Raw genomic sequence first — 70,233 nt, 5'->3', positions numbered from 1 at the left:
CGGATCTTCTCATCTTTTCTTACTCCGACCAGCTTGCCGCAGTATGTTCTCACGTGAACCCTGGGATCTCCTGTACCATCAAACATTTCGAACTTGGGAGGTTTGTACCCCTCGGGCAGTTCGACATCGGGCTGTATGCATAAATCTTCATAGTTTAGCCCCTCAATTCCCTTACTTCCTTCAACGCCTTGGATCCTGGTGGTTAACTTCTTAAGCTCTTCGGCCAGATTTCTGATGAGCAAGTCCTTATCATCGGACTCGGGTGTGCTTGAGATGGGATGGGTAGGATGTGGCACAGTCTCTACGTAGATGGGGGTGTTGTGTTGGGTGTGGCAGTGGTCATTCAACGGTTCCGGGATGAGCAGTGGAGTAGTGTTGGGAGTGTGACAAGTATTGCCGTGGTGGTGAGGACCGGGCTGCTTTGGGATATTTTGTGGAGGTATGGGATTCTGAGTATTTGGGAAGGTAACTTCTGGAGCGGTAAGGGAAAATGACAGACTTGCCAAATTCCGGACTTGATCAAGCTCTTCTTGGAATTTCAGTAGTTTTTGTTCTATTTGAGAGGCATTTTCCTTGGGGACCATGGCACTACGAGTGACCTCTACTCGTTCAGCTGAGTTGTTTGAATCTTCCATTCTTCTTTTGCCTTTGTGCCTGACGGGACTGGGAGGAGGAGTAGGTGGAGGGCCCCTGGATCTTGTAAAATATGCTGATGTTGCCAGAGTTCACGAACTAACCTTGGCGGAGGGGAATAAACAAAAAGTAAAACAAAAGGTGACAAGTCGTTAGGATTATAAGAAAAGGATGTTGCAATATTTAAACACGTAGTGTTGAAATATAAAGCGCGTCCTAATTTTGGGGACCTCGTTGTGCCCGAGGTAGGCCTAGCGACAAGTAAATTTAGAGAACTTGGAATGCTAAATGCCTCATTTTATTGATAAAAAGGTAGACGAATCCCAAAACGACACTAAATAACAGGAAATAAAAATGTCACTAGTGGCAATAGGCCTTATTACATTTCTCAAAGCAAAAAGGAAAAGCTCCTATCTATTTGGTCCCAGAAGGACCTTCCCCAGACTCGGCAGTGTTAGCTCCCTCGAACAGCTCTCCCAGCTCGCTCAATCCTAGCAGCAGGTAAGCTCTGGCCAGATGTCCTCCTTCATTCCCTTCAGCAACTCGGCAGTCTTCGAACCTCTTCAGAAACTTCTCCTCCAGTTCCACTATACCCCGCTCCAAGCAGATCAGTCGTTTGTTGGCACTGACAGCCATATCAATCCATTCTTCAATTAGTTATTGATTGGCTTCTTGTATTTCACGGTGCTCATTTTCACATTCCCGCATCCTCTTGCGCAGTTGGTTGTACATTACTTGTGCTTCAACCTTTTCATAGATGATTCTGTGACCTCGAACAAACCCAGGTTGACCCAAACCGTTGTGATTGTCCTCCAGCCAGCCTGAATAATGTGGGGTACAACCAGCATGGTAGCGATCCGGTTCGATGGTGTCTTTTCCCAAGACAATTTTGCAGTGCCACATATGTTGAGCCTGGCACCTGTACGGACTATCGTCGCTCTGGAAGTCAGCCCGGAAGTGACTCATCTTGTCGACCCTTGGTATAACCTGCTTCCTACCAGCCTGTCTCATAACTCGAAGAGGGACATAAGGGTAGGTCCCCCTCAAACTGTTCAACATTAGAAATGGCGCATCCCTAGATCGAACGATGAATTCTTCAGTAGGGAACCACTCGAACATCCATTGCACTCAGTCCTCAGTCAGATTATCGAAGAGTTCGACCCATTCTCTAGCATTCTCCGGTTGGGCGAACATGTTGCGCATGTAATTCATTCGCTTCGGGTGATGAAAGGCGATATGATCGTCCCAGTCTCTACGATGGATTTCCTGTCGGTATTCACCCTTTTGGAGGTGTTCCATGAGCCATAGTTGAAGTAGCAGATTACAACCCTCGAAATGCTTGGCTCCCTGTTGACACCTTTCTAGGGCTCGGTATATTTCTGCAATGATCATTGGCACGAGACTGAATGGTTGTCCGTCAATTCCTTCCATTAGAGTTTTGGTGACCATAGCTAGCCTGGTATGAATTCTTGCTTTCTTCATTGGGAACACTATCATCCCCAAGAAACAGAACATGAAGACAAAGACCCTTCGATGGATATGCCCCAATGATGTAAGGGCGAACTCGTCAGGATAAGTACGGTAAGATTTGTTGTGACCGTACCTTTCGTACATATATTCAAAGGGAATGTACGACTCCTTCAAACATGTCAAATCAGGATTCTTCTTTAGACCCATTATTTTGAGAAAATCTCTACCTTTGCGGTTTTCTGGCATCAACAAACCCGGAGTTTCCCACGGTATTCCAGCCAGTCCTCGTATCTCCTCAAGCAAAGGTGTCATCTCAGTGTCTCCGAAGCGGAATACCGATCTATCACAGTACCAGAATAGAGTGGCAGCTTCTATGATTTTGTTGTCGGGTTGAATTTCTAGGAGAGAAGGTAGGTTACCTAGTAATTTTCGGACAAGAGCTTGATCACTGGAATGAAGATCTTCCCACCATCTTAACAATCTGGGGTGAATGTTGGTGACCATGCCGAATCTGGGGACCTCGTGCCTCATTTCTGCAAGACAAAAGTGTTAGACCCTTACCCCCACCAGACTCGACTATTTAACATCAACAATTAGCATAAGAAGCATTTAGTTCTCCAAATGAATGCACAGAACGTGGTAGTGTCCGTTTGGGTTTCAAGGAAACCCAGTGGACTTTGGACAAGGCTATCTTAAAGAGTCATTATGCGGACAACATAACTGACTCGGCTAGGTTTGACAATGATGCATGCATAATTAAACAGAGTAGGGTTTCTATGGAGTATTAGACTGGTACCCTTGAGCAGACAACTCAAGAGGGAAAGGCACGGAACCGTCGACTACACCGTTGATCGACTGGTTTTACTGCAAATATGCCTTTGCCGGATTTAGGGGGTGATAAAATCGGAAGGGCGCAACCACTCATTATAAGCGTTGCTATGGTATATTGTTTGGCACGAGTAGAATATGATGTTGAATATGCAGTTACAATAATCAAACAAGTTGTCACGTATTTGCATGTTCATAAAGTAATAATTACAACAGTTTCTCATAATTTACAACAGCATTAAAGGAAAGCGATAAAGGAAAGCGTTAAAAGAAAAGAAACAAAGAGCCAAGTTAGTTTCGTAGTAGAATAAAGAATAAATACTTAAAGGCATTTTAAACAAGTAAAGACATGTAAAGAAACATAAATTCAAAAATAGCATAAGATGGTAAAAGCTTTAAAGAAATCCCCAGCAGAGTCGCCATGCTGTCGATGCCCCCTTTTCTCGCGAAATCGGGTTTATGACATTTGGGCGGACAACTCTTTTCCTTTTGGGAATCGGGTTTGCAATTTAGAAGAGTCGCCACCTAATGATTAAGTGCATTAGGACACTAAAAATGAATTTGATTTAGAAAACCAGAGGTTGGGTAAGGGCTTGAAATTATCTCAAGGGGAAGGTGTTAGGCACCCCTCAAGATCCAGTAGTGTGGTTCCTGGCCATGCTACAATTGTGACTTTAAATACAAACAACAAGTAATCATGCAAGCATTGTAAATACTAGGTAACTTTCACATAACGGTTGCAAATAAAAGAAGTACAAGAGGTTTAAAGAGTGCTGAAATTTGGAAGAAGGTAGTTTTATAATTAAAAAAAGATACACAAATAAAGGAGAAGGGGTCAAATAACTGATGCAAGTAATTCGAAAAAAAGTGAAAGAGGCGGAAGTTTGGGGAGAAACAGTACTGAAAATCAGACAATTAAAAATGAGACTTTGCATAGTAAGTACAAGTGATTGAAGTAAAAGAAGAAGTTAAAGAAACTGAAAACTAAACAGCTTTAAATTCTGGAAAAAGGAAGTAAACAAGTAAAGAGGGAGGGGGGTCCTAGGTTTATAAATAATACGGATCACCCCACACAACACCCGGTAACCATTTATATACGTGGTGTTATCGCGTGGTCATCATATCCATGTCTACCCTTACCCACCCCGTTAAGGTATTAAATTGCGGAATGATCTCGTTACTTATTGCATGCTACTACCCGTCCCAATCCTATCAGTCCCGGAGGTATTAGGGACTACTAGTCCTAAAGGGGAGGGAAAATTGGCTTTTAGAGTTTAAAAAGGACAAAAGTCTAAGGCGACATTCAAAACATACATGACAAGTATGGGGAAGCACATAACAGACAAGGCTCAACCAAACCTCCTTAAAACATAATGAACATATAGTTTTAGCATGTCTTTCAGATACTGATTAGGTCTTTAATTAAACTTAAACGTTAAGGCGTGGCTGATTTATCACATATTTTCAGATAAGAAGTCCAAATTAGGCCTGCCCACTGGTTGTAATTATTAAAGACTGGTGTAGTTAATTAATTACCTAATGGCTTGCCTAGGTGAGACCTATGGGCATGATATCTAGCAATGCGAAGTATATTGATTTTAAAGAAAGCAAACATATACTCTGCAGATGTTGAGTATCGAAATTGTTGATTTTAGACTTGATTCAGATTCTGTTGATTACCCTTATAGACATGCTTTCTAGGCGTGATTAATTTTAAAACGTTTATAGAAATGCGAGAGTCCTATAGGCATGGTATCTATAATGCGATTTTGTTATTTTAAACCTATAAACCGTTTGCCTAACGATAGATGCAAAATGCAGAATTTAAAAGATCCTTTAGGCAGGTTATCTATACGATGCAAGAATGCAGAAGCCTATAGTCATGGTATCTATATGAGTGCAGAACCTCAAAGGCATGGTATCTATATATGCATAAGTGCAAACAATAAGCAGGATTTCTATATGAAATGCATAAGTGCAGAATTATAGACAGGATTTCTATATGACAAGCATAAGTGCAGAACTATAAGCAGGATTTCTATGTGAAATGCATATGTGCAGAACTAGAGACAGGATTTCTATATGACATGCATAAGTGAAGAACTATAAGTAGGATTTCTATATGATATGCATAGATGAAAAACAGGATGAGATTGCAGGAATAAACACCTAAGAACATGATGTCTACCCACATGCATATATGAGTGACCCTCCCCTTTTCACTATATACCCCCATAAGTTATTACAAATTAGTACAACCCAGAATGAATAAAGGAAAGTAAAATTACATCAGAAATTAAAGTACAACCAAGGAGAGCCTAATTTAGACTCCAAGTCTGAAACATGAAATAAACCAACTCAAAAGATCTGATTTTCAAAGCCTTTCATTTTTGGGTGTGTCAGAGTTCCCAGGAGCTTCATGAACTCCAGGCAGTGCTTACACCCAAATAAATTGCAAAATTGAATTAAAGTGCAGTGTGGAAGGGCCAGCCCTCAGATGTCCAAGTTCAGAGGGAACTCAAGGTCCCAAAGCAAGGCTCATAGGAGGGGGGCAGAACTTAGAAACTAGGAATGAGTGTAAGTGCANATTGATTTTAAAGAAAGCAAACATATACTCTGCAGATGTTGAGTATCGAAATTGTTGATTTTAAGCTTGATTCAGATTCAGTTGATTACCCTTAAAGACATGCTTTCTAGGCGTGATTGATTTTAAAACGTTTATAGAAATGCGAGAGTCCTATAGGCATGGTATCTATAATGCGATTTTATTATTTTAAACCTATAAACCGTTTGCCTAACGATAGATGCAAAATGCAGAATTTAAAAGATCCTATATGCAGGTTATCTATACGATGCAAGAATGCAGAAGCCTATAGTCATGGTATCTATATGAGTGCAGAACCTCAAAGGCATGGTATCTATATATGCATAAGTGCAAAACTATAAGCAGGATTTCTATATGAAATGCATAAGTGCAAAACTATAGACAGGATTTCTATATGACATGCATAAGTGCAGAACTATAAGCAGGATTTCTATATGAAATGCATATATGAAAAGCAGGATGAGATTGCAGGAATAAACACCTAAGAACATGTTGTCTACCCACATGCATACATGAGTGACCCTACCCTTTTCACTATATACCCCCATAAGTTATTACAAATTATTACAACCCAGAATGAATAAAGGAAAGTAAAATTACATCAGAAATTAAAGTACAACCAAGGAGAGCCTAATTTAGACTCCAAGTCTGAAACATGAAATAAACCAACTCCAAATATCTGATTTCCAAAGCCTTTCTCATTTTTGGGTGTGTCAGAGTTCCCAGGAGCTTCATGAACTCCGGGCAGTGCTTACACCCAAATAAATTGCAGAATTGAATTAAAGTGCAGTGTGGAAAGGCCAGCCCTCAGATGTCCAAGTTCAGAGGGAACTCAAGACCCCAAAGCAAGGCTCATAGGAGGGGGGCAGAACATAGAAACTAGGAATAAGTGTAAGTGCAATAGAGGGGATTCTGGGAAGGCCATGGCAGGCTGGTGGTCATACCCAGCAATTAGGAGTGTCGGCACACCCCTGGCCAGCCTGTTTGCCACATTTGTTTGGGAGTTAGGATCCATTAAGGATCGGGTCCAAACATGAGCAGCAATTTGGATACTGTCATGCCTGAACCTTGACTCAAACACATAGAGGGAATAGGGGTATAGGGATTCACAGCATAAAATAGGTGCAAAGAGAATAATATACAGATATTGGTTTGATGGTTGAAACTAAATTAGGACATACCAGTTTCAGAAGTAAGCAGAGAAAAAGTAGTAGTAAAGCCCAAATTGCAAGCAAACAGCCAGGAGAAACTCAGATGAGAATGTGAAAGTATTGAAATTGAGAGTGTGAGGTGAGTAGTGTAAGCTGAAGATGTGTAAAAGTATTGAATTCGAAGTTGTCTTAAAGAGTATTCATTCGTGTGTCCTTGAAAGTGCAGAAGGATAGTCCCCTTTTATAGTGCAGAAGGCAAGTAAGAAAAGGTAAGAAAATAGTTTTACAATCAATCACATAAAGTCTCCCTTTAGTTAAGGGATTCTGATTTCAAATAGAAGACAATTAAGGAAAGAATTTGACTGAAATCTTTTCCAAAGTAACACAAAGAGGGTAAATACATAGGAGTTTATTTAAGGGAAAAAAAGTCCAGTGGTACACGGTTTGTGAAAATAAGGAAAGGGAACCAATTAAACAGTCAGTAAAATCAAAATCGCAGGCTGTGTTCGAATGAACCAAGTCAGGAAAAGAGAGGAAAGGGTTTTACTTAAGGAAAATCAATAACAATCAATCAAACCTTACTAAAAGGGATTCGGAATCAATCATAATTGGCAAAACCTTTTTGAAAGAAGAATTTCTCATATATAAGGCACACAAATATCAAACAAGAAGGAGTTGTCATGCTGATTAGAAAAGACTATCATAGAAACAGTCATAAAAAGGTTCATGTCCAATTTATAGACTCAGAATGAGTCTGAGAGTTCAGGGTTTCAAAGTAGAACCCCAGTTCAAACACAAAATCGAACTTGCCAAAGAAACCCCCAAATTCTAGGGTTTTCACTCGAATCAGGCACAGAGATGAGAAGGCAAGTCATTGAAACAGACTCAGAGGTCTCTTTTGAGAGACTCATAAGAGACCAACAAACATGATAGCAGGTTTGAAAGCATAAAGAACATGTTTGAGAAAAGCTTCGGAATTTAAGCAAGTTCAGCAGAGAGAAGAAGTGATGTAAACTTAAGAAACAATAAAGGAAGCATGCTTAGAACTCAAACAAAGTCAGGTAAAGCAAGCAAAATTTAAGAACTCGGTAGGAAACACGTACAGTAGAAAAATACTGAAAATGTAGCAAAGAACAGATAGAAGAACATAACAAAGATTAACATGCGAGCCTAGTCTAAAGGCACAGTAGAATACAAAGATATAGAAGAATCGTATATAGTAGGAAGAAAACAGAAGAACAACACATGCGTGGTAGAGAATGAAAATACACGAGCATAATATAGACAAACACACATAAAGAAAAGAATCAGAAAGATTTTTTGAAAACCTTTCAGAAACCCTAAATCGAAGAGAAACAATTTTGAAAGAAAAGATTGGGGAAAACACTTAAAAAATCCAGTAGAACACAAATATATCACAGATCTAAGAAAACAAACAAAGAAAAACCTCGAATAGCTTAGGATTTCGGAGAAACCCTAGAAATGAGAAAGGCTCGGAAGAAACTCCGATCTGGAGTCGGATGAGGTGGGAAATAGGCTCCTAATGCTTGAATACGCCTGAGCATGGCCGGAGAGGCCATAGAACCATAGATCTAAGAAGGTCTGAAAGAGAATCATCAAGGTCAGACCTTAAAGCTTCGAACACCCATGGTCTAATGGTGGAGGGGGGTGAGTACAGACCATCCATGGCCTGAGAAGCCATGGATTCTGGTGAAAGTACGGTGGAAAAAGGGTCGGAGACGGTTAGGGTTCCTACGAGAGAACTTTGGGAGTGGAGAGTATTCAAGGACAACGGACTAAACGAAATGGGGGGATTATGGTGGGGTTGGTGAATTAAAATGGAAAGGGGTGATCCTGGTCGTTGATCAAAATGATCAACGGCCTGGATTGAAAGAAAATCTGGGCGGGTTAAACAAATGGGTTAAGGGGTTGGGTAAAATTGGAATTGGGCCGGTCCAATTAGGGTTAGGATTGGGTCAATTTGAGGGCTAAAATTGAAATGTAAATAGGCTGTAATTGCAAAGAAATGAGGCTAAATGTTAAATAGCCAGTTTTCCCTTTTTTATATAAAAATAATAAAAATGATTTTAAAAGCAAATTAAAAGTACTGAGTCAGTTAATAACACATAAATATTGATTTAAAAATACTGGAACCAATTTTTATAATTAAAATGCTATTAAACTTAAAATAGGCTAGAATTGTAATTATATGCAATTTAGCTTTAAAATACCAAATGAATTTGTTAAAAAATGTATAAAAAATTACCTTAACTATATTTTTGTATAAACATGAGAATAAAATAAATTATTCACCAAAATTAAGGATTTTGGGGAATAATTACTGATTTTGTACTGCTAAAATGGACAATAAATTGATTTTAAAAATCTTTAAAAAGTTGGGAAAAAATACTAAAATCCTTAGGCATGCATGCATATATATGTTATTTTGAAAGTATTTTGTATATGTAAAAATATGCAGGGAAAAATTGGGTATCAACAGTACCTATGTATGGTTAGGAGCCCCAAGGGCTCGGGTGTGTTTCGGATGTGTTCCGGGAAGTTTTGAACTTAAGGAAAAGTTGTAGATTTTCTGCTACAGGTGCTCGGGCCTGTTGTTCATCGCGATCGCGTAGTCACTCTCCCGATCGCGTAGGGTAAATGGGGACAGGGGTGGATTTGTCCATCGCGAACGCGAAGCCACGGTTGTGAACGCGGAGCTTTAGGGGATTGCTCATCGCGAACGCGACCTGTGTGACGTGAACCCGTAGTGTTAATTGGAGGGGGCTAGGATTTTGGTCGTTCTTCTACGCGAACGCGGAGCTTGTGTCCGCTAACGCGAAGGTCAGGGGGTTCAACCCTTCGCGAACGCGTGGAAGATCTCGCGATCGCGTATGTCCACTTACTGGCAGCCTTCGCGATCGCGACAGTGTTCTTGCGAACGCAATGAACACTGTCGCCCAGCACTTAAAACAGTAGCTAAAACGGGATTTGTTCAAAATTTCATAACTTCTTCATCTCAACTCCAAATTGGGCAATTCTTGAAAGAGGATTTCACCACAAATTCATAGGTATGTAATCTTAGACTCATTTTCTTCAATTTTCATTAACACCCATTAGATTTCTAGGCTTAAATCATGACATTAAGGGTAGAAAATTAGGGATTTGGGTAGAGTTAGGGCTTTTTGATTATTTGGGGATTTGACCTCGTTTTGGGGTCGGATTTGAAAACAAATTATATATTCGGGCTCGTGGGTGATCGGGTTTTGGTCCGAACCTCGTGTTTTGACCAAGCGGGCCCGGGGTCGATTTTTGGGTTTTTGGGAAGAATGATTAGAAAGCTATAATTAAGCATTGGAATTGGATTGTTTAGCATTTATTGATGTTATTGAATCGATTATGCGTAGATACGATTGTGTTGGAGCCAAATTCGAAAGGAAAGGCGGTGCTTGAGGCTTGAGTTGGCCGTGGAAGTTCGAGGTAAGTGTTTGGTCTAACCTTAGCTTGAGGGATTAGGAGTTGAGTCCTATTTTCTATGTGGTAATTGTTGAGTACGACGTATAGGCATGGTGACGAGTATCTATACGTTGGTGTCTAGCATGCCCGTGAGTCTTTATATTGTGGTTATCATGACTTTGTTGTATCTTTCATGCCTTGGTTATGGTTTCTAATTGTTGTATAAAGTTTGTGGAAAGAATTGTGACCTATGAACATTGAGGAGCGTTGGCTCAAGTTGTATAACGAATTGTGAAAGTATAAGTGACAAATGAACTTTTAGAGCATTGGCTCGAGTTGTGAAATGAGTTGTGAAGGTATAAGTGATAATTGAACCTCTAGAGAATTGGCTCGAGTTGTTAAGTGAATTGTGAAGAAAAAGTGAGAAAGAGAAGAGGTCATTATGTTGTCACCCTTGCCGGGATTTAATTGTTGACTTTTTGCTCCCTTGCCGGGATTCTTATTGCAAATTTCCTTTACTTCCTTGCCCTATTGTTTGTGATTGTTGTTTGGGTGAGGAAGAGAGTTAAAGCACGAAGGGTGATGTCGTGCATTGTTTGTTTTGTGAGGAAAGAGTGTAAAGCACGAAGGGTGATGTCGTGCCGCACGATGTACCATTCCGTGCCTATTATATTGATTTCATGGTGAGAAAAGAGTGTAAAGCACGAAGGGTGATGCCGTGCCGCACGATGTACCATTCCGTGCCTATTGTGTTGATTCTTATGGTGAGGACGAGAGTAAAGCACGAAGGGTGGTGCCATGCACTTGTCCTTGATTTCCCTGATTCTTGCTGATAATTGAGTTATGTTGTCCTTTACGTTTATTTACTGATTTTCTGTTGTTATTTGGTTTATTTCGAGGTTATAAATTCCCTTACCCTATTTTCCTTGTGATTGTTGTTTGGGTGAGGAAGAGCGTAAAGCACGAAGGGTGATGTCGTGTATTGTTTTGGTGAGAGAGAGTAAAAGCACGAAGGGTGATGCCGTGCACTTGTCTTTGATTTCCTAATTTTTATTGATAACTGTGTTACGGTTTCTCTACACTAAATTGTTGGTTTCCTGTTGATACTTGTTGTACCCCGCAACATGATTTCCCCCTTCCTATTTTCAATTGAACTGTGGTATCCTCATATTTACTTGTTGCTCTTCTGTTACTATTCGATGTTTCCCCGCAGCATGTTTTCCCCCCTCCCATACTTGACTGTATATGAATATTTCTTTCTGTACTTCTTTTCTGTTGTATATAGTTAAATTGCACAGGTTTATTTGGTATTCTGGTCCTAGCCTCGTCACTACTTCGCCGAGGTTAGGCTAGGCACTTACCAGCACATGGGGTCGGTTGTGCTGATACTACACTCTGCACTCTTTTGTGCAGACCCCAGTGTTGTAGACTTCGGACCGCAGTGGGATTGCTGATTCTTGCTCATCAGGCGACCCGAGGCAGTCCTGCAAGCGTCCGTAGGCCTTGGCGTCTCCTTCTATCTACTATTCCTGTTTCTTTCATGCTTTTCTAGAGACAATGTTGTATTTATTTCTTTCAGACCTTTATTTGTAGTATTCTTAGACCGTCTATGATACTGTGATACTGTGACACCAGTTCTGGGTAGTCGAGGTTCAAACAGTTGTATTAGAAATTCGCGTTCAGATAGCTTATGGCTTCGTTCTTCCGCTTATGTTAAATTCCGCTGTTTAAATGTTATTACTATTATTATTAAAATTGCTAATGAATATAGAATGTGTAAAGAGGGTAAATTGTGAAATTAATTGGCTTGCCTAGCTCGTACTAGTAGGCGCCATCACGACTCCCGAGGGTGGGAATTCGGGTCGTGACAGGTTTCTTTGAGAAGGATCGATCTGTATTGGCCTAGGCCACTTGGTGTCTTTAATTCTCCCAATAGCTGAGACGATCCCTGATGCATCGTGCTGAAGTTGTATTCTGACAATCGAGGAGATTCTGCGGGGTCGGAGTGCTTGTCAAATCCGCTTTTGCTCATGAGTCCCCGAGAGCTTCAACCTCGATCGTTTCTTCGATCACTCCGAGGAGTGTTGCGGCTTGGGTTGTTGTTCCTTCGATCGGTGTATGGCTGATACCGGTCTTTGCTGAATCTCAATTCCCGGTCTATGTCCCTTGGGGGCTTGGTTGCAAATCTGTTAGGATACACTGAACCTGAGGGGGCTCCTAACTGGTCGTCCTCAACCCTGATCTTTGACTGATAATGATTGTGCACATTTGACCATATCACAACTGGATATTCAATCAAGTTCTGCTTCAACTGCCAAGAAGCGATCGAACTCCTTTCGTTCAAACCCTACATAAAGGCCTGCACCGCCCAGTCATCAGAGACCGGTGGTAATTCCATTCTTTCCATCTGAAATCGGGACACGAACTCCCTTAGCATCTCGTCGTTTCTTTGCTTAATTTTGAAGGCGTCCGACTTTCTCGTTGGCACCTTTATGGCCCCGGCGTGCGCTTTCACGAAGGCATCTGCTAACATAGAAAATGAATCAATGGAGTTAGGAGCTAAGTTGTGATACCAAATCATGGCTCCTTTTAATAGTGTTTCTCCAAAAATTTTCAACAGCACTATTTGATCTCATCATCATTCAAGTCATTTCCTTTGATTCTGCAAGTGTATGAAGTAATATGCTCGTTGGGGTCGGTTGTTCCGTTATACTTGGGCATATCGGGCATACGAAATTTCTTAGGGATGGCCATCGGAGTTGCGCTTTGAGGGAACGGTTTTTGTATGAATTTCTTGGCATCTAAACCTTTCAAAATTGGAGGTGCCCCCGGTATCTAGTCTACACGGGAGTTATAGGTCTCCACTTTTTTATCATTGTCTTAAATTTTCTTTTCCCCGGACTCAATCCTCTTAGTTAGCTCTTCGAGCATTTTCATAATCGTGGGGTCAGTCCCCGAGCCATTTTGACTAGATCTCTCTGGCGTTGGCTCAGCACGTTGATTGTTTTCATGTTCAGCTACGCTCGGGATTTTATTTTGACTTTGGAGTTGAGCGATGGCAATTTGCTGAGCCTGCAACATCTCGAATATCACTTGGAGACTAACTCACCCATCCCCTACTCTTGGCGTTCCTTGGTCCTCTAGTCGATCTTCCCTGCGTGCGTTCCCTACGGAGTCTGTGCCTGCATCCGTGTTTAGAGCATTGTGCGAACTGATATCAATTGGCTCCATATTTGGCATTCCCTCAGGGCTTATGGGTGGTACACCGACCCCTATACCGTTGTTTTCTCCTAGACCCTCACTGTCATGAACATGTGCATTTTGTGTGCTAGACATGTTCAAGCCTGAAAATCAAAAAATCTTGACAAGAAAAAGTGTAAAGACAACATGTGTAACGAGAATCGGTAAAGAAATAATCACTATTATCTTTAGCCCCACGGTGGGCGCCAAACTGTTTACCTCGAAAAATACGAGTAACAATTAAACTTGATTTGTGATTTTAAAGATATGTGATTTAATTCAATACCAATTAATAATCAAGAAATATGAAGAAGTGAGTCAAACCAATATTAGTTATCAGCAGTGACCTCGAGATGGTTTAAAACAGTAAGAACAATGAAGTAAGAAAATCAAAGTAAGAATAATCAAGCGAATGGACAATTCTGATGAACAGCAGGCAAAAAGGTAAAGAGTATATTCTTTGCTCAGTAAAAAGATGATCTTACAAATGATTGGGGTCCCCTTTATATAATGGGGAACCTTAAATAAGGAATATTTCCATTTACAGTAAAGAATATTCTTATTACAGCTGTCTAACCGTCTAGTACGGAATTGTACGATCCTACTCCGTAATTTGCGCCATGATTTTAAGGACGTGGCAGGAATCTAGCTCGTTCTGGCACAATTCCATAACGGTAGTATTTTGGGGTAGAACATGCCCGACCTCTGTATGCATCATGCTTCGCCTTCGAACTTGGGTCCGGTTCCTTGAGCTCGAACCTGACCTTACCTGGACTCGGACATCGGACGACCTCATCGAAAGCATTCGATCTCGACCGTATACAATCTCTTTTTAGGATTTTATGTAATTTAAAATTAGCAATGATGATTCCTCAAATTTAAGTTAGTTCCGGCTTGATTCTTGTCCTACAATAGTTTTATAGCAAAAAAGTAGACGAACTGTATTCATTTATGCGATTCACAAATTTACACTTCCACCTCACTTTTGTCTTTTTTATTTACACTTTTAACCATGTCAACTGATTGACATAAAAGAAGAATCAATTACATCCTCTTAAGAATTACAAATATATAATACAGATTACAGTCACGTAATTGTAATCAAGATTTTAATGATGTTACCATGTCTGAATCATAAGTGGAACTTTATTTTAAAAGCTTTAATTGTTTAATTGAACTTGACTTTTATTCTCTATTTTTTGAAGTACTAAGGCCATCTCCAACCTTGCCTTCATTTTTTCCTTCAAAATGGAGTAAAGTTATTCCAATCATTACTCAATTTTTTACTCCAAAACAAAATATTCCATGTTATATTCCCCTCTCTCTTTAATATTATATTATTATCTTTTATTAAATTTTGCTTTCTTATTTCTATTAAAGAAATTTTTTCTTTTTTCTTTTTTATATATTCATCACATATAATTTTATATTTATACCATTCATTTTTTGAGATGATTATATATTTTTTTATAATTATAACTTATAATTTTACATAAAAATAATAAATGCGCAAAAATTAATTTATCAAAATTATACGTCAAAGTTAAGGTGTAAAATTAATATTATAAAAATATCACATAAATATAATTAAGTATATATAAAGATATAAATTAAAAGAGTTAAATAATAAAAATAATAATACAGTGATAAAGAATAGTTACGGAGGAGATGAATAGTGTCACTCCAAATTTTCCATTTGGCAGCTAAAAATGCATAACCAACTGTATTATAGCAAATGCACTTGGCGTTGGAGATGGCCTAACAAGTAACAAAAACAAAATTCTCAACTATCGTAGAAACGACAACAATAATATACCACTATTATTTTACACCGTGGGATCCGAGGAGGTAGTGTGTACGTAGACCTTATCTCTACCTTGCGAGGATAGAAGATTGTTTTCGATAGATTTTCGGTTCAAAATAATATAAGCACCATATTAATGAAAATCTAAGCACGAAAGAACAGTACCAAAAAATCATATAAAAAAGGTTGCGGGTGGCAACTACTGAAAACAACGAATAAAACGAGAGAGATTTTGATTAAGCATGTGAAGTCGGCTGTAGACTGAAAATTACTGAAGCTGTGAAGGCATCTTTTCACTCTTCAGTGCTCATTAATTGTGGTTGTAGCGAAAGAAGATGACAAACAACTCAACTCATAGTAGGAGTATTTTAATTCGACATGACTCCTAATAATAATAGTAGTCGTGCTATTTTGGAACTTTAAATCTATTTTCCCCATATTTTCCTCGTTTTCCACCTATTTTAATTGTACAGAGACCACAGTTGACATTGCCCTTTCTCCCCCCTACTCCTTTATATTTTTCACTCCCTTTCTCCTCACTCTTTCTATAATTTTCTTGATTTTTTTTTTTTTTTTTGCTCAAATGGATTTCTCCAGATGGGTTTTCTTGATTTTGATTTTTGTTTCATTTTCTGCCATACCCATTTGGTCAGACTCTTCATTATCAGAAATTCCTATTAATTTCCTCAATTTTGCAAAGAAAGCTGAGGTTTTTGATTGGATTGTGGGGGTTAGGAGAAGGATACATGAGAATCCTGAGCTGGGATATGAAGAATTTGAGACCAGTAAGATTATAAGGGAAGAATTGGATAAATTGGGGATTTCATACAAATACCCTTTTGCTACTACTGGTATTGTTGGTTTTGTTGGTTCAGGAAAATCCCCTTTTGTTGCAATCAGAGCTGATATGGATGCTCTCCCTATGCAGGTTCAAAATCAAATCTTTTCTCTACTTTGATTTATGTGAAACTTATTACTTAATTTTAAATGCTACTGGATTATATTGAATTCTGATTGTCCTCTTGGATTTTGATGTAAAAGTTGTGTTCTTTATGGTGATATACTGATTAAAGATCACAAAATAGGCAATAGCAATGTTGAATATGATTTTAAGCAAGGAGAGATTCATCTATCCTGTCTTCTATTTTGGCAAAAGCAATTAGTTAAAATGGATTTAAGCTATATACCCCGACACTGTAAAGATTTTTTTACATATCGATGAATTTTAACCTATGACAGCAGTCACTCACTATTTGTTACCAGATTACCAATTAATGTTTATCGAGAGATTTACTTGTAATTACCTAATAAGTGACTTGATTGTGTATATATCTTTTACACCGTCAGTGCATAGAACTTATAAGCCTATTGGAAACAGTCTGGTCTGCGTACACATAATCCTCCCAGACCCCACTTGTGGGATAACACGGGGAGTGTTGTTGTTGTTGTAGTGCATAGAACTTGAACTCTTAGTTAATACACCTTAATTTTAACAGGAAATGGTGGACTGGGAGCACAAAAGTAAAAATGCTGGAAAAATGCATGCATGTGGACATGATGCTCATGTTGCAATGCTTCTCGGTGCTGCAAAGATTCTTCAAGAACATCGAGACATTTTGAAGGTTTGATTCTTGTATTAGGAGTATCACGATTTCATTTTGTCTGCTTAAGATTTAACTTTTGCCCATTTCTAAGTTTGCATTTTATCCATTGAATGAATAATCTTTAATTGTTTGACATGCATGCTGGTTCGCTGGATGAGTTTTATGGCCAATGTATTGATCGAAGAAAGATAAACTTTAGTTTGCATTCGCTCTATTGACCAGCTAGGGAAATATATTAGAGAATCTTGTAAGTTTCTTTAATATATACTTCAGTTTATGGAAATGTTAACCATGCTCTTAAACCTGATTACCTTTTAGCAAATACCTTATGCTTAGATCTTGATTAATGAATCAATATCCCAATCCTCAGCACGTATATAACATCAATTATTTGTTTCTCATATATACTCTTCTGGCAGCTGATATTTTCTCGGGTTAATATTTTTGACAGGGAACGGTTGCTCTTGTTTTTCAACCAGCAGAGGAGGGAGGTGGTGGGGCCAAGAAAATGATAGATGCTGGAGCACTAGAAAACATAGAATCAATATTTGGTCTGCATGTCAATCCCCAGTTTCCTTTGGGTAAAGTTTCTTCAAGGCCTGGACCTTTTTTGGCTGGAAGTGGTTTTTTTGAAGCTGTAATTAGTGGAAAAGGAGGGCATGCCGCTATTCCACAACATTCGATAGACCCAATTCTGGCAGCATCAAATGTAATTGTCAGCTTACAACATCTTGTTTCCCGAGAGGCTGATCCTCTGGATTCGCAGGTATATTTCTCCCCTTACATGCTGCAGCCACTAGTCACTATTAACTTGTTGCAGTGTCCAAATACCTGTGACAAATTCAGAGCAATTGTCATGATTTTATTACTTGGGAATTGTTTGTCCAGCAAAAGAACTATGAATTGCAAACAAGATTCAAATTAGAGGAGTGACTCTATCCTTGCTCTGAACCTGGAAAATGTGACATTAGTCGTAAATATTTCCAATGACCCTGCGGTCTCCAAAAGAGGTTTATACCTCTTTGTTTGCAGACACTGACTGAATATTCAACCATACCGTATTTTTCGGACAACATAAATCTCCCTATGGCTGGTGACTTCTTTTTTTTTTTTTTTTTTTTTTTGATTTGCACCGGGTGTCCGAGTCTCTAAGAGCCCCGACTAATCTCGGGGGTGCACAGGCCCTCGGCAAGGAGTTTCCCGCAAGTGCACCACGGTTAATTCAGGTTTTACCCACTCCGATGGCCCTCAGAAATTGTTTGCACCCAGTGGGTTTCGAACTTGAGACCTTGAAAGGGAGCAAACCCCAAGGCTCAAGTCAATTGCCTATGGCTGGTGACTTCTTAATTAAACAAAAGTGAAATTAACTTCAAATTTTCCTCTTCCGAGCCTCTAAGAGAGCCCAATTGTCTAAATTGGAAGCAATCCATTAGAAATTACTCAATCACCTAGTGCAACCCTTTTCTTGGCTCCCTTGCTTTGATTCACCATATGCTTCTGGTGATGTCCTTTATAAAATGAAGAACTTTATAAAAGTGACTAAATGGAACAATTTGCAAATTCCTAAATAACGTCTTTAGTGCTTGGGTTCAGTCCACCATAAACTTCATGGACTCAAAACTGTTAGATTTTGGATATCCGATATCAACCAGATTCCAACAGTAGTGCTGAGGACATTCCTCGCGGGAAAATCCATATTGAGAGTCTTATATTAGATAAAGTCTTGCATAAATCTTGAACCGATGAGCCTAGCCAATATAGCTTGGATCTTCTGTTTGATAACTGAAGCAACAGAAAGCTTCTTCTTCTTCTTCTTCTTTTGGACGAAAGAATTTTTATTCTTTCATCCTCCTTGGATGGAAAATGGAAATATATTTAAAGAAAGAGGGATTAGTGTAGTATTGTTTGAGATTTGGGGGTCAAAATCTCTTCTTTCCTTAAGAAAACTCAACATTTGCAATTATCGATAGTAAGTGATTTCTTCTCCCTGTTCTAATTTCTGTTTTGAGAGCAAAAGTCATATCTTATGAGATGATGCTATGGAAGGATTATTTAAAGACTTTTTAACTCTCTCTCACTGAGATTGAGCAATAACTAGCACACGTACTGTATTGCTGATGCTTTTAGAACCTTTGTCCTTATAATAAGGATTGGCATACCTCAACAAATGGTTCTCATTTTCCAAATTAGTCATTTAGTTTTATTTGACATAAAGTATGACTCGTAGGTAGTCACAGTTGCTAAATTCCAAGGAGGTGGTGCATTTAACGTTATTCCAGACTCTGTTACCATCGGTGGCACTTTTCGGGCCTTTTCAAAGGAGAGCTTTCAGCAGCTTAGGCAGCGAATTGAGGAGGTAGGATCAATTCTTAATTAGTCAGATTCTTCGCAATTCACTTTATTTAATCAGGGTTTTAGTTATCTCATTTTATATGCTGCATATGGAATGAAATTGCAGCTCATCGTACTGCAAAGCCCACATTATGCTTTGGTGTCTCGACATTGTTTCTTTTTTTAGATGTTATAATGGCCAAATATGTTGCAAATTGTCTTGTTTCCTTGATTTGTTCGGCTTCTACAGTCTCATTCTGTTTAGTCATGCTTTCTCCATAGTAGAGATACTAATTCTCGTCTTGCGTAGGTTATTGTTGGGCAAGCTGCTGTACAGAGATGCAATGCAACTGTGGATTTTCTTACAAAAGAGAAACCCTTCTTCCCTCCAACCGTGAACGATAAAAACTTGCACAAACACTTCCAGAGAGTTGCAGGTGATATGCTTGGTAACGATCATGTAAAAGACATGGAACCGCTAATGGGATCAGAGGATTTTGCGTTTTACCAAGAGGTTATTCCTGGTTACTTCTACCTACTCGGTATGCAGGATGAAACTAATGAAAAACTTGTTTCAGTACATTCACCTTATTTTAAAATCAACGAAGAAGCACTTCCTATCGGTGCTGCACTTCAAGCATCTTTGGCTATCAGATATCTTCTCGAAGCACAATCACAAGTTCCTTCGTCAAGTATAAGTGATCATCACGATGAATTGTAAGGTGCTGCACTTTTCTAGACAATGCAGACCTAAATATACCCACTTGTTCATTTTTATGTATTGCTAGAACTGGCTTTTCTAGCTTAAACTGTATATCTGGAATGAGTCGGTATAGTTAGAAAGGTCAATGTTTATGCAACAATTGTTTTCGTTCCTTTTCTCTTTAAACATATTCAAGTAACTGTATCAAGTCAGAAGTCAGCGAACAACTCTCTGTTCTCGTCTGTAATTCCAATTTCAGACACTTCCAATGTAGATTTTGTTTGTAATTTACATCTCTCTTGTTCTTTTCTTCTAAGATTTTATATTCTTTTGCTATGGATGTACCGTGCTCTCGTTCTTGAATCAACAGTTACGTTGAGTTTTCACTGTACGGATGGTATTGGAGAGTCATTGTGGCGCCGTGCATGAGTTGTGACTGAACACTTGAGTCACTTTGTTCACAAAGTACTACCAAGAGTACTAACTAGTTGTCACGATCCGAATTTTTCACCTTCGGGACTGGCGCATAACATTACACTCGCTAGGCAAGCGTACGTTACAAAATATTTCACATTTTTCCTTTATCCTTGTATAATTAAAATTTAACAAAACTAATTCAACGAAAATAAAAGTAGAAGTACATGATTTAACTGAATACCCTTATACTATTAACGAACGCCGGAATAGATACCACCCAGAAACTGGCGTCACAACTCACAAACAGTCTACGAATACTACAAGTAATGGTTTGAAAGAAAATACATCTGTCTTGAAGAATATGAGGGGATGCCAGGACCTGCAGACGCCTGCAGGACTACCTTGGGTCTCCTGAATGCAGTAACAGCAACCTACCTCTCGATCAGCCACTACCAGCTCCGAAATCTGGACAGAAAGTGCAGAGTGCAGTATCAGTACAACCGACCCCATGTACTGGTAAGTGCGATCAGCCACTACCAGCTCCGAAATCTGCACAGAAAGTGCAGTATCATTACAACCGACCCCATGTACTGGTAAGTGCCGAGCCTAACCTCGACGAAGTAGTAACGAGGCTACAGCGGGGCATAACAATATATAACCTGCAACAGTTTATACTAAGACAGAAAGGAAATACTGAATGAAATATAACAGTAACCTGCAAATGAATACCGAACCCAGTCGTTCTACCAGTATCCAGCTATAACCGATCCTTAAGGGAGTTTCAACACTAAAATAGTGAACCTCAGCAGAAAAAGAATACATAAACAACAAATGATGCGGCGCGCATCCCAATCCCACCATATGATCAATAACAGTATAAATATTCACCCTTATTACTCCTTATTGCGGCGTGCAACCCGATCCCACCAGTCCACTCTTATTACTACACAGCGAGACCAACCAAAGTGTACCACAAATCACCAATAAACCAACGTAAACCAACAGTGTGCTATGATGAAACTACGGAACAATTAATAACATCAATAGAGAAATAACATTTAACAAGAAGCAATTAGACATTGAAGCATCAATAAGCAAGTAGCAATTAAGACAGGAAAGCAATATATAGGGAAACGGGGAAAGGGAACAGGCTAAACAGGTAATTTGGCGACGCATAGATGCTCGTCACCACAGCTATACGCCACACACATGGTATTTCACATAGCAAGCAAGTCGGGGATCCCTAGTCCCTCGAGTCAAGGTTAGACCAAACACTTACCTCAAGCCAACGGGTAATTCACAGTTCAAACACCACTTTACCTCTCGATTCCACCACCAATCCACTCATATCTAGCCATAATTAACTTAATAACATCAATAAATGCTAAAGAAACCAATTCCAATGCATAATTATAGATTTCCCAATATTTTCCCCAAAAAGTCAAAAATCGACTCCCGGCCTGCTTGGTCAAAACTCGAAATTCGGACCAAAACAGATTACCCATTCACCCCCGAGCCAGGATATACAATTGGTTTTAGAATCCGACCTCAATTCGAGGTCTAAATCCCCAAATTTCGAAATTCCTAAGTTCTACCCAAAAACGCCCAATTTCACCATGAAAAACCCTAGATTCTAGGATGAAATCTTGTAAAAAGATGAAATAGATCGAAAGAAACAAGTTAAGAATCATTTACCTATGATTTGGGGAAGAATTAGTCTTTGGAAAATCGCCTCTTGAAGTTTAGGTTTTGAAAAATGGGAGAATGAATGAAAAATCCCGTCCAAAAATCGTTTTGAATAGTTACAGGTATCGCATTTGCGATCACAGGTTCGCAAATGCGGACTTTACTTCGCAAATGCGAAAATTGGCCTGGCCTGCTGGCATCACAAATGCGAACAAGTGTTCGCAAATGCGGCCCATGTTCTCATCGCAAATGCGACGCTGAGCTTCCCAAATGCGAAAGTCCCCTTCCCAGCCTTCTGATCGCAAATGCGAAATAACTTTGCAAATACGGTGCTCGCATTTGTGAGTCAGACTTCGCAAATGCGAAGTCTGCAGACCTGGAGCACACCAGAAAAATTCCTTAAGTCCTAATCACTCCGTAGCCTATCCAAAACTCACCCGAGCCCTCGGGGCTCCAAACCAAACGTGCACACAAGCCTTAAAACATTATACGAACTTGCTCGCGCGATCAAATCGCCAAAACAACATCTAGAACTATGAATTCAATACCAAAAAACATGAAATTTTCAAGATAGTTTCAAACTTTCTATTTTCTCAACCAAAGGTCCGAATCACATCAAATCGCTTCCGTTTTTCACCAAATTTCACATATAAGGTTTAAATATTATAATGGACCTGTACCGGGCTCCGGAACCAAAATACGGGTCTGATACCAACAAGATCAAATCATTTAAATTATTGCATTTTTAGTCTTATCAATTTTCTTCAGAAATTCATTCTCGGGTTAGGGACCTCAGAATTCGATTCCGGGCATACGCTCAGGTCCCATATTTTACTACGGGCCCTCCGGGACCGTCAGAACACGGGTCCAGGTCCGTTTACCCAAAATATTGACCGAAGTGAACTAAAATCACCTTTTTAAGCCAAACAATCATATTTTCTTAAGTTTTTCACATAAGGGCTTTCCGGATACGCACTCGGACTGCGCACGCAAATCGAGGAGAGATAAAATGGGGTTTTCAAGGCCTCATGATGCAGAATCAGATTCTAAAACAGAAGATGACCTTTTGGGTCATCACACTAGTAAATTTGATTTTTGAGAAAACATCAAAACAACAAAACTACGACTCGATCCCAATTAAGTTGGGTTGGGGTCGGCTATATGTTACGTTGAATCAACAGTTACGTTGCTGTACAGATGGTATTGGAGAGTCATTGTGGCACGGTGCCTGAACACTTCAAGTCAGTTTGTTCACAAAATATTACCAAGAGTACTAACTAGTAAATTTGATTTTTGAGAAAACATCAAAACAACAAAGCTAGGACTCAATCCCAAACAAGTTGAGGTCGGCTATATGAATCCTCATTTCTCCATCCATGTCTCAAAATAAAAAGCAACGTGATACAACATCACATAGGAGAGAACATTGTGAGCCTGTCACACCATGTTATCAGCATTGTATATACTGATGCATCTAATTAGCTAGTATGGAACTCAACTGATCATAGCATCTAATTAGCTACAAATCGCTTATAATTCTAGAAGCCCAAAAACTTGGCTGAATGTTCTAACAAAGGATCCAAAGCACTAGGAGCAAATTTTCTGGCAAAAAGGAAACAAAGTGAAGTAGGCTGGTTATTGTATATACAGAGCGGGCTATCAGAAATTTTCTTGAAAAATTGATCAGTAATATCGGCCTTCCCAAATGTAGCAGGATGAGCGCCACCTCTGGACCAGTCCACCCAAGTGAGAGTCCGGTTAGCCAGGAGGCGAGGCGATTCTATTGTCAGCATCGTTGGAAAATAGTGCTCGTCCACGTAACATGCTGGTCTGCAGAACTGCTCAAACTTAGGGTAGTATACCTCATCTTTAACAATGTCAACAGCGAGTTTCCTGTTGACTTCAAACCACTGAGATCCTTTACGCCATTCAGTGAGGTTAACTTCAGGTGTCATATTCGGATTGTAACGTCCTCTTCCATAAGGTCCAGGTTCATCTACTGCACCCATAAAGCTATACCTGGATCTTGATATGTAGTGATAGACAGCTTTGAAGTTATGGAGCGGAATGCATGCCTCGGATAGGAGGACAAACCATTCGTTGGAGATATCAAGCAGTGCATTAGCAAGAAGCCGTCTTTCAGCATCACACATACTCATTCTTCCCCACTCTGCCACCTACACAAAAAGAAACAACAGAATTATGACATTGATATATTATTTCAAGACGGGAGAGGGTAGTGTGTATGCAGCCTTACTCCTACCCTATAAAGGCACAGAGGTTGTTTTCGATAGACCCTCGGCTTACGGAACAGTAAAAATAAAGCAACAAGCAATAGCATCAGCTATGTAATATGGTAACGGAAGCGAATGACATAACAAGATTTAGGCTCATAGACTGCATAGTTGCGGCAAAATGTACTAGCAAGAGGTGTACAAACATCTTTTGCAGACACATCTGCAAAAAGGATTTTACCAGCGAGCTTCATCCTTCAGTCATCAAAGTAGCGCATAAAACTTTTTAAACCAACAAATATGCATCATCCATCACGGACATGTATATGAAACTATTCCCCACAGATTAATCGAAGGAAATAATCCTTCATAAATGGCCTTCTCTTCCCCTAAGGAAATACTTCAACCAATGTCTGAGATAGACAGTGGAATGTTAGTAGAAAGGGGTCACTGTATCATATTATCTAAGCATACTTCACTACCTAGAACAGCAGAACCAGATTTCCACTATGATATTCGAGAAATCCATCTCAGCTGTCCATAACTTGTTGCTCCAAAAGTCTCATCTTAATACCACACATTAGAATTCAGTTAACTACTGTAGCAAGATCTTTCGTTTTTGGTTTCTTTCTTTATTTAGATTTAAGTGTTGGAAATATACCAGAACATTTGTATTAAAGTACAGTAATTCCTGGCATACATTAAGCAAATGTTGTGGTACAAACTTCCTAAAATGGAGAAGATTCCCTGGTAACATTTCCCAGTTCACTAGTTCCAACCACAAAAATAAGTGTTTCAAATGAGAAAAGTGGTTTAGAAAGTTTACATGGCGCACTAGTCGTCACAAATATTCAGAAACCCCCTAGATGAACACATGTCTATGGGCCAACTTATGTAACAAGAGAACCAAGCAAGTGTTTATCCGACTTTCACTCAATTTAATCCTTAATGATGTTGCTGCAACAACTAACAAGTTTGCAACTTTCAATGATCTAGACATTGCCTCAAATACAACACCGTGGCAGTAACATATAACCTAGGCATACATGGACCAGAACTTGATGAGCTACAAGAAAGAACACATTTTCCCCCAGTCCTACTCCTACCTGTGGACAACTTAAGGAATCCTGTAACCATAATCATTAAAGAAGAAAAAGACCACCAACTATGAATCTCCATAATTATGTTCAAATATGCCAATTGTCTTTTGAACAAAATGTATCACTCGATATTGCTGAACTTTCTGGTTAAACCTTAAAATGTTTCTGCAGCATGACTCCAAAGGTCTCAAAAGATGCTATATGAGAAAGTAATACACAACAGTTTAGCTGTAACAACTAACGAGCCCCAGCACGATGGCAGACCGACATAAGCATTCAAATAGTTGAAATTCTATGGGAGATCTGCTTCAACAACCAAGTTCGAAAGGGGCATAAAACACAGAAATATTATGGTAGCCCAAGACTTGGGCTTACCAGATACACTCATAAGAATGCCAAAGTGATAGCAACACAGATTAGGTAGAGCAGGTCAAAGGTGGCAGCTATTGCAGGGTTAAATTTTTACACATAATGGAAAGAACAAATTCAAGCATAATGTACCATAGGAAGGAAAGGAAGAAGCTCAATTTACCTGACTAGGAATTTGCCTGCCATGAAAAACCGATGAAGGTGGGAAATCAGGTTTGTGTGATGGCAAGGAATGAATATAGATTGAAAAAAGCTCCTCATTCCCCTTGAGAAACTTCTCCCACAAAGGCGCTAAAGGCAACGGTCCTCTAGTCAAGAACATGAACGCGATCTTACATGTTCTATTAAAAGGGTAATCTTTGATTTGAGGAACAATCGAAGCTCGCCAAAACAACTGAGTATCATTCATCGAATGCAATAGATTCGACGGAGGCCTAATCCAACTCTCTAAACCAAGTTGTTGAATACAGGGCTGAAACCTTGATTGTACCATAGGGATTACATTCTGAACTACTGAATACCGAACCATATACATACTAACAAATGAAAATACAATACCAAGACCCAAAAATAGCAATAGAAATTGAAGTAACCTTAATGTTAAAGGCTTATACTGAGTTACCACCCTAGTACTAAGATCTTTACCCTCCTCCAATGACCCGTGACTCCCTACTCTTGACTTCATTTCTAATTCTACTAATACTTTCAAGTACAATAATTGAAGGAAAAATCAGATTTTCTTTATCCCAAATTGCTATATTGAGCAATTTAACTATCATCCAAAGAGAATGACACAGAGAATATAAGTATCATCAGGTATGTGGTTCACAAAATTTTACTGCAAAAAGCAAGGATTTTTAGGCAAGAAAATTTCAACCCCAGATCAAGAAAATGAGATCTCAAGATTTGGCAACTGATTCACTTAGGCAAGAAATGATGAAACAGATATCATGGGGTTGGAGGAAGAAAGTGAAAGCTGAAATGAATATTGAGCTAATTTTGTTATTGGGATTAATAAATGCGATAGTATGGGCGTGATTGAAGGAGCCAAATTTATGAAGAATCCAGAGACCAAAAAGACGTTTGTGTTTGAAGAATTAAACAGAATCTTGTTGTTCTCACTCACACCAAATCTGTTGTGTAGCTTTAGCTTGTTGATGACATCTTTGGCTAAACGTGGAGAAATTTAAAGGGTTTTCTAATACATTGAAGAGTTGTCTTTGTTGGGAAACTGAAAGGAGTATTTTGATGAGGAAAGAGAGAAGGGAAAGTAGAGCATGTAGGTGTGTGTGTGTGTTTGTTTTTGATTTGTTTGTTGGTTGGACGAACCTAGATGTTTGCGTACTTAGATTTGTCTTGTGTTTTTACATTGTTATGAGCATTTATTTTGCGACTTCACCAATAAAACACATGAAATAAAATACAGTATCCTCACGTCACTTTGTCTCCTTTCTTTTTGGTTTTTGTCTTTTTAATTTTCTTCAGATCCGAGGGTCGAGCATTGAAATTTTCAACCATTTTCTCCAATGTTATTTCCTTTTGTTCTTTTTGCGACTTAAAGAGTTCCAATTTCCTACCATCCGTCGAAAATCCAACCGTAACCGTTAATTGAATCGAAAAAATAATTTAATGGCTTATTGATATCGGGTTATCGGGGTAACGATTGGTGAATGGATTGACATTTTATAATTAACGGCTTAACGATTTGAGAACGGATTACTCAATTTCCTTATCGGATAAACCGTTAACCCGTTAAAAATTTTTATATTTATACTTTTACCCCTATGTATATAAAGTATTTTTTGAAACCCTAAGGTACTCTTGGTAACTTCAAGGAACACTTTCTTGAATTTTCAGCTATTGCTTCTCCTTTCTTTTGCAATCAAAATATGTTATATTTACGGTATATTGAAAAGCATGTACTCCAAATGATGTATGTTATGAAGTTACGTACATCTCGTCTTTCTTCTTCTGTTGTTGGTATACATATTCCTTGATTGTACGGTTATCCTTAAGAATAAGGGATAAAATGCACTTCCTTTTAGTGCTTTTTTAATATAGCAGTAATAATTAAATCTGACAACTTACAGGAAAATATTCTTAGCTATGCAACCAAAATAACTAAGGTTCAAAAAAATTCTATTTGATTTATCCAATAAACTGCCCGATAACCGCTCGATAATCATTATCCGATACCAATCCGCCCATTGTCTTATTGGATGGCCAGCGGATTACTACATTTATAATCCGATAATCGATAAGCCAAACTGTGAAGCGTAATAATTCGCCTGATAAGCACCCCTAATCAGCATATTACAATCACACAGAGTAGTTATTCAAATAATAATGTTATTTTATGATGATGTTCTAGTCAGTTTGTATACACCTTAATAGCATAGCTATAATTTTTATTAAATGGATTCAAAATATAAAGAAGCAACAGGCGAAGACATTAAGGTGATTCAATATCTACTGTATGTATAGAAAAAATAATCTTTTATTTATATACGCAATATATTTTTTGGCGAAGGGGTATGAAACTCTTCCGCTTCCCTAGCTCTACCCATGGCTTTGCTATCTAGGCTCATACAGAAGAAATTATTAATTATATTTTGCCTTTGCTTGAATTGAACCTAGGATTTCATGATTCTCCTACCATTTTATTGATCACTACAATTATTTATTTATATTTTAAGTCAAAGTGAGATATTTTCAAAAACTAAAACAACCAAAGCCAAATTTTCACAAAAATTATTGCAATTGTATTTCAAAAAACATATTTTCAAAATGGTGTTCGAAAAAAACTCTAACCTCATAACAAGTTGTTTGGATGGTTGTTATTTGTTGTATTGTATTGTATTGTTACTTTAAACACAATGTTTGTTTTGATTGTTACTTAAATTTTATTGTATCATACTGTTAAATTCATCATTTCATAACGACGAATAGTGTCACTTTATGAAACGACGGATTTGATGTGGCGACGTCGTTTCCTTGTTCTTTTCTCTCATCTTGCCCTTCCTTATTATTAGATAATCATATTTTATCATTTACCCTACCAGAAACACACAAACAACAACCAATTATTTTAATCGACCGATAATTTTACACCAAAAATAATAAATTAGAGAAACAAAAGTGAAATAAGCCCAAATTCTTGACCAAGAAAATGACGGAGAAGACTGAAAATCCCAGTGGATCATGATCATCTTTTTTGCTGATCTCTAACAAGATAAAGATTCTCTATGTGGGCGTCTCAATCGAATTTATGATTTGCTTGGCTACATCTGTAAACTTGATAAATGCAGACAAAATTTGTAAATTAAAATAACACTGCCAACGAATAAGTAATTGTAATTCTTTTTAACCCTTTGCAAGTGGAGATCTTTGGAGACCGGGCATCTTTCTAACTTTGTGTCATCAAGTATGGATGGATAAATTTTGAGTATAGGGCATGTTGGAGAAGAAGGTGGGAATGGGAAGGTGTCTAATGAAAAGATTTGTGTTTAATTAGTTGGATGGAGAGTGGATTAGGGAAAAGGGGAAGGAGATACAGAAGAAGGGCAGAAGAAAGAAGATGAATGGGGGTGGGGCTGGGGGTAGCGCTGGTTTTGGTTCTGGAAGGAAGAAGATGAACTGGGGGGGGGGGGGGTGGCTGCTTTGGTTAATAGTGAGGGGAAAAGGTTTATTTCTTCTTTAAATTTATTTTCTTTTTTTTAATTATAAGTGTTAAGTTTTAATTATAAATTACACGTGTCGTTCACTGATTGACTCATTTGACACATCATTGGCAAGTGTAACTCACGTATCTGGTCTGTTGCACTCGGGTGTCTATTTGATTTGATTAACAGTCACTTGAAGTGTCTAAATGATAAGGGGGTCAATTGAGATGTTCAGCTGGTCGTTGAGGACAACTTCAAGGGGTCGTTTTATTTTGAAACCAATCCAATTGTATTGTCATACTTTTTATAACATTTTGAAACTAATATTTAGTTTTCATCTTTTACTACATGAAATTAGTGGAAGAAACGAGAAATTGAAAAATACTTTTCTCTGTTTTATTTTTTATTTCCTGCATATAGGTGGTTGAGTTTTGAATTATAGGCTAAATATAAATTTCGGGGAAAGGTGGATGAGGATGTTAAGGTGGATATGTGAGCATACAGTTCGATAAGATTAGGAATGAAGTTATTCGGGAAAAGGTGAGAGTGACCCCTGTGGATGATAAGATGCGGGAGGTGAGGTTGAGATGGTCCGGGCATGATAAGAGGAGAAGTATAGAAACCCCAGTTAGAAGATGAGAGAAGCTAGCCTGGGTAGGTAGCAGGAGGGGTAGAGGTAGACCTAAAAGTCTTAGGGACATGGCGCAGCTGAAGCTGATTGAGGACATGCCCTGGACAGGAGGGTGTGGAGATCAAAGATTATGGTAGAATGTTTATAGGTAGTCGAGAGTATCTCTTTGTCTTACTCAGTTCACTAGTATTAGTGTTAGTATGATGTCTTTTTATTCATAAATTACTATTACTACCCAGAGTTTAACTGCATTCTTGCATTCGATCTTATTTTATCTTGCTGTTATTCATATTTGTTGCAATTATCTTTTCTTTTTCAGTCGTTCTTTAGCAGATGGTTTATCGGAAACAGCATCACTGCCCATCCAGAGGTAGAAGTAAGGTTGTGTACATCTTAGCCTCCCCAGACCTCACTCGTAGGAAACACTAGATTTTTTGTTGTTTTTGTTGTTGTTGAGTATGCATAAGTTTTATTTTTGTATGATTAATAAGCAAAACGGAAAAGGGCCTAAAATGTCCTTGAACTATTCGAAATAGCTCAAAAATACCCTCCATTTGTTTTTGGTACCAAAAATATCCCTGCCATCTATGTTATGGACCACAAATGCCCCTTAAACCGTTAATCTTGCCATTGAAGCTGACATGCCAGTCCTACTGGGTTTGATTTGCTTAAATGGCCATCCACCTAAGCAATCCAGCATGTCAAAATTATTTTTTCGAAAAAATAATTTTTCCGGAAATTTTTATTAAAATACAAAATCAACATTTATTCCCAAAAAAGTAAAAAAATTCCGGAAATTTATTTCGGAATTTTGTTATTAAAATAAAAAATCAACGCTTATTCCGAAAATAGTAAAATATTTTCGGAAAAATTATTTATTTATTAAAATATTATATATAATATACAAAATAAATTATTTTTGGAAAGTGCTTTAATATAATGTTCCGAATTTTTTTTTTACTTTTTTTGGAATAAGTGTTCGACGTTGAAAATTTTAAATTTCACTTGAAGTTGAATTTCAGAATTTTTGAAAATTTGAAAACTCCAAAAATTATAAGAACTTCGGATGAACCAATTGATACTTACAGTAGAGGTGTGCTTTTTGTGAAGCTATAACTTATAAGCATCTAAAAATTTAGATCAAATTAATCATAAATTCACAAAAGAGAACAATGGAGTTTTTTAATCAAATCATAAAGCCAATCAAGAATAATTATTTCAGAAATTTTTACTTTTTTCGGAATAAGCGTGATTTTGTATTTTAATAAAAAAATTCCGAAATAAATAATTTTTCTGGAAGTATTTTACTATTTTTGAAATAAGTGTTGATTTTGTATTTTAATAACAAACTCCCAAAATAAATATTTTTTCCGATTTTTTTTTACTTTTTCGGAATAAATATTGATTTTTTATTTTAATAAAAATTTCCGGAAAAAAATTTTCCGAAAAAATAATTTTTGCCATGCTGGATTGCTTAGGTGGATGGCCATGTAAGCAAATCTAACCCAGTTGGACTGCCATGTCAGCTTCAATGGCAAGACTAACGGTTTAAGGGGCATTTGTGGTCCAAAACATAGACGGCAGGGATACATTTGGTACAAAAAACAAACGGAGGGTATTTTTGAGCTATTTCGGATAGTTCAAGTAAATTTTTGGCTCTTTTCCGTAGGCAAAACGGGGGTTTTAGGCAGTGGCAGATGTAGAGCATAGTCACTGGGTTCTCGAAAATCCAGTAACTTTTGCATAGACCCTGTATTTTATTTAAAAAAATCATTAAATATTAATAAATATATAAGTGTGAAGCCAGTTATTATTGTATATTAATTTGATATTACAATAGGAACCCATAAACTTCAAATTCTGGATCCGCCTATGGTTTTAGGCCCCAAAAATGCCTTATCGGTCCAAAAACGCTTTGGGCTTTTCAACGCCAAAACTTCACGGTATAGCCAGTTTTCGGACTAGTCAATCAAAAATAGCCAGCGTTTACCAAGTCAATGAAAAATAGCCACCGTTTTTCTGCAATAGAGACCGGTCAAGCATAATATACTGGAGTTCGGTGCACTTGTGTATGAACTCCAGCATATTATGCTGGAACGGTATACTTTGCTGGCTCCAGTATAATATACTGGAGACTGGAGCACTGGTGCTCCAAACTCCAGTATATTATACTGGACCATTATACTTGCTGGAACTCCAGTATATTATGCTGGAGTTCTAGTGTATTTATGCTGGAACTCCATCATATTATGCTGGAGTTCCAGCATGCTATCCTGGAACTCCAGTATAATATGCTGGAGTTCAAGTATACTTATGCTGGAACTCCAGCATAATATACTGGAGTATTTTCCGGGTTTTGAACAGTGTTTTCGCTCAGATTTATCTTTACATAAAAAGTGGCTAAATTTCGATTACTTTTGAAATTGGGCTATTTTTGAACGACCAGTTGTAAATCTGGCTATTTTTAAAAATATCCCCTTTTCAACGGAACCCAAAGCACAATAGGTTAGCGCCCTCGGTAAACAGCCCGGCCCATCAAACTTAACCCGGTCGTTTCCACTTTCCACATAGTAGTTACAATCGGCGAACCCTATATAACTAGCTTGACCGTCAAAAGGTTGATCAAATCACAGTTCGTCAGTTTCGTCTTCCCGAATTCCAAGTATCTGCCATCTCTGCAGGTATTTCGCATTTTTATTTGATTATCTTTTGTATCTCTGAGATTATATCTACGAAACGATAGGATCAAATTGTTCCCCGAATTCACATTTAGTGTTTCAGGCTGATTATAAAGATTATGATTAGGTTACTTCGAATTCTATTACGTTTACTTATTTTGGCACCAATATCAGTAAAATCATTTAAGTCTTTTTTTTGTTTGAATTACCTGCTGATAGATGCAGGTTAAAAATTGATTTATATTTTTCCTTTTTCTTTTTCCTATTAATGCTGGATCGTTTTATTTTCTCTTCGGGGTATTAGTTTCATTGATATATGTTAAAAGTAAAGATGCAGTTGCTGATTTGCACACTGGTTTTTGTACCAGATGTAGACGATATTTTAGACGCAATTGCTGATTTGCACAACCTGTAATTACGCACAGGCACTGGCTTAGTGCAAATATTTATATAATATATTATTTACCATTAAAAAAAAGTAAAGATGCAGTTTTTAACGAAATGGAGGTTTCTTTCTTGTATTTGAACAAGAATTTTAGGCAAGGGTATGATGTCTAAAGTTGTACGCTTGTTGTTTGCGAAACGAAGGGTCTCTAGAATTTGCAAAGAGCGGACGTTAATGAAGAAAAGGAAAAGAAAGGCTGCAAGACAGAGAAAGGTAAATACTAAAAAGGGAAAGAGAATGGAGATCACCAACACAGATGGAAGAGCAGCTGATGATGCGGACAGGATCTCTGAGTTGCCTGAACACATTTTACATCACATCCTTTGTCTTCTCCGCTGGCCAAAGGATATTGTGAGAACTAGCATCTTGTCCAAGAAGTGGAAAGTCATTTGGGAATCTTTCACGTCCGTTGATTTTGATCAGAGGCGCTTCCAAAATCATAAGGTTGGAGCTTCAAATGATCTCCAATCTCCACCAGTGGAGGAACAGAGCGCAAGTTTCAAGCAGGTGTTTAAGGAATCCCTGACAGCTGGATATGTAGATCTGCGATTAATGAAGTTCATTCTGTTTGTTGAGAACACCTTAGCAACCAGAATTGAACCATTGCCAAGTATACAAAAGTTCAGGCTGCATGTCTCCTCTTTTGTTGCTGATCTTATGACTCCCTATATGAATAACTGGATAAGTGTTGCTACTGACAAGAATGTTAAAGAGCTTGATATCCATGTGAAGAAGGCTGATGATGTCTATGAGAATGTGGTTAGCCAATGTTATGTACTGCCTCAGGTGGCCTTTGCTTCCAGGACAATAACTTCATTGAAACTCCACGGATGTGGAATGGATGTTTCTGCTGTCATAAAGCTCCAAAACCTGCGGGAGCTATCCATGAAAGCTATGCGTATCAATGAGAATGTAGTCCATAAGTTTGTCCAAGGCTGCCCTTTGATCGAAGATATGCGACTGATCAAGTGCCATCTTTTGAAATTCTTGCATGTCTCAACTCTGCCTAAACTAAAAAGGTTGGAAGTACATGAGGGCTCCAACCTCAGGTCGGTCAAACTAGAGGCACCCAATCTTGAGACATTTTGGTTCCATGGAAAGAAATCTTCAAGGTGCAAATTAATCTTAGCAGGGTGCGGAAATCTTAAGAATTTGATGTTGAGGCATACACACATGGCAGATAAGTCATTTCAGGAACGTATCGCCGAATTCCCATTACTTGAAAACTTGTTCCTGTTAGAGTGTCATGCGTTGCGGAGGATGACAATATTGAGTGACAAGCTGAAGAAGCTTTCAGTAGTAAGGTGCAGCAAACTAAAGGAAGCCAACATTGATGCACCAAATCTACTTTCATTTGAATATACTGGTATTGAGCTGCCTTTTTCTTCCATGAATGCTTCACAGTTGCAAGAAGTGAAGCTTCACTTGAAATCCCAAAAACAGAAGTTTCACCCTCTTGAAGTTCAGAAATTCGTTCAAGGGCTCGAAGCTAAAGGTTTCAAGTTGTTTCTTGCCTCTAAACAGGTCTCAAACTTTTTAAACTCTTGTATTAAATTATCATTGATGATTGTCTATTGCTTCTCATATGTTGAATTGTTTATGTATTTATTTGTTTATTTATTCTTGTGGCACTTATAGGATGTGATTATCTATGAGGAAATGAGAGGAATCCATCTTCTTCCCTCTAGAGACTTCAAGATAGAATTGACTAAATCATCAAGAGTACTGAGAAATCTTCTCAACAGTCACTTGCGTCAGTTTCACCCAAAAACTCTTATTTTAATGACATCTCCCAGCAGTGACCTTCTCGCGGTAAGATTAGCTCTGTCTGAACTGGATCCTTAGATTATACTTTCTAGTTTATCAGTGCATTCTATCGCTACACTGGTTAGTACTCACTGTTATTTATGTGGAATACAGTTCAAAAAGGAGATCATGATGAACAAAGAGAAGACTCCTAGCTGTTGTAAATATTACTCAAAGAAATGCTGGCGACATTATTTAGAAGACATTAGAATGTTTGAGTTTTCTCCGTCTAATATAAATCCCAATACGAGTTTTGAACTAAAGTGGAGATCGTCACCCTTGTCGCTGCCGGAAGATACAGACATAACAGGAATGAACGAGTCAATGGTGCATAGGGATACAAAGCTAACTGATATCGATGAGTAATAAATAGGAGATCGTCACCCTTGCCGCTGCCGGAAGATACAGACATAACAGGAATGGACGAGTCAATGGTGCATAGGGATACAGAGCTAACTGATATCAATGAGTAATAAATAGGACCGAGATGTCAACTCTACTTATTTATGGCGCACAGTTAGTTATATGACCATATTGTCATCTTAAATTTTCTTTTTCTTCTTTAGATAATTTTACAGTTAGGCAAACATTTGAGTTTTGATTCAAGATATTTATATTTTACGGAAGCAAGTTGAATTTGGTTCCCTCCCCCTGTTCGTCCCAATTGACCAAGGACAAAATTAAGAACGTTCTTTTGATGCGAGTATCTAAATAATTTGTCAACACCATTTTCTGATGGTTTGTTTTGCATGTTACATACAATTTGGTAAGTAAATATATCCAACACCTAAAGAATATGGATTGGTGCTGTGTCTAAGATTTTATCAGCTCCTTTCAGGGTTGGTGGGAGACTATCTCAAACTTTTTGCTGTACATATTTCGGCACTCTTAGTGCTGGTTTTAAATCTTCCTTTATTCATTTGAAAAATGACACTAGTACTCCTATAGTTGTATTCTAGGATAAAGGAGCGCGGTATCTCTCTCTCTCTCTCTCTCTCTCTCTCTCTCTCTCTCTCTCTCTCTCTGTTTCCTTTGCCATACGAATCTGGTTCTCACCAAAGATTTCAACCATGATAAGATTTGTACCATCTTAATTAATGCGAAATCACTAGAAAAGATGAAAAGCTAAGGTTCTGAAGATTGATAAAAATGGGAATCAGATACGTACTGCTACAGAAGTAGACAAGACAACAATGGCTCTGCCTCTATATATGAGTGATACTTTCTTGAAAGCAACCTATCAGCTAACTTGCGTCTATCTTTGCATTTTCGGTGATGGACATGGTAAGTTATTTCGAGTTTAAAAGTAGTTCTCTTTTGGATGTATTTGATACGATGGAAGTCACTTATCGAAAAATGTTTCCCATGTGTGTAGAGGCCGGTTGGGGAGGAGCAAGCAGACAAAGTAAAGAAGAGGATCGTTGTTGGACCATGGGGTGGTCATGGTGGAAGCCCGTGGGACGATGGTGGCTTCACTGGAGTGAGAGAAATTACCCTTGTCTATTCTCTTTGTATAGACTCCATGACTGTGGTCTATGACCAAAATGGCAAGCCTTATAAAGCAGAGAAGCATGGAGGAGTTGGAGGTAGTAAAACTGCACAGGTAATACTTTATTCTATGGATTTTAGCTTCGTACACTGATAATATAAAGAATCAGTACAGTGTTTCATTTACTATAGCAGATTAGTTACACTACTCAACCCTAGAAATTAGTTCACGAGACAAAGATTGCCCAAGAAATAGCCTCTCTACTCCATCGGGGTAGGGGTAAGGTCTGTGTGCACACTACCCTCGCCAGACTCCACTTGTGAGATTTTACTGGGTCGTCGTTGTTGTACAAAGATTGCTCAAGACAATATAAAGATAGCAATGCACTCACTCCCTCAATGTGGGACACTTAACACATCCCTTCCCCATTCTTAGGACTGATCATTTGGTGCGCGGATAATATAGCATGTTTACAAGGAGTCCTTGGTTGGATAAAACAACAATAAGAAAGAGTTTGACTCTAATATTATGTTAAAGAAAATGAACCTCGGGTGTTAACTCAACGTAACAAAAGTTTAGCTCATGAGGCGAGTATTTTGCTGTTAAAGTTTGCTATTACTATGAAACTTAATGCCTTTAAGTGAATTTCATTTCCAGATTAAGCTGCAATTTCCAGGAGAATACTTGACGGGCGTTAGCGGCTACTACTGTCCAGTGGTCTATGGTGGCAGTCCTGTTATACGATCCCTCACCTTTAGCAGCAACAGAAGAACATTTGGACCTTTTGGAGTTGAAGAAGGAACGCGATTCTCCCTGCCGATGGAAGGTGGCCAGATTGTAGGCTTCAAGGGGAGAAGCGGGTGGTATTTAGATGCTATTTGCTGTTACATTGCTAAAGTAAAAACAACTACAGTCTTACAGATGGCTCAACAAAGGCTGAAAAAACTTGCATCTTCTGTGTCTTTGAACTACAGATATGGAGATGACCAAAACAAGTTTTATTACTACAAAGGTGGAGATGAGATTCAAACCAAGTATTCCAAAAAATAAGGCATATGAAAACTGCTTACATTCGTTCGCGTCTGTAAGACTGTAACTAAACTATCTGTACTAAAAGATTTAAGTAAAATGATATATACATTGCAGTCGAAGTCTTCTTATACTTTCGCTTAAAAACTGTTTTCCTTCTTACAATGGTAGTATCTAGACCAACTTACATGAATCTTAATTGATACATGGACATCTGCAATCTCCTACCAGCACAAACACTGATAATTTTACTAGCTAAGCTTAGACAGATAGGAAGAATTCACCTCGTACAATCATATTGCCTCTATTGAGGTTTAAACATCCAAGTTGCTTCAACTTTTCAACCGCTAGGCCACCCCTGGGGAGTAATTTCAGCTTTATTTAACTTTTGCTAACACCTTTATACAAAATTTACACTAGTTCTTTAAAAGGCTATAATCTCAATTTGACATAAACACTAGTAAGTTTGAAGTGTTAAAACATGAAACAGACATACACAACCTTCTTTGCGTAAAAGACATGCTCGAAAATGTTAAGTTTCCACAATTGACAACCTTAAACGAAAAAAATGGTTACCGCCTTGAAAAATAAATAACGACATTTAAGAATGCAGTTTTGCTACTGATACACAACAAAGCACCTGAACCACCTATAGCATTCCACTTTTCATGGCAAGACATGCTTATTCTTGTTTCTTCCATCCTTGATCTCTTACCAGTGTATTAGTAAATCTCTCTCCACTCCTCTTCAACCGAGAGAGAGAGAGAGAGAGAGAGAGAGAGAGAGAGAGAGAGAGAGAGAGAGAGAGAGAGAGATGAACATAATAAACCAACAAGAAGCAGACGGACAACATTTAAGTTGTGCGGCACAAGATCTTTTAATAAATCAAAAACTGAATTTGTCTCTTCTTAAACGCATGTTCAGTACTCATGCTGTCTGATCTAGGGCCAAAACTGGCACAGGTATAACCTGCAATTACCTCATTACAACACTTGAGGGATGAGCGAAATAATACATCCGTGTTCAGTATAAAACACAAGTTAATTTAACAGACTCTTCTTCAAGAATGAGATGATGAATCTGTTTTCTCGGCCAAATAGTGCTCAAGCATATCTTCTTCATCATCTGTCCACACACAAAAAAAATTAACAAAAATAATCATTTCATACTGATTCAGAAACAAATAAACAGAAGAAAAACAAGAACAAGAAAATTGACCTTCAAAATCATCATCATCAAAATCAATATCATCCTCATCTTCATCAGATTCTTCAGCAATAGCTGCCGCAGCTTTCTGTTGACAACAAAGAGAAACAACCCCAGTTTAGCAACAGCCACAGATAACCATATTATGAACTCACAACCTTTCCTAAGCAGCTTATACAGGAACAGGACCTCGTGTCCCGATTCGAAGGAGATACCACTACATACAGCAGACACTTTTGACTTACAAACATTCACCAATACAGTGGAGTGCAGTATGATATTTAGCTGTTTGCATTAATGTATGGTCAGGGAACATTACGAGCAGCTGGAATAATCAAAAGGAAAAGAAACAGGGCCCAGAGCAGCACTTCTATTATACAGGAATTCTTCTCTATGAGCCTCATAATACTTGCCCCCCACCGACACCAAAAAATTCTGACAACACGAAAGTAAAGGATAATAAAGCAAATAGTGAGATCACATTAAAGCCTTTCAAAAAAATCAGGACACGGGGTTTCTGTTACTTGCATCGTAGAATTTCAATCCTGCTGAATTCAGGAAAACATTAATGTCTTGTTGCAATGTCTTTGGCTAATGCTACTATATTTAGCAAAGACGAATTGGATCTTGTCCTGTAACACTGCCTTCACATTTTTTTTCCTTTTTGATAACCGTGGTATCCGGGCTATCTTTCGTGCACCTTGACTAATTCAACGGGTACATGTTACCCCCCACCAGTATAAGTACACGGTAACTCCATTGTATTCACATTTAATAAACACACACAAGAGAGAGAGAGAGAGACAGCCTCCCCATAATGGCATAGCCTAACGGAACTATGGTCAGTATCAAGAAAGTTGAAACTGTATTTGGCTGTCGTTTCTGACTCAAATTAATTTGATGCATCAATGAGATTAAAATAGCACAACTTCATTATAAACTTCGAAACAGCAACTACACAAAAGAATAAATTACCCCACTGGCTCTTCCACTTTCAAACCATTGCCTCCCTGTCAGTTTCTTTTCCTTTGGAGCATTAAGTGCCGAATCTGGCATTAACCTGAACGTTGATATATGGTTGCACATCAGGAACATAATAGCCAAATTTGGATAAAAGGAAATGCAGAAAAGTAGATGGCCAGCCACAAGTTTCTAAAGCAGAAATGTTCAAAGCAAAGGAGTTTAAAAGGTAACACATGGTCATAATCAATACATTCTGTCTATGCTTCACAATTCAATAATTCCTAATATCTGACACACAACCCTGTTTAAAGTTCCCTCTCAACAAATAACAATAAGAATAAACATTTGCCTGTGGCAACAAAGTGCCCCTAAAGTTGCCCAAGATTTTCAGAAATTTGGAGTTGATGATTCGTTTTAACTGTATGAAACTTCACTGGCATTTAAAATAGTAAAATGTTTCTAGTTTTATTGGATGAAGAAGACCCACATCCAGTGCCACAACTTTGGTTGAGAAGCCAACGCAAGAAACTTACTTGGCTCTTTCCAGAGCTAGTTCGGCTTCAAATCTTTCCCTCCATGCCAAGAATGTTTCGATGGTAACTGGTTCTCCGTGTGGTATAATTACCTGAAGTCAAATGAATAATAACAATTAAGTGATCACGATTCAAGGCCAATCCATCAAAAGAGTAAGTAAAATCTTAAGTAACAGAAGATTTTCCAGTTGTTAGTTCAACAGAGCACCACAGAACTGCTTTTAAAAATGTAGATGCAAGCTACATCCGCAAGGTTTGCTGAAGCTATTAACTAACAAAAGTGAAGAATTTAAGTGTTGGTTACCTATGACCACCTTGACTGAGATACAGGCAGATCCAAGTCCTATTACTGTCTTACCAATTTCAAGCTCAGACTAGCAAAAGTCACTATGCTCGAATTGTTCACAACTTTGGGTAGAATTTCAAAGGCATCTCAGATGTTTTGATGGTGTATCAACTCCTAATCATTTCCTGAAAGCCAAATGTCTTTTGCTTTTATTTAGTTGGTATAACCTTTCCAATGTAAATTCATCAGTTCAGTTTTTAGATTTTGTTAGCTCCAGTGCATAGCATAGCTTATTTGTATTGGAGCTAACTGCACCTTTTGTAATCCTTTTTGGAACTGATTGCATCTTCTTTTTGATGAAGTAAGTGAAATATCATTAAAAACATCCAGAAGATGTAAAGATTACAAGAGAGAAGAATCTGACAGCTCAACAGAGACAACTGATTGCATCTTCTTGATGCATTTAATGAAACTTCTTACTTCATCTAAAAAAACATTGGGTAGATTTCAGGTACATCCTAATATCCTGGCCTCGCTGGCCCTTCTATAACAAAAAATACACGTTATATTTCTAGCTAACTTATTAAGTCACATTAGAAGAATATATGTTGGAGCTTGATTCCAAGTACTATCAGAACAGAACATGCCTTTTCTTTCTTTACCCCCCCCCACCCTCCCACCCACCACCTCCCACCCCACCCCCACCCCACCCCCACCCCCACCCACACACACACACCTTTCCTTTTCCTATTAAGTGGATAAGTTATCAAAATCATACTAAAGCAACCTAGTTTTGTCTGTTCAATAGAAGCTGTGGGCAATTCATGAGTCAAAATCACTAGAATCTTAGATTTATGACTTCCCAATTTTGCAGTTAATGAAAGCTGATTCATATGCAGCAGGTCAATCAGGACAAATAACATACTTCCTCTTTTTTGGCTTCATCATCTTCAGCATCTTCGGCTCCTGTTTCCTCAGCAAATCTTTCAGATAGCCAGTCTTTAGCTGATGTGACCAATGTGTAGACCATGGCCATTCCAAGATTCTCAACAGCCTGCGAATGCAAGCATTCAGAGAAGAAGTAAGGCATAAAAAACAAGTGCATGATTTAGATAAAAGAACAACTCTTGCCAATTTCTATAAATCATTCCACAACAACAATGCTTTCCTGAGCCGAGGGTCTATTGGAAACAGCCTCTCTATCCTCTCTATCCTCACAAGGTAGTGGTAACGTCTGCGTACACACTACCCTCCCCAGACCCCACGGTGTGGGATAATACTGGGTATGTTGTTGTTGTTGTTGCATTCCACAACAGTAGCTAACTGTTAGCGACAGGAAAGACAGAGAGTATAGGGGCTTCTTTTTGGGCGCGGGGGTAGGGTCACAGTCACTGCCACAATAATTGGCCAAATTCTTTGACTGGCAGAAGAAACAACATTTTTAAAAAAAAAAAAAAAACCTCAGGGACATATTGCATAAGAATTGGGCTTGAAAACATACCTCCTGTTCAAGCTTCTCTTTCAGGATTTTAAGATCTGCAGATTGAATTCCTTTTAAACTGAAAAAACAAGAGAGATCTCTAAATATATCAGTTGCACAAAGTTGTTAATATCACATCACAACAGTAAAGCAAAATTAAGGTAGCTACTAGGCACCTCATGTTATATTGATATAAAAATGAGTGCTACTAACAGATCTGCTCTTAAGAATATTAGAGAAGCTTGTAAACCATTTTAAGTGCACAATCAATAACGAATCACTCACTTATGAATATAAGCTTGCTGAACCACATTAAAATTTGAGTTCTTCGTCTTTGATTATTTAGTCTTTACTGCTTGTCATTTTCGCAGAGAAACTACATAAAAGACATGCGATTTGTGATATGTTGAAATACGGGTAAGAATCTAATTCGACTTGCAAGCAACAAAAGTGCACAAGGATATTTCTTCCTGTTATGCAGCATTTATAACAGTGTATCCAAAACAAGGAAAACACTACAGGTCCTGGGATGGCGTATCCTAGTGGAAGGGTAAAATTACCTTGAGACATTCAAAAGTGGAGGTTCATCGGGATATTTTTCTGTATGTGAGAATATTAAAGCTAGTCGAACTGCAGCAACAATTTGGTAGCAATTATTGTTAGCAGGAGTTCATATACTTAAATGGAAAGCAGTACAGAAGAGAGCTGTAGATGAAATAACTGCGAGACAAATAGAAAAACCTGATGAGTATGTAGATTCTTCATCATCGTCCTACGCAAAAAGCAACATTATAAGAAGTATGATAATAGTAATTAAAAAAGCATGAATTCCACTAATGAAGGAACACGAGATGTCTAGTTCCTTTGAGCTAGTGCAATAATAGACAAGGCCAAACAAAAGATTGATTACTTATAAAATAACTCCAGCCCTATGCACTAAATTAGTCTATTCATCATCAATCTTAATAGTCAAGTAATCAACTATCGCAAAGATTGCCATGTACCTGAGGAGTGATGGTAATTTGGAAGCATCGATTTGAAGTGTTTAGCCCGCTTTCACTGGAGTGAATTTCTAGCAGAACCACACAATAAAGTTATCTGATGAGTTTCAGAAAAAGAGAGCAAGACGAACCTACAAATTGAATCATCAAGGATAGTCGTAAACCTTTGAATTCATCCATAAGAATTGCTTCCAACGCCTCGATTTCCATCTCTTGTTCCTGTGCATAGTCTAGTCCAAAATTCTAATAAGATGGATTTAATTATGATGATTGCACTCAATGAATTCAATTCAATTGTAGATAAACCAATATATGCAAAACCCGCATACCATATGCCTAGCATATCCTCAGGGTCTGTCTGAAGAGTAAATTCATAGCCAAATTAAATCAAGAATCCATTTTATTGTTTTTTACTTCTTGTCTGAACAGATAAAATTTGGCCATACACAATCTTAATTTGAAAGGCCCAATTATGTTCAATAAGCTCAAAATTGTAGGAAAAATCAAATCCTTTAGGGAAATTACCAGTCATTGTTGCTCTTTAATAAATCAAAAGAGTAGCGGAATAGCTCGGATACTAAAATCTTTCATTAATAAAGCAACAGCTCATTCATTGAATAGAAATATTAAGAAATTGAGGTTCGATTAGCTGAAATTTGTGCGAAAAATCAAATCTTTTAGGGAAATTACCTGTCATGGTTGCTCTTTAATGAATTTCTCGCTTGTTCTTGCTTCGCGATCAGAAATAACAAATACAGTTGGATACAAAGCTGTACAAGAAAACCTAAAGAGCTCTACCACAAGAGGACCAAATAGTAGGCTACGCCGTCGTATTTGAATTTCAGTCAAATGAATCAAGCCAAGGGTGAAAACTTAAAAAGACCATTTAATTATGTCAGTGATCATGATTAATCAGAGCCGTTTATCTCAAAGGCTGCTAAAGTCAATTCTTTGTAATTATCAAAGGCCTCCTTGTGGTTTCTTTCTGTGGCACTTAAGTCCATATGGTTTGCACTATTATGAAGCACCTCACTTAATTTATTTTATGGGGACAAAATCCTCTCTCTATCAATTATGAGAGTGCTTAGGGGTGGCAAATGGATTGTTTGGGCTGATCATTATGGGTTGACTCATTAAATGAGTTATTGCCCAACTCAGCCCAAAGTTTAATTGGGTTAAGATGGATTATATCAAGATGGACTAAACAATAGGTTGTAACCCAACTTGCCCAAATTGATCCAAATCTTTGCAATATTCTCAACTTTTAAACAAGCATATATAAAAAATATCTTATATTTTGGAATAAATGTTAATTCATGCCAAATGATTTATTTCCTCAATTTCGAATAAGAATTTTATTTGATAGTTCTTCGTCTTATAATAGTAACAAATATCAAAACAATAAAAAAGTAGCAAAATTAAAACTTCCACCCGACTCAACCCACCTCCCACCACCCCAACCCCCACCCTACTCCCGAACCCTTGACCCCACCCTAAATAAAAATATTATTTAGAGTATTTTATTATGATATTGTGGATGAAGTATTTTTATTTTCATTTCAACGAAATGAATATTTTCTTTTTATGGTAGAAAAAGTATTTTATTTTATTTCAATAAAATAAGTACTTTCTTTCATTATAATAAAATTACTACTTTCTTTTATCTTATTGTGGTACCTAAAAAATAGCTCAGTACCGTCCTTTATAATTGATATATTCTATTTGTTGTTTTTTCTATTGTGATAATGTGTTACTCTTTATTTCAGATTTTTTTCATATTTGATGATTATTTTTGTCAATAACAGTTAATTAATAAATCATTCGACATATAAAAAGAAAGTACTTATTTTGTTGAAATGAAAGAAAATACTTTTTCTACGTCGTGAAAAGAAAAATATTTTGTTGGCATGAAACAATATACTTTTTATACATAATGAAAATAAATTACTCTAAATAATATTTTCCTTCTCTTGATACTTTCTACAACCACCACCAACAAAAACAATAAACTCAGATTAATCTCATACGTGGGGTCTAAAAAATATTTTTGAGAACATGGGTCAAGGTTGAACTTTATAATTGAGCATTTACATGGGTCAAGGCTGGGAAGCATCATGGGTCCATTTTAGCTAATGGTGAATTTTGATAGGTTAACTTGTATCTTCAAAAATGTTCCAGCCTAAACCCATTAAAACTTGGGCGGATTGGGCTGGTCAAGTGAGTTTGGGCTAGTTTTGCCACCCCAAAATAGTAATATTGCACTTTTTGGTGAGTCATTTCTCTGTCGACGGATTTAAATCATATGGATTAATTTTTACTTCATAACATTTCATAAGCAATATTAAGCAATAGCATGTCGTAAATTTCTTTTTATTTGAAGAAAAAAAAATAAAAAGCATGATCAAAACTTAATATTTAGATTCTAATCTAAAAAAGTCTAAATTGACGATGCTTTGGAATGGGATATTAGCTCCCTAAAAAATTAGTGTGTAAAGGATAGGCAATTCACCTTGAGAGAGAAACTCCCGCTTCTCTCTAACTTTTTCCCTTATTGAGACCTAGTAACCACCATCCTAACACCAACAATGTCACCTTCAGATAACAAATCACCTGAACCCCCAGATCTAAGTTCCATGCATATTGACATTCCCACCACTCAAACTCCACACCAACTTCCCCAATCGTTTAAACAAACACTACTACAGAATAACCAATTTCACCATATACCACTTAATTGCCAAACACAACACTTTAACATAGTCTTGTCTGATGAGATAAATAATGAAGGTGATCCAGATACTTTTATCCCTATCTCCACTTTAGACAAAACTCGCCTTTACTCCCCTTGGAAATACTCTGTCATAATTAAAGTTTTTGGACGAAAGGTTGGACACCAAACACTACATACAAAACTCCAAACCTTATGGCAAACTACTGAAAATCTTCCTCTTATTGACCTAGGCTTTGATTTCTTCCTTATCAAATTTCAAAAAGAAGAAAATATGACCAAAGCCCTGCATGAAGGTTCCTAGTTTATATTTAATCATTTTCTATCCGTTCGCAAATGGGAACCCAAATTCATTGCCTCCGCTACGCAACTAACTTACTCTACCATATGGATCCGACTCCCTGAACTACCTACAGAATTCTATGATTTTGACATACTCCATTGGATGGGAGCAAAGGTGGGCACACTCCTTAAGATAGATACCTGCACCAGTGCCACCACCAGAGGACGGTACGTGCGTATATGTATTGAAGTACCACTAGAAAAACCTCTCAAAACTCATGTCTTCATTGGCATGCATCGCCAAAAAATTCTCTATGAAGGCCTTAACATGCTATGCATACTATGTGGTTGACTAGGTCATACCACAAATCTATGTTCGTACCATACCCTACTTAGTACATCCCCCACCCAATATCTATAACTCCAAACATCACCACCCATCATGATGCAACTGCTATCACATTCAATCGCAAAACTTAACAACCACAAAACCAGAATTAAGTGAGAGGCAAACGGTTACATTCCCACCACGGTGTATAAGCAAAAGCCCAATTAAAAGAGGACCTACACACATATCCCACCGCTACCCAACACACATCTCCCAAATTCCTCAAGAGCAGCTTCCTTCAATGACAGCTACCACAATACCACACTCAGGTAAACCAAACAAGGCAACCACTTCACACCCTAATCCAACAACATTAGAAAAAGACTAGACTACCTCTCCAAAAATTTTTTAACAAAAATACCATCAACCTAGTCCAAGACCTTGACGATACTGATATGCTACATCAAACTCCCTCTTTCTCAAACCCATCACATTCCTTATCCCACTCTGGGCCAATTCAACCACTAGTTACGAGCCCAAATACACAAGCCCAACATATGTGTGACTACAAGTCCCAATTACCTACTCCCACTAGCCCCTCCCAGTCAACACAAATATCACCCCGTACTACATTAAACAACAAGCACGTGGCTAAGGAGCTTACTCAGTACCCTTCCAATGACATCTCATCAGTTGCTCCTCCCAAACCACCAATCACTCCCTCGTAAATTAACCCTCTCCAAATATCAGAAAATACACATACAACAATTACCCAACGAATCTGGCCCATCTTTACCTACACATTTTCAGAAATCAAATATGCACACTACAAAGGCCCATGCACAATCAAACCCTATACCTATAGACCAGTTACGTGCCAATCTCCCCATTAAATACCCCACCCCAACCCACATCAAATCAACCGCACAAACCAACATCTCAACATACGCACACCTCTGCCTCACCATTATTAATTGGCTTGCTTAATCCTACTACTACAAGCAACAATACCACACACCTTACAACAAATCATGAACCACACTCCATTAAACTTCCAGTACCGGAGAACAACTTCCTTCACAAACACCAATCTACTACAACACCCATCCTCAACACCCTCACTATGCAGCCTCCGAACCAAACTCCACACCCACCACCCATCTACATCTCCCATTTTCTTCCCATGCAAGCTTACCCACAATCCTGGCTCGAAATGAGTCTCCACGACCATGCACTAACATTTACGATGAAAATAGAGAATCAAGTGTGATAGTCATGATCCAAAATCCAGCGGACATCATACAAATAATTACGGAAGGGATGAGGATGGGGATCGATCTCTACAACCAATGCATATGGGCAATGCATCCACCATCAACACTTTAAAACCACCCATATATGACACCTCTACCTCCACTATATCCGCCCACATCACCACTTCATCCACAGAACCACTACTACACACCACCACAATCAACCGACTTCCCTTTTTACCCACTCCAACTTCCTACTCACTCTCTAGTTCCTTGAATTCAACCACGAGCAGTGATAGAGATACCTCCACCACTCCATGCCCAAGCTTCCCTATACCAACCAGTCACACCTCCAATGAGTCCACTACCATCAACCCCTCACATTTCCAATGAACTAGAAGAAATAGCACAGCTAAAGATGGCAGCAACAATGACAAATATAAGAAAAACATGCCATATCCTCTGCTTACTCAACGAGAACAGGTCTTACGACCTCAAAGAGCAGTACGAAAGAAAGTGGTAATAATCTGCCCACAAGAGCTAAAAAGTTATTCCCTAAACATAAGGCCAACAACCAATCCAGAGATAGGGAAATATGGGATAGTGATGATACCCTCCATGATCCAACTAACGACGCAACAGAGGGAGGGGACACCAAACCCTCCGACGCAGCAAACAACCAACAGAAAGATGCAGTTCATCATATGGAATTGTCGAGGAGCGCTCAATCACCAGATTTTCGTAGGAACTTTCATTCGCTCCTCAACTATCACAACCCCGCGCTAGTTTCATTACTGGAAATTCACTTATAAGATCATACCATTTTACGTGATGACTTTGGCTTCAATAATATGGCCTAGGCACCTGCAGTCGGCCAGTCAGGTGGCATAGCTTTGTTATGGCATGGTGACCTTCTCAAGCTGGATCAGGTGGAAGTTACATCTGGAAATACAGTCCATTATCCAGGTACCTCCTAACCCTACTACATGGCTATTCTCCGCTATATATGCAAAAAATGATACACATGCACGTAAAGTTCTATGGGAAAATATGCAAGGAATTCATGATACCATAAAACTTCATTGGTTAGTGGGTGGGGACTTTAATGAAATAATACGGGCCTCTGAAAAGTTTGGGGGAAATGTTGTTAATAACCCAAAATGTGACAAATTCATACGATGCCTAAACCATTGTCAATTAAGTGATCTTGGTTATAGAGGCAGTAAATACACCTAGACGAATAAACGAACGCTCAGCCAAAGAATTATAGAAAGACTTGATAGATGTATGGGGAATTATGAATGGCTTAATATTTTTCCGGATGCGTACATACAACATCTAACTAGAACACACTCCGACCATTGCCCATTCTATTAAATGGCACTCCAGCTGAATTTTTCATGCCCACAAAGGGACTGTGACAAGGCGATCCACTTTCCCCATACATATTTATACTATGCATGGAACACCTATCACGCCAAATACACACGGCGGTTGACTATAACAAATGGCTGCCTGTACAACTCTTACGTCGGGGACCCTATATTTTCCACCTATTTATTTGCCGATGATATAACTATAACATCAAAACTCACCTCCCAAAGTTTCCATGTTATTATTGACACTCTCACATCCTTTACATACCATTCAAGACAAAAAATTAGCTACGACAAATCAAAGATATTTTTCTCTAAAATACGACACCTATGGACAAGCAGTTTGTCCTAAATTCATTTAGTATGCGCGAGGGTACAAAATTTGGCAAATACTTAGGCTATTCTTTATTCAATCAAACACCCATCCAAAGTGACTACCAATTTATTCTAGATAACTTCAAAGCAAGGCTCGCAGGATGAAAAATTCATATGCTCAGTATAGCAGGAAGAAGTACTTTAATTAAGCATACCCTCAACGCATTACCAACACATGTAATGCAAATCATTCACCTGCCCCGTAACATTATTAACTTAATGAAAAAATATCAATGAAACTTTCTCTGTGGCACAACTCATCATAAAAAGAAACTTCACCACATCAAATGGACTACAATCCAACAACCTAAGGAGAATGTGGGATTGGGGATCCATAATTTAGCTCAAAAAAATAATGCTTTACTAGGCGCATTAGCATGGAGACTATTTTCATCTCCGAAGTCCTTATGGGCACCTATCCTTATTAATAAATATTCCTTACAAATCAATCACCAACTCTTTTCAAATATTCAGAAAGCAGTGACCTTAGGCTGGAAATTTTGCCAACAAGGAATAGTATGGCATGTGGCAAGTGGCCAGCATATTAGATTCTGGACGGAACCTTGGCTAGGACCGAATCTCATATTGAGAACACAAATACAAGGCCCGTTACCACATACTAACCAAAATTCCACTCTCTCAAGTTACTTAACACAACAACTAATTAACATCCACGACCTTCTCTTTGAATTACCACTCAATATAGAAAAACAATTGGAAAACGTATATGTAGAACCTCTACATAATCCACACACCTTGATAAAATTATATGGGGACTCACTCCACATGGAAAGTTCACTGTTAAGTCCATATACAAAAATTTAAATCAAAATCATGCAACTAGCAAGTTTAAGTGGATATGGGCTTTAACATTACCACAAAAAATCCAATACTTCTTGTGGTTAATTGGACATAATCGTCTACCAACAACTGCCTATCTACATAGACTCAACATCACCTCATCACCAATCTGTCCTCTTTGCCAACAACACAACGAAACCACTGCTCACATATTATTTAAATGCACACATGCCATAACCATATGGCATACTATAGGAATTATGCCCAACTTCAACACTCATGCAGATGATATTACCTCTCCCATCCAGGACATTTACACGCTCATCCACTCTAATATACCACCACCAACACACACCCCCTCTCACATACTCGTCCCTTTCACCCTCTGGCACATATGGAACTGCCGCAACAAACACATTTTCGAACATGTTAATATGCAAAACTCTTTTCAACAAATCATCTCTCCTGCTAATGAATATTACTATCTAATCCAAAAACAACAACCGCATATACAAATAAGGAGTCTCTACATCAAATGGGAACCACCTACTACTGACACTTTCAAACTTAATACGGATGGTTCCTTCGATACACATCCTCCTAGCTGTGGGATAGGAGGGGTATTCAGAAACCCCACAAGTGACTGGATCCTAGGATTCACTGGAAGCAGACCTACAGGAGACCCTACTTCAATGGAACTCTGCGCCTTACTCCAAGGCTTACAACTCGCATGGCAACGCAAACTCTTACCACTGGAAATCAATACCGACTCTACTGAGGTAATTTTTATGTTAATAAACAATAACATGCAACACTCATCACTATTCTCTGATTGCAGATACTTGCTACGACAACTGGGTAGCCCGCACATTATGCATACATACAGGGAGCAGAACAGCGTAGCGGATAGCTTAGCAAAATATGGAGCATCTATAAACCGAGGAACAACCTTGCAACTGCTACAGGAGCTGCCAACTTTTTTGGAAAAAGCATTGCATGCAGACTAACAAAGCACTATCTACTTAAGGAAAACATCTCTTGCGGCTCAGCCCGTTCCTCTTATTTTTTGTCTAGATGATCCATCTAATGAACGTACTTCTGTAGAACTAGATCAACCCTAGCAACACCATTTCCCTACATTTTCTTTTTGTAACCCGAGGGAAAATTGTATCAATACTCCTTGTAATGTAACAATTTTTTAATATAAAGCAATTTCGTCGCTTGGCCAAAAGAAAAAAGAGATTAGCTCCCTTTTTTTTTGGCAAGGAAAAAAAATCATCTAATAATTAGTGGTGGTAGTTAATTATTAAATTAAGAAACAAGTTATATTATAAGTATGAAAGTCCTCTTTGACAATAATAGTAATAGTGAAATAACAACAACAACAAATCCAATGTAATCTTACAAGTGGGGGTTGGGAAGGGTAGTATGTATGCACACCTTACCTCTACCTTCAAGAAGGCAAAAAGGTTGTTATCGAAAGACCCTCGGCTTAGGAAAGATAAAAGGAAGGCAGCAACAATCACACCAATTATAAACCCGAAGTAAAATACAAAGATACAAAATGAAAACTGAATATTATAATCAGAAGGAGGAATACGAAAATATATAAATAACGCTAACTCACGTACTAAAGCTACTATTACAAACAAGAACAACGCCAGGAGACCTATTCTAACCCTTTACTTTTATTCTCAACCTCCACACCTCCCTATCCATGGTCATGTTCTTAGTTGTGACGACCCAAAGGGTCATCACCTGGTTTCTCTTTCATTCCGTGCTTCCTAGGCCTTGAAAAACCTCATTTTTACTTGCCTCGATTTGCGTGCGCAGTCCGGCCGCGTAGCCGGATAGCTTAAATATGAATTTTGTGTAAAAATCCATGAATTTTGATATTAATATGATTAAAGTTGACTTTGGTCAACATTTTGAGTAAACGGACTCGGACCCGTGATTCGAAAGTCCCGAAGGGTCCGTAGAAAAATATGAGACTCGGGCATATACCCGGAGTCGAATTCCGAGGTCGAGAGCCCGAGAAATAAATTTTTCTGTGAAATTATTTTTTGAAATTAATATGGAAATTTGAAAAGGAAATTGATTAGAACGTGTTGGTATCGGGCTCGTATTTTGGTTCCGGCGTCCGGTACAGGTCTTATATGTGGTTTAAGCGCTTTCTCTGAAATTTGGTTGAAATCGGACGTCATTTGACCTGTTTCGAACCTAAATATCTAAAAATAAAAGTTTATGAAGTTTGATGAAAAAGTGATGATTTTGAGGTTTGATTCCTCATTTTTGATGTTATTTTGGCGATTTGATCGCACGGTTAAGTTCGTAGGATGTCGTTGAGTTAGTGTGTGTGATTGGTTAGGAGCCCCGAGGGCTCGGGAGTATTTCGGAGGTGTTTCGGAGTGGTTTTGGCCTTAGAAAAATTGCAGAAGTTTCAGTTCTGATGTTCTGGTATCCAGTTCTATGCGATCGCATAGGTAACATTGCGATCGCATAGAGTAATCCTTCAGGTGCCCCACATTTGTTCTATGCGATCGCATGGATCCATCTGCGATCGCATAAGCTTAGCCAGTTCCTTCAATGCGAACGCAATCCTTATTCCGCGTTCGCGTTTCATTAAGTCCAAACCTGGAATGCACAATCTTTTCTTCTATGCGTTCGCAACAGCCTTCCCGCGATCGCAATGACCAGCTTCCCCTTACCCTATGCGATCGCATAACCTTCTTCGCGATGGCATAGGGCATTTTTGCCCAGTGATTTTAAATACCCCAAAACAGAACAGTGACGGGATTTAGTCCATATTTCACACGAGTTCTTCTTCTCCACAGCTCTTGAGCGAATTTTTGAGCACTTCTTCACCAAAGCTTCTTGGGTAAGTAAATTACCACTCATTTCCTTCATCTTCCTTCATTAATTAATGAGTTTCTAAACCTAAATCATGTAATCTAGTGTTGAAATTGGGGGGAAAGGGTAGAGTTAGGGCTTTTCGATTTTCTTTGATTTAGACCTCGTTTTGGGGTCGAATTTGAAAACAAATTGTATATCCGGGCTCGTGGGGGAATGGGTAACATGGAATTGGTTCGAACCTCGTGTTTTGACCAAGCGGGCCCGGGGTCGATTTTTGGAATTTTGGGAAGAAAGCTTAGAAATTCATATTTAGGCATTGGGTTTAGTTTGTTTAGCTATTATTAATATTGTAAAGTCATTATTTCATAGATTTGCCCGAGTTGGAGCCAAATTCGAGGGGTAAAGCTATACTAGAGGCTTGAGTTGAGTTTGGAGCATTCGAGGTAAGTGTTTGGTCTAACTTTGGCTTGAGGGAATAGGAGTAGAGTATTGTTTGCTAATTGCTAAATGTGGAGTACGGTGTATAGGCATGGTGACGAGTATCTATACACCGGTGTCTAGCATGACCGTGAGTCCTTAGTTGTGCTTATTTGGAATTCTGTAGTGACTCTTCCTTGTCTAATTGATAGTTGTTATATAATGTGAACAGTATGAAGAGGAAATATGACTTGTAAACTCCTTGGAGCGTTGGCTCGAATTATGATTTGGTTAGGAAGTAAGAAGTGAACGAAGGAGAAAGAGATGTAATTATTCCCTTGCCGGGACGTGTAAGTTATTGTCGTTGCTCCCTTGCCGGGAACTAGCTGTTTACTTGTATTCTCCCTCGCCGGGATAGTTGAATTGATACTTGTTCCCTTGCCGGGAAACCATTTATATATTATGAAATGGGATCGTGTGGCACGCCGACCACTTATATATTATGAAATGGGATCGTGTGGCACGCCGACCACTTATATATTATGAAATGGGATCGTGTGGCACGCCGACCACTTATATATTATGAAATGGGATCGTGTGGCACGCCGACCACTTATATATCATGAAATGGGATCGTGTGGCACGCCGACCACGTATTCTGTGTTAGAAGAGATTAGTTGTAGTTTTCCTTATTTATTCCTACCATTCTATTTTATCTGTTATCCCCAAAAGCATGTTCCCCTCCCAGTCTTAATTATTACCTTCCGCTGTTATCTTTGTAGAGTTTGTATATATATATCTGCATAGGTTGATTGGTAGTCCTGTCTAGCCTCGTCACTACTTCGTCGGGGTTAGGCCAGGCACTTACCAGCACATGGGGTCGGTTGTGTTGATGCTACACTCTGTGCATCTTTTTGCACAGATCACAGTACCGGAGCAAGAGCTTTTGGACAGCAGTAGGAGCATTGGGAGTTGACTTTAGTCCAGGGATCCCCGAGGTAGCCTTGCTGACGTCCACATGGCCCGGAGTCTCTCTTATCCTTGTTTTTCGTTTGATTTCCTTTGTATCGGATTAGACAGTACTGTGTTTTTATTCAGACTTTGTATTTAGCATTCTGTAGAAGTTCGTGAGTTAGTGACAGCAGACCTGGGTAGAGATGTATTTGAGCTTCCGCACTTGGTTTCAGCTATTTATGTTTTGAGACTTCCGCTTTTGTATTAATTGTCTCGTCTTTCTTTATATTGTTGATGTTGTCAAGAGAGTTATTAAATTAATTGGCTTGCCTAGCTTCTATTAGTAGGCACCATCACGACTCCCGAAGGTGGGAAATCCGGGTCGTGACAAGTTGAACTGGAGCAACATCATATTTTGCTTAATCACCTCTCCCCAATACTTCTTTGGCCTACCAGTGAAAGAACAAATTGAAAATTGACTTTGAACGTAATATTTTTTGAATCAAATATGCTTTACCTTTCCTGTTCCTTTCGTATAATTTTACTTCAATTATGTTACTTGAATTAAATTTTGCAAAAATAATCAGGTATAAAACTTGTTTGGCTCAAAAACTAGTGTTCTAATCAGAAGTCAGTGGATGATTAATGGCTCAGATTTGAGTTCAACCACTAAGTGGGCGTTTGGACATAAGAATTGTAAAATTCCCAAAAAAAAAATGAAAATATTTTTCTAAGTGAAAATGGTATTTGAAAGTTAGAGTTGTGTTGGACATGAATATAATTTTGAGTCGGATCTGGTATGAACTCAGAAGCGGAATAAAGGAGAGTCTGGGTCCACCAGAGGAAGAGTACTTCTAGGCTTTCCAGGAATTGGAATTATTGAAGAAGCTCGAACCACTGACACAAGGATTTTCAGTCCTTTGCTCTAACCAGCTGAGCTACCTGAACCACTTTCCTAAAGTTTGTTTTCTTCATCGAATAGCGCCTTCATTGGATGTCAGATAAAAATGGGGGCTTCCAACTGAGATTCATGAAGAGAAGAGAGGACCCGACGTCACAACCTGTGTCGAGCCTATGAAAGATTATGCTGACCACGACCTATAGGAACCAAGCTATCTACCGCTTTTAACCTGTTTGCATGGGCTCGTGCATACATCGTTGATACAATAACGTTGTCATCGCTAGCTCTATCAATCTTTTGTATGCACTATTAAGAAGTAGTGGGAATTCTAAAGATTCCCCGGGGAAAAAATAGAGATGTCTCCTACGTTACCCATAATATATGGAAGTATCAACGTAATTTCATAGAGTCATTCGGTCTGTGTTTTGAAGTTTTGTGAGTGATATGAGTAAAATTTTTGAAAAATAGCTTTTTGGAGTTTTTAAAATATTTGAAAAATTTCAAAATTCATCTTCAATTAAAAATTGGAAATTTTATGGTCAAATACTAATTTCGAAAAAAGTGAAATTTTTTCGAAAAAAGTGAAAAAATTCTTACGTCCAAACGGGCTCTAAGACAGTCATCAATGCTTCACTCTCTGTTTGGATCATTGTTCCTCATCGTTTTATAATGTATTGTATTGTATTGTATCATTTTATGAATATAATGTTTGGATAGATTGTATTATTTGTTATTGTTAAATAATATTTTACTGTTTGGTTTGACTGTATCGTATTGTATTGCAACTGATAAGTTTACTAAAATACCCTAATTTGTTTAAATATTAAACTTATCAAAAATTATGCATAAAGATAATTTTGAAAAACAAAACAGAAGAAGGCAAAACACCTTAAGAAAGCAGAACAAAGGAGCGAGACAGAAGAAAGCAAAACAAATGAGCACAGCTAATTATAATTGGGTTAAAAGCAAATTAGGAGAAAAAAATCAAATAGAAGGCGGCAAAACACCTTTAATATTGGCGGCAGAAGTTTCAATCAAAGGAATAATTGGAACAAGGGTATCGAACTTCTTAATTGCATTATTGATTAGAAATGAATTTTCTAACATTTGACTACGTACCATTGAAGGATTTAGTCGCACACTTGAAATATAGCCCATAAAGTCATGGGAATGATTGGATAATTGGTTTATATGGATCCTTCCTGTGTGAAAGCACAGATAAAAATGACATTGCCAAATATTGACAAGGTAAAATTTCCATTTACTCATCAAAAGAAACGTCCCTTTTGAAGCCAGAATTGATTGATTCTATTTCGACTCTTCCTCAGAGAAAGACGATCAAACAATTCCCAATCATGGTCCTTGCGGATCGGATCATCAATATAATATACAAAAAGAAACTCCAGATCCATCTTTTCAGCTACGTCAAAGAGTCATTTCCACGCCACTGATGCTGGAGTTGTCGAAGCTTGGGCTGTCTACTATGGAATGAGGCTAGCATTGGAAGCTTTCTTTTACCGAATAGATGTGGAGACAGGCAGTGCAATGTGGGAGCCGTGCTCTAACAAGACCCGAGCCTAGCATTGAAAAAGCTAGCAAAAGGGCAGGCCCAGAGTCGGATTCGGCCAAATAAACAGAATGGCAAGCTTCATCCCATTAGTAAACCGGTTTGGTCCGATTTATCAGATTCTGATATTATTGACCGATTTGGGCGTATATGCAAAAATCTTTTTCATTATCCCCCGGAATTAGAAGAGTTAAGGAAGCAACTCAAAGAGTTACTTGAGTCCGGGCAGATTCGACCATCCAAAGCACCTTTTGGCTCCAAAAAAAAGACTTTATATCGAATAAAGTATATAGTTCGACTTTCTTGTGCTAGAACTTTAGCTCGGAAACACAAAAGTACTGTACGCACTTTTTTGCATCAGGTAACCATACATGAAGGGGGAATTGGGCGGATTTAGCAACTGCACCGACAAATAAGAGAACAGCACATAAAGTAACAGACGGATTCCTATTCAAAGAGTGCATAGCCGCATGGATAAGCTCACACTAACCCGTCAATTTGGGATCTAAATTCGAGATTTTCCTTGGGAGGTATCGGGAAGGATTTGGAATGGAATAATATCGATTCATACAGAAGAAAAGTCCCGGCTATTCACGGAACGTGAGAAGCAGATGATTAATCATTTGTTTCTATCCTACTGCAATAATTCTTGCTAAGAAGAATGCCCATGTTGTGGTAATTCCACCCAGAAGGTAATGGGTTACTCCTACAGCACGCCCTTGTATAATGCTCAAGGCAGTTATCATAGGGAGCATATTTAGAATATCTATAAAAAAGATTTTATGCTTGTTTCTTTCTCTTGTTTGAGACAAGTGGTGAATCTAGAATATTGTAGGGTCCTATCAACTTGTTCCAACCTAGGATAATAAGCTCATGAGCTTGGTCTTACTTCACCGTCGAGAAAGGAAAGAAGACTTCCATCTCCAAGTTTAACTTGAAAAAAAATAAAGTAGGTTATAGGTTGGAGATTTGGAGTTAAAATAGAAAAAAAGTTAAAGAGTAAAATAGAATTATGGAGTAATAAGTTAGGGCATAATTGGAAAGAAAAATAGGAAACAATCCCACCACACTAAATCGGTTGTTTCAAAAAAGGGGATTTTTTATTTTTCCGGAACAATGGATTCAAAACAAACACTCTTTTGAGATAACAATAAAATACGATACAATGTGGAACAACCATCCAAACAAAATGTTAGTTAAGGGCTAAAGTAACAATTTACTCACCTCACATGGGAAGTTATTGCAATTATGATAAAATAGAGGGCACGTTTTCTCGATCAATAGCGGGGCCCACGAAGAGATACACAGTAAAGAGGTGTATAGTAGATATCTTAGCGTACTTCCTGTCATGCTGAATCATAGTAACACTTTTTTTTTCCCTTTTCTGTTTATTATTATCACCTCTGCCCCCAAACTCCAAAAATAAATTACGAAATATTAATCCACAGAAGAAAAAAAAAAAAAAAAACACAAAACTCTCTCTCTCTCTCTCTCGCTCTCTCTCGTTTGTGTGTGCGTGCGAAGACGGTTCTCTCTCTTTCTCTCTGTTTTGGAAATAAAGGAAGATACTCAAAAGGGTACGTTGTATCCTTTTTATTTTTGTTGGTAGAGAGAAGCCACTCTTTTCTACTACCATTCTTCATCAACTTCTCCTCTGCGGCGAACACCTCACTCTCCTTTTTCTTGTACTCTTTCGCTGGAACTAAAATATCAATGTTCTCCAGAGTGAAACAAGAAAAAACAGAAGGACTTTAAAATCCAAATAAATAGGGAGGTGGGTTTTGCTTATTGTACATATAGTTTTGGAAAAAAATGAGGGGAAACAATCCTATTCATAACCGAAGTTTTTTTTCCGTTGTTATTTTTTTCAGATAGATCTATCTGTCTCTCGCATAAACCCTTCAATCTGTTTTGTTTTGTTGTTCTTTCCTTGTGTTTTTTTTTCTTTTGGAGATTTTTTTTTTAATGTTTTGTATACTTTGGGCTTTTTTGTTGCATGTGAGGGTTTAATTTTTTTAATGAAAAATCCGTTAATTTAAACTGTTTTTTGTTTGTTCTGTGGTTTAAAAAGCTATGTGAATTTTTTGATGACAGGAAAAGAGGTGATTTTTGTAGGGTTTTTTGGATGCTTAGGAGGAATGCTGTGGATTGACTGAATTTGGGGATTTTTTTTAACTATTTTATCCCTGCATTCTTTGAAGAGGAAATGGGGAGTTCGGGTGAGTCAAGTGCCAAAGCCATTGATGCGTCGGTGGGTGGGCTGGTGTGGGTCCGCAGACGAAATGGGTCGTGGTGGCCTGGTCGGATTTTGGGCCCAGATGAGTTACCTCAGAGTTGTTCTGTTTCACCAAGATCAGGCACTCCCGTTAAGCTCCTTGGCAGAGAAGATGCCAGTGTGTAAGTTCTTGTTTTCACTGCCTTTGTCTTGTTTATTTATCTTTTTTTATTTTAATTATAACTGTGGTGTTGTGGCCCGCTTCCGCTGTTGTCTCCGCTGGGGGATTTGAACCTCACACCTCATGGTCGTAACCCTCTTCACTAACCACCAGGCCACACCCTTGGGTGCATTATTTATTTATCTTAGTAATGTGGTATTCCTTCAAGTATGAGACTTTCTCCTTGCTATTTGTTTGAAGAGGAGATGGTTAGCAGTCTCTCGCATTAATCCTAATACTAGTGCCCACTCCTAAACTTGTAAAAATTGGATTAAAAAGACATCAGATTCCTCTGCGGAGCTAGGTTGATGCTTTACGGGCTTAGGATTTGGATAGGATCATAGGAATATGCAAAAACCTTAAAAGACAAATAATATGGATCAGAAAGAGTAAAATTTTGACGATGAAGTAAAATTAAAATGAATGGAGAATTTCGTGTTGTAGAGTTGGTTGCAGGGAAGGAGTTGGCGAGTGTGTGGTTCATTCATTCCTGTAGCTGCTAAGGTTCCTCGTGCACAGAAGTCGCATAGTTAGAGATTTGTAGTGTCTGTTTTGGAACAAAAAATATTAGACGTAATGTGTGTCAATTTACTTTCCACCTATAATAGAACTAAGCTAACGAACCTAATTACCATGTCGTGAAACAAGAAATTGTGGGAACTACTTCTGACAATTAAAATATGAAACCTACAGAATAGCTTACGGTTAGGTCTTACCGATTCTTGTGTAGAGGCGTTCCGACTTTTGGATGTTAGGCAACTCCATCTGCTTCTATTACTTAATGTTCTAGTATTTCAATTTAGCTTTCTTATGGTACTTTCTTTGCTGTGAACGGTCTATACTGCTTATGCCATTTATGTGGTACGTACAACAGTTTTTGGCTTTGAAAAGTTTAATGTAAGCCGTGCGATCGAGATTATCAGGTGTTTATTGGCTATTGTCAAGTAACAATGTTGATTTTTGACTTTTGCTAGCGTTGTAAGCGGTTTGTCATATCTGTATGTGACGTGCAGGATCTTATTTGGCAATATGGGGAGGAATCTTCCTTCTTTTTTTGATGAAGTAATGAGTTTTATAGAAAAAGGCATCAAGAAGATGCAAGAAGTACAAGAGAGAGGGAAAGAGTCAGCTTTGATACCAAAAAAAAAAAAAAAAAACTAGGCTAAAGCAAAAGAGCTTGACAAAATCCAAAAAGTTAATATGGCAATCTACGGGGGGATAAATACTGCCAACTAAATAACTAAAAGGAGACATCTAGCCTTAAGTGTCTGTGTTTGAGTTGATATCCCATCAAAACGTCTGTGCTCCCTTTTTGTCCAGACACATTAAAAGATACAAGCAGGTGTCATCTTTTCCAAAAGAAAAGAATATTCGAATTTTTGAGCAGGAGATGCTTCCCGGTCTTTCCTCTCTGATGGCTTTATCAACTTTCCAACCAGACCAGCATTCATATGGGGAATCTTCCTTCTATTGGTAAAGGTTGAGTTATCAAGCTAGCTAAGATTACTATATGTTCCCTAATTGTGGTTCTACCTCAGTGGCATCATGGACTGAAGTCATTCAGAGCCATTTTTACTTCTGATTGTTTCTGTTGCAGAATCCAGTTCTACATGTTCCTCGCAAATTAAAACTGGTTCAAGTGTCTCAAAGTTCTTGTTGGATACTAAAAGCATCTTAGTCCTTTTTGTAGTTGCACCCGTTTCTCCCGGTTACAGAGACATTACCTTCCTTGCTAATTATTGGGCTGCCAAGAAAAGTTGACATTAGTTTCCTTGCTATCATTTAACCTGCTAATACTTCCGCAGTGCAGATATATGGTGTTCCTTTTCACTCATGTGTTTTACTTTCTCTTATAGCAGTATTTGTCATCTTTGTTTTCTTTAATATGGACTTGTTTTTTTCTTTCTCGTCCCATTTTTGCCCTTCCTATTTAAGGAGTGTACCAACTGTGGAATTGAATATTTTCCTTTTCCTTTTACCTCGATTCTTGATAAAAAGGTCTAGTAATTGCTGCTGTTTCAGGGACTGGTATAATCTTGAAAAATCTAAACGGGTGAAAGCCTTTCGTTGTGGGGAGTATGATGAATGTATTGAGAAAGCTAAGGCTGCTGCTGCTAACTCTTCAAGAAAGGCTGTCAAATATGCTCGAAGAGAGGATGCCATTATTCATGCTCTAGAGATTGAAAGTGCTCGTCTCGGGAAAGACCATCCAAATTTTTTCTCAAGAATAGATAAAGAAGATGGAGAGCATCATACCATGGAAGACTCACATACTTCATCTAATCCCCATGAAGATGGTAATGATTTAGATGAGGAACTGACTAGTTCTGAAGATAATTCAAATTCTGCTCAAGAATTATCTCAATCTGGTGTATCATTTGAGGCGCCAAATCATGTAATTGCTTCTAATGAGCAACCTGTGTGTGGGAGACGGAGGAGAACACCAAATGACTCAGAGGATGATGGAACTGAGGGAAGTAAGCGCATGAAAGGACTTGATGACCTGGGGATGGGTGTGGTGTCATCTCTGAAAAGGAAGAGATCTCAGGTGGCACATGTTCATGATTTTTTAAAGAGAAAGAACCGTCGCCGACCCTTGACAAAGGTTTTGGAGAGTACAGCAATGGTGTCTGTTCCTATAATGTGTGAACAACTTCCTAGTCCAACTGGCTCTACTCTCGCAGGGGTGTCTGAAAGCAAAGTTCATGGGTTACAATCTATAGAGTCTGGGAAAAGTTCCCCGGCTGTACTCAATAACGACACAGATAATATCTCAGTTACTTGTGGGAATGGGAAACCATTTGATGTATTTGGCTACGCTCATGATTCTTCCCTTTTTAAATGCAAACAGAAAGAGAGTGAAATTTCCGGTATTTTGGGGTTGTCTGAGAATGGCTCTTCTGACAGGTTGTTTGATGTGCCTTTAGTTACAGAAGAGAAGCATTCTGCAGGTATTCATGTGCATTAGCAGAAATTTGTTTGCATTGTACTGTTTAAAATTTCATTGTAGTAGCAGTGTTATTAAAGGTTCATTTGAGGTGCGCTTAGCACTCAGTTAAAGCTAGGTTGTCCATTTGGCAAGCTTAGGTGGTGCTATAGTGTAGGCGTGAAGGTTCTAAGACATGTGCCTCGATTCCAATGGGTCTGTCTTTAAGTGGATGATACTAAACAATAAATATATTTGGCTAAAACGTGGTTTAGAACCTTGGAATCTTAGGGTGGATAACGTCTATGCATACTGCGTAATATGGTTTAGAAGGTTTATATGCAATAGGATTTCCCTTCCCTTTGGTTATGGAAGACCCAAAACTAATGTTCTCCAGGTCTCATGGAAGCCCCATTGGCCTTTGTTCTTAGGCATAAGACACGACTTAGTTTAAGTGATCTGAAGTGGCAGATTTTGGGTGTTGTAGTTTTGGTGAATCATTCCTCTTAACTTCGCAGTTGGTTTGCATTATAAGAGTTTTAACTTAGAGTCTCTCATACTTCCAGTTTTCTTCTCTACTTCATATTGGGGTTTGTGGCTGAGTTCGGCAGATTAATTAGTAGAAGCACTCATTTCTGTCTCACGTTTTATCATGACACTGTAATGTGTTATATACAAAACCTGATACACCAGCCTCCGCATGTCTTGGACTTCTCAGATCTCACTCTAGAAAAATTTCTAAACTCTCATTGTTGAACTTGGATTAAGGACTTATTTTCTAATGCAACTGTTCCCAAAAAAAAAAAAAAAACTTTTCTTTTGATTTGTATTGAGGATTCCTTTTCAGTGGGAGAACTTGTCATGACCTAAGTTGCTCGGACACGGGTGCGGGTGTGCACCCGTATCTAGATGTCGGATCCTTCGAGATGTAAATTCTAAGATTCGGGGACACGGATCCTAGTATGGATACGGACGGGTGCGGGGATCCGACTAAAAATATAAAAAATATCTTTAAATTATGATAAATTTTGTGGAATACTTAAGTATAACTTGTAAAGTGTGGATTTCTTTTTATTCTCAAGTTATAGATAAGTAAAGGATTGATTTCTTAGATAAGGTATGATATTTTCTTCAAATTTATCCTAGTTTTGGTTCTGATTTTGGGAATCAAATTGTATCTCGTGTCGAATATTTCCGTCCATTGTGGTCAATGTACCCAAAATTGTTTGACCAGATCCGATACGGATCCCATACCCACACCCATACTAGTGTCGTGTCGACACGGGTGCGGCACCTAAATTGCCATGTCGGAGCAACTTAGGTCATGACACTTCTTTGTACGTAAATTTGTCTTCAATTTCTTCTCTTATCAACGTTATGGGTTTCTAGTAGCTTTTTCACCAATGATTTCTGAAGAAGTTATATTAAAAAAGCTTTTCTTCCGCTGTTTATTGTTCCTTTTTCTGGTTTTTTATTTCTGATTTAACATGGTTGCTCTTCTCCTGTCTGATCTATCTATGTCTGCCTTTTCCCCAATAGATTGTTGTTCTTGTTATTTGTGTATGCTGATGTTCTTTATTTCTCCACGCAGGCTTGTCTCCTATAATGTCTTGTACATCTCAGAAGGCTCAAGGTGGTGTTGGGCCACAGCCTAGCCAGGGCAGCCAAGTTGAAGCTATGTCGTTTGGGAGTGAGGAGCTTGATGACTCAGACTCTATTAGTTCTGGTAGTGACGATTTCCAATGTTTCAGCCAGAGGATGGAGAAAGGAACTTCAAAGTGGCAGTTGAAAGGAAAGAGGAATTCGAGGCAGACAAGTAAGATTACAAAGAAAGATTCTGTAAAACACAGAGACTTAAAAGATGAATCAAATGTATATTTGACTGCTATGGATCTTGATGCATTCCCTCTTTCTCCAGGTCGGAAAGTTGGTTGCTATAATACTGGTGGTTCCCATGCTTCAGAGAGTTTGACATATCGTTTAAAGTCGAGACCAGCAACAACTACGCCTCAGTCCGAAACAAGATCCATAGTGGATGAGTTGCGAGGTTGGGGCAGGAATGTTTCTCTCAGAGAGGCTCGTATGAAGGGGCCAACAGCTGAGCTGCTAGCTCCCCAGAGGTTGCTACCCTATCGCCAGTCTCGATATACAGTTAACCCCAAGTATGAGTCATCAGATTTTTCTCTTAGGCACCACATAGCTGATTCTTCACTGTATGATGTTAAACTTGAGGTCAAAGCCGGCTATCGTCCACAGCATGTTCCATATATCTCTCTAATGAGCAAATTGACTGGTCAGCCTATCATAGGTCACCCTCTCACAGTTGAAGTCTTGGATGATGGCTTTTGTGATAATCTGCTAGTCAGTGGATCTGAGTGCTATAGCAGCAGCTATGACTTGGATGAGGATCACAGTGAGAACAGCTCAGCTTTGCAAGGTGCAGATATGGATTATGAATCCAAGCCAAGTTTGGCGGCCAGGATATCGACTAGGCATCACATGGTGCAACCTCGTGGTTCACCAACTAAGTCACCCAAGACGAGGAAAAACGGCCTCCTTTCAAAGAAGATTAGAAAATTGTCTTCCTTAACTGGTTCTCACCAACAAAATAAAGAGAATAAACCTGTAGTAGAGAAGCTTAAAGGCCCTGCAGTAGCTTGTGTCCCCCTGAAAATAGTGTTCAGTAGGATAAATGAAGCATTAAATAGCTCAGTACGACCTGCCCACCGTTCTATTATACCAAGCATCGGTTGAATGATGCTCCATTGACCGGAAAGGCCAGAGTAGTGGACTATGAGGATTTGTTCTGTAGGAATTGTGATTTTTAGCAGCCCAGTCTGGGTTCTCGAGTTGAATCATTTTTGTACAATAACAGGGTGCGATCACCATTGTGGAAAATGTGTTGCTGGGGGAACTCTGCTGATTGGCTGCTTTGTCTGGTGTATATAATGTAACGTTAGTTGAGGTGTAAAAATGGTGGTCTGATTAGGATTGGTTCAATTTTTCGACTTTGATTTAGAGGGTTAATGACTTTATGCTTTTTATATTTATGGTACAGATTGCACTGGCTACTTCAGTGCATCATTTAAAATCTCTTCCCCGTCTATTTATTTTGTATTTTGAGACGTTTAGAACTGAGCCTCATTTTTGAGAATGAAAAAGTGCGGAGCTTCTGGCACATGAGATCCTAGTCTGTTGTAGAAAGAGGAATTTCAAGTGTTGGGAAGGGACATTCTCACTGCAAGAAGCAGTGTCACTTCTATGTGGTGAGATGGTCATGTTATGATATTTGTATGTAACACATGGAATTCAGTTTTGGATCAACTGGAACTTCTTTAAATTTATTGTGAATTTACTTGCGTCGCTAGATTGCGTGTGATAATGTTAGTAATGTGTAGCTGCATTGCAATTGCGTATGATAGTATTAGTAATGTGTTGCAATTGCAAAGGAGAAATGCGTTTGATTTTGAGAACCAGGTTTTGTAGTTGTAATTTCACGATGGTATCCATATCTCTTTGGCAGTAGAAACTGCAGCAAAATCTTAGAGTTTATATATAGATAACCTTTTATCCCCCTAGACATCCAAAATTGTATAAGGAGGGCTACAATTTTTTTAGTTCGCTATACCAAACAAAATAAAGTAAATCATTGATTCACACTTTCAAACAAATTAAAAATAATAAATTTATATTAGATTCTCTTAAATAGGCATGGCAAGTGTTACATATACAATTCCTCCTCCTACCTTTTTTTTTTATTAATATAAAATAATTAAAGAATTGGTCATCATAAATGACCTTATGTTTGGACTAAATTAATTTTCTCTCGAGAGCGTTTACGCGTGAAAGAAAAAATAAAAAAGATAGAGAAAAGATCACTTCTAGCCGCCGAAATTATTTATAAATAGTATAACAAAAGTATATAGTAAAATTTATATATTTGTATATATAGCGGCTATACAGTGTCAAGAGAAAATGGGCCATTTCCGTAAATTGAAATTGTTCAGGCCCGTCCAATTCCTGGCCTAAGGGCTTTTAGATGCCAATATATAATGCAAAATTTACACACTTTTGCGATCTTAAGCTCACAACATCTTCCTCTAGCCGCCGTCAAAGCAAAACCCTAGGAACCCCATCTGCTCTCAGTTAGTGGAAATGACAACAGTTCCAGGGCAACTAGTATGGGAGATCGTGAAGAAAAACAACTCCTTTTTGGTTAAGGAGTTCGGTAATGGTACCGCCGGTGTTGTTTTCAGCAAAGAACCTAACAATCTTTACAACCTTCACTCTTACAAACACTCTGGTTAGTCCCCTTACATTTCTACCTCTTAAAATTGTCTATTTGCTTTTATATATATATATCAGGATTTTGTTTCGTTGATTCCAATCCGTTAAAATTGTCTATTGATTGTTGGTTTACATGCAATTTGTCATATGTCGTTCGAATGTTATTTAGGATTTTCTAAGTGTACACACTTGGTTTTTAATTAAAGTTGAGGTCTGTCATGTTTGGTAGTGTTTTTAATTGTGGAAAGGTTTGCTTAGTTTACACCTTGTTCGTATGGTTGTTGCATATTTGAATTGTGTTCAATTAAGGTGAACTGAATTTTGTTTTATGGTATTATGATTGTTAAGGCCTAGCAAACAAGAAAACTGTGACTATCCAGGCTGAGGGGAAAGATAAGTCTGTGTTGCTTGCTACATCGAAGACCAAGAAGCAAAACAAGCCTTCAACTTTGCTGAACAAATCTGTGATGAAGAAGGAATTCCGCAGAATGGCCAAGGCTGTAACCAACCAGGTTGGTTTCCCTTGATTATTTGCTATGTAATTGTTTGTAGATAAACAACATTATGGTGAATTTGTATCCTTGCAGTGTTTATCATCAAATCAAATTTCGGTAGCTTCTCTACTTTTGTGCTTACTCAAAATTTTATGTGGTCAGTGCTTGTAACTACCATTTGTTTGGTTGCCTTTGAGTCTTTGACTATGTCATTATGACATGTTGATAATGGGTTATTGTTGTCTTCTTCCTATGTTATGATCTTAATATTGGCTCATTTTAAGGAGCCAATCCCTTAGTTACAGAGATGTATTAGGATTTCTCACCTTCATAATTTTGAGGTTAAACTTTTCTCCAGAATCTGTCATTGTCCTTTTTATTAAGGTTAAGGGTTTTATGTGTTTGGACTTTGGATTGCTTTTTATTTTGATTATTTAGAGTCTACACCCTTGAATTAATATAAGTCGTTGATAATAGTCACATTTGAAGTAATGGTTGGTTAGCTTTGAGAATTAGTTATCTTTTTTATATAGTGCCTGGTGGACTATTTTGGTTATTTGAAGTGATCGGAGGAGTAGTCCAAACCAAATAGGTTGTCAGGGTCTATATTTGGAATAAAGACAGTAGTACTACATTGTGATGAGTTGCTATTGTTCTCTTGCATTTGCCTTTGCATTTTTCTTTGGAGATATATTTAAAAGGTTAATTTATCAGGGTTTTCCCATTGGCACATCTCTTTTGCATTATGCCTTCTGATGTGTTAGTTGCTAGTTCTCAGTTCTTGCTGCATTCCAAGGTTTTCTGGAGATTACTTCTGGTGAATACTTCTGAATACTAATATTGATGTCCTGTTAAATAATGTAGTAGTTGCTTTGTTTGAAGTAATAGTTGGTTGTTAGCTTTGAGAATTAGTTCTTTTGTCAAGGATCCATATGCGGAGTGCACATGAATCATTTTGAATGAGTTGTTGTTATTCTTTCCCATTTGCCTTCAATTTTCTTGGGAGATACTTGTAATATTTTATCTGCCAAGGTTTTTCTCATTGTTATGTCTGTCACATTATGTTTTTTTCTCCTATTTTCTAGTCTGTTCTTACTGTATTGCATGAGTTAGCTTTGCAAAGGTTAGTTCTATTTTCGCTATTTTTGTATTAAGATATTTAACATAGCTAATTATACAGGTTGCAGACAACTACTACAGGCCAGATCTGAAGAAGGCAGCCCTTGCAAGGCTGGCTGCCGTGAACAGGAGTCTCAAGGTTGCCAAGTCAGGTGTTAAGAAGAAGAACAGGCAGGCTTAAGACTTCATGCTAGGAGATGCTATGTTGTGTGACTTGCAACACATGGTCCTTTAAGTACAACCAAAGTTTTGTGTTTGAATTTTATCTTATATTTCTTTCTGAGGTAGCTATTGGCAAAAACAATGTTTTCTCTAGTCGTGACTCTTGAGCAAATATTGGCATCCTTTATCAGTTTAAAAAGATCATTTACGTTAATGTATGGTGTCTTGCACTTGGGGCTTTATAAATGCACATTACTATCTTTTGCGTGGTTATATTTATTTGTTGCATCTTTTATAATTTTTTACAGGCGCTTAAATAAAAATAGTTAAGTTGCAGGTTTTAAACCTATATGTTATAGTACATGTGATAAAGCCCCAAATTTGTGAATATGAAATATTCATTGAGCTTGCTTGGGGTTGAAAGAATCCAACTTCTGTTGCCCTTTGATAAAATGACTCCGATTGGTAAACTATCAGAATCATGTCTTGATAAAGTGAATGTAGGGTGAATGTTTGATGCCAGTATTCTCTCACGCTGTTTGTTTAAATTAAAAGGATGGGCAGGCTAAGCAAATGATATCGTCATTCTGCAGAAAATCGAGAAGGTCGCGGCGAGGGCCTAATTTTTTTTTTCCTATAGATCTTATTCTGTTTTTTATGGTCTTGACTTTGGGATTATGTTATAAAGTGATTGATTTGTTTATGGCAAGGGATGGCAAATGGGGCGGTGTTGGTGCAGGGCGGGTTTAAGACATTCTTTACAAACTGATGCGGGGCGGGTTGCAGGTTTTTGCGGGTTTAGACAAGTTTTTTTTTTTTTTAAAATTTCTTTTAAAAAAAAAAAAAGACATATCAACCATTAATTATCTTTGGTTTATGCAGGAAAATTTCCATTTTGTGCAATAACTGCTACAAAATTTTAATGTACACGTGAATCTATTACACCTACATACATAGCTACCTACTATCTCTGGTTCGAATAAATATGTTCAAACTTAGGCACAAAAGGAGAAGTAAATGCAATATTCTCTATAAGAAAGGTGGCAGTGTGCATTTAATATTCCAAAGGATATGAGTAATAATAGAGGAACATCAAGCAATAAATAGAAATAAATGACATTAGTGTTAATAAGGAGAATGATTCACCCAATATTGAAGGAGGTGGATTATTCTTGTTTCTGACAGTGATGAATGACAGATAAATCCTAGATATTGGAACTATTCTCGGATCTGATGGAAAAGTATGGAATAATGGATGGTAGAATCTTAGTAAAAAGTTAGTGTTTGTATCTTTTCTAGAGAGTTTTCTTCTCAAAAGTGTTCTTATCCAATGAAAATTATAGTGGTTGTATCTTTTCTAGAGTCTTCTTCTCAAAAAGTGTTCTTATCCAATGAAAATTATATTCCCTATCCCCTTATCTCGTTTTCTATTTATATGAGACATATGCCTAATCAACTCTAATAGTACAAGTGCGGAGAATATTCAATGGAATATTCTTTTTAGTATCTTATTACAAAACTAGCCGTTAGTACTCTATCCTTGGTGCTCGACCTCGACCATCGTTAATTGCTCGACCACGAGTCCCGCTGTTTACTAGTCGACCTCGGCCGCATCCTCATTATGCTAAGTTCCCTTAGGGTAAATTTTGGCCTATATAGTTAGTCCCTCCGCTTATTGATGCCGACCCTGGAGGACCTCGATGAGCGGACTCTGTTAGTTGTGCTTGAGAAGTTTAGGCGAACAGGTCGGGTAGTTGCGTTTCAGACGAGGTAGCAACGTGGCCTTTCATGAGCTTCAACCTTAGGTCACGTTGATTCAGAGTGACATCATGACATCATGCGTCATTATTACGCGTTTTCCCGATGCTTTGCATCGTTTCCCGTGCCTCTGCCGTTTCGATACCTGAACTGGGTAATGACTGTTTTCTTTCTTGATATTGATGCCTGAATTCATATAAATAGGGATATGAAACCCTGTGCCTTATTCTTTGCACTCTTAGATATTGAATCCTTGTGTTTTCTTCTTCCTTCTTCATTCAGAGTTCTTGCTCTCGTTATCTTTACTCCCGTATTCTTGCTTTCACTGATTCTGATAACTTCTGCTACTCACAACTCTTCTGTGCTTACATATTCTCTAT

General features: G+C 38.1%; 7 protein-coding genes across 11 annotated transcripts; 5 read left to right on the top strand and 2 right to left on the bottom strand.

Annotated features, from left to right (window-relative positions):
• The first annotated feature begins 15,448 nt into the window (after positions 1–15,448).
• LOC109214145 (IAA-amino acid hydrolase ILR1-like 4) lies at positions 15,449–20,135 on the top strand. The gene is made up of 5 exons (XM_019378033.1): positions 15,449–16,112; positions 16,681–16,806; positions 17,240–17,554; positions 19,016–19,144; positions 19,430–20,135. Exons 1-5 carry the CDS (start codon positions 15,768–15,770, stop codon positions 19,838–19,840), a joined length of 1,326 nt encoding a protein of 441 aa, XP_019233578.1. The 5' UTR covers positions 15,449–15,767; the 3' UTR covers positions 19,841–20,135.
• A 3,136-nt stretch (positions 20,136–23,271) lies between these two features.
• Positions 23,272–26,998, bottom strand: LOC109214149. Its single transcript, XM_019378040.1, has 2 exons — positions 25,792–26,998; positions 23,272–24,102 (listed from the first exon to the last, which is right to left on the bottom strand). The coding sequence occupies exons 1-2, from the start codon at positions 26,311–26,313 to the stop codon at positions 23,464–23,466; spliced, it is 1,161 nt and encodes a 386-aa protein (XP_019233585.1). The 5' UTR covers positions 26,314–26,998; the 3' UTR covers positions 23,272–23,463.
• Positions 26,999–32,515: 5,517 nt separating this feature from the next.
• LOC109214142 lies at positions 32,516–35,494 on the top strand. 2 transcript variants are annotated; one of them, XM_019378030.1, is made up of 4 exons: positions 32,516–32,602; positions 33,188–34,568; positions 34,683–34,856; positions 34,965–35,494. In XM_019378030.1, exons 2-4 carry the CDS (start codon positions 33,219–33,221, stop codon positions 35,214–35,216), a joined length of 1,776 nt encoding a protein of 591 aa, XP_019233575.1. In that variant the 5' UTR covers positions 32,516–32,602; positions 33,188–33,218; the 3' UTR covers positions 35,217–35,494. The 2 variants fall into 2 exon arrangements, with proteins under 2 accessions (XP_019233575.1, XP_019233574.1); XM_019378029.1 differs by having other exon boundaries at positions 32,539–32,602; positions 33,131–34,568.
• A 164-nt stretch (positions 35,495–35,658) lies between these two features.
• Positions 35,659–37,499, top strand: LOC109214144 (jacalin-related lectin 19). The gene is made up of 3 exons (XM_019378032.1): positions 35,659–36,134; positions 36,226–36,453; positions 36,997–37,499. Exons 1-3 carry the CDS (start codon positions 36,126–36,128, stop codon positions 37,387–37,389), a joined length of 630 nt encoding a protein of 209 aa, XP_019233577.1. The 5' UTR covers positions 35,659–36,125; the 3' UTR covers positions 37,390–37,499.
• Positions 37,500–38,192: 693 nt separating this feature from the next.
• LOC109214143 (RWD domain-containing protein 1) lies at positions 38,193–43,693 on the bottom strand. Its single transcript, XM_019378031.1, has 11 exons — positions 43,528–43,693; positions 43,002–43,067; positions 42,841–42,908; positions 42,578–42,608; positions 42,397–42,466; positions 41,858–41,915; positions 41,282–41,410; positions 40,071–40,162; positions 39,550–39,634; positions 38,587–38,662; positions 38,193–38,493 (listed from the first exon to the last, which is right to left on the bottom strand). Exons 1-11 carry the CDS (start codon positions 43,532–43,534, stop codon positions 38,429–38,431), a joined length of 747 nt encoding a protein of 248 aa, XP_019233576.1. The 5' UTR covers positions 43,535–43,693; the 3' UTR covers positions 38,193–38,428.
• Positions 43,694–58,137: 14,444 nt separating this feature from the next.
• Positions 58,138–65,400, top strand: LOC109214146 (uncharacterized protein At1g51745-like). Of its 4 annotated transcripts, none has more exons than XM_019378037.1 (5): positions 58,138–58,249; positions 58,788–59,069; positions 61,130–62,058; positions 63,625–63,849; positions 63,952–65,400. In XM_019378037.1, the coding sequence occupies exons 2-5, from the start codon at positions 58,879–58,881 to the stop codon at positions 64,785–64,787; spliced, it is 2,181 nt and encodes a 726-aa protein (XP_019233582.1). In that variant the 5' UTR covers positions 58,138–58,249; positions 58,788–58,878; the 3' UTR covers positions 64,788–65,400. The 4 variants fall into 4 exon arrangements, with proteins under 4 accessions (XP_019233582.1, XP_019233580.1, XP_019233581.1 ...); XM_019378035.1 differs by having other exon boundaries at positions 58,767–59,069; XM_019378036.1 differs by lacking the exon at positions 58,138–58,249 and adding an exon at positions 58,256–58,446.
• A 697-nt stretch (positions 65,401–66,097) lies between these two features.
• LOC109214148 (60S ribosomal protein L28-1-like) lies at positions 66,098–68,368 on the top strand. Its single transcript, XM_019378038.1, has 3 exons — positions 66,098–66,336; positions 66,669–66,832; positions 67,995–68,368. The coding sequence occupies exons 1-3, from the start codon at positions 66,189–66,191 to the stop codon at positions 68,112–68,114; spliced, it is 432 nt and encodes a 143-aa protein (XP_019233583.1). The 5' UTR covers positions 66,098–66,188; the 3' UTR covers positions 68,115–68,368.
• Positions 68,369–70,233: the final 1,865 nt, after the last annotated feature.

The sequence above is a fragment of the Nicotiana attenuata genome, unplaced genomic scaffold (genome assembly GCF_001879085.1).
Source record: "Nicotiana attenuata strain UT unplaced genomic scaffold, NIATTr2, whole genome shotgun sequence".
In the NCBI taxonomy this organism is placed as follows: Eukaryota; Viridiplantae; Streptophyta; class Magnoliopsida; order Solanales; family Solanaceae; genus Nicotiana; species Nicotiana attenuata.
Note: the sequence above shows the minus strand (reverse complement) of the source record. Positions and strands in the feature narration are given on the sequence as shown.

What these genes read in the sequence shown, in the direction of transcription:
- LOC109214145 (XM_019378033.1), top strand. Translation starts at nt 15,768, where the DNA reads ATGGATTTCTCCAGATGGGTTTTCTTGATTTTGATTTTTGTTTCATTT. An exon ending in TGGATGCTCTCCCTATGCAG is followed by an intron (nt 16,113 to 16,680) that starts GTTCAAAATCAA and finishes TAATTTTAACAG; the next exon opens with GAAATGGTGGACTGGGAGCA. An exon ending in AACATCGAGACATTTTGAAG is followed by an intron (nt 16,807 to 17,239) that starts GTTTGATTCTTG and finishes TATTTTTGACAG; the next exon opens with GGAACGGTTGCTCTTGTTTT.
- LOC109214149 (XM_019378040.1), bottom strand. Translation starts at nt 26,313, where the DNA reads ATGAAGTCAAGAGTAGGGAGTCACGGGTCATTGGAGGAGGGTAAAGAT. An exon ending in GCAGGCAAATTCCTAGTCAG is followed by an intron (nt 24,103 to 25,791) that starts GTAAATTGAGCT and finishes CTTTTTGTGTAG; the next exon opens with GTGGCAGAGTGGGGAAGAAT.
- LOC109214142 (XM_019378029.1), top strand. Translation starts at nt 33,147, where the DNA reads ATGATGTCTAAAGTTGTACGCTTGTTGTTTGCGAAACGAAGGGTCTCT. An exon ending in TGTTTCTTGCCTCTAAACAG is followed by an intron (nt 34,569 to 34,682) that starts GTCTCAAACTTT and finishes TGGCACTTATAG; the next exon opens with GATGTGATTATCTATGAGGA. An exon ending in CCAGCAGTGACCTTCTCGCG is followed by an intron (nt 34,857 to 34,964) that starts GTAAGATTAGCT and finishes TGTGGAATACAG; the next exon opens with TTCAAAAAGGAGATCATGAT.
- LOC109214144 (XM_019378032.1), top strand. An exon ending in GAGGTAGTAAAACTGCACAG is followed by an intron (nt 36,454 to 36,996) that starts GTAATACTTTAT and finishes TTTCATTTCCAG; the next exon opens with ATTAAGCTGCAATTTCCAGG.
- LOC109214143 (XM_019378031.1), bottom strand. An exon ending in AAAGTGGAAGAGCCAGTGGG is followed by an intron (nt 38,663 to 39,549) that starts GTAATTTATTCT and finishes TGTTGTCAACAG; the next exon opens with AAAGCTGCGGCAGCTATTGC. An exon ending in TGATGATGATGATTTTGAAG is followed by an intron (nt 38,494 to 38,586) that starts GTCAATTTTCTT and finishes GTGTGTGGACAG; the next exon opens with ATGATGAAGAAGATATGCTT.
- LOC109214146 (XM_019378037.1), top strand. Translation starts at nt 58,879, where the DNA reads ATGGGGAGTTCGGGTGAGTCAAGTGCCAAAGCCATTGATGCGTCGGTG. An exon ending in GGCAGAGAAGATGCCAGTGT is followed by an intron (nt 59,070 to 61,129) that starts GTAAGTTCTTGT and finishes CTGCTGTTTCAG; the next exon opens with GGACTGGTATAATCTTGAAA. An exon ending in AGAAGAGAAGCATTCTGCAG is followed by an intron (nt 62,059 to 63,624) that starts GTATTCATGTGC and finishes TTCTCCACGCAG; the next exon opens with GCTTGTCTCCTATAATGTCT.
- LOC109214148 (XM_019378038.1), top strand. Translation starts at nt 66,189, where the DNA reads ATGACAACAGTTCCAGGGCAACTAGTATGGGAGATCGTGAAGAAAAAC. An exon ending in TCACTCTTACAAACACTCTG is followed by an intron (nt 66,337 to 66,668) that starts GTTAGTCCCCTT and finishes ATGATTGTTAAG; the next exon opens with GCCTAGCAAACAAGAAAACT. An exon ending in CCAAGGCTGTAACCAACCAG is followed by an intron (nt 66,833 to 67,994) that starts GTTGGTTTCCCT and finishes CTAATTATACAG; the next exon opens with GTTGCAGACAACTACTACAG.